This window comes from Aquarana catesbeiana, linkage group LG06 (genome assembly GCF_042186555.1).
Source record: "Aquarana catesbeiana isolate 2022-GZ linkage group LG06, ASM4218655v1, whole genome shotgun sequence".
NCBI lineage: Eukaryota > Metazoa > Chordata > Amphibia > Anura > Ranidae > Aquarana > Aquarana catesbeiana.
Genome location: NC_133329.1, coordinates 124,890,648 through 124,962,736, shown reverse-complemented (window position 1 = coordinate 124,962,736; position 72,089 = coordinate 124,890,648). Strand labels below are relative to the sequence as shown.

The following is a 72,089-nucleotide window of genomic DNA, read 5'->3' as shown; positions in this document are numbered from 1 at the left end:
CTTTCTCACACAATAGTTCCATGAAAGCCTGCATTTACGGTTGTGTAGCTCATGAACATGCACAAAAAAAATGCATGCCACTCTTGCTATGTATGTCATTGTTAATGGCAAGCAAGACACATGGTTCTAAACAGGAAATCTACAAAATTACTTCATACTATTATAACTATAGCCAGTTTAAGATTGTTGTGGTGAAGTGTCCATGGTTGTTTAGAACCTCTTATTGTGCTCCCTCAAAGCCCCTGCAGACAGTAGTCTGTGTTTTCCTTACCTAGTGGCTTGGGTCAGTTGGACAAAAAAAATCTTTAGAATGGCCTCTAGTAGAAATACTGTATATGTTGGTTCTTTTCTTTTATGCTTGTTTTTTTTTTATTCCATGTTGTCCATTGATATGATTTCTTTTTCATAGATTTGTAAAGAGGTTGTAACAGTAGTGATCTCTAATGCCCCGTACACACGGTCGGATTTTCCGATGGAAAATGTGCGATCGGAGCGTGTTGTCGGAAATTCCGACCGTGTGTGGGCTCCATCGGACTTTTTCCATCGGATTTTCCGACACACAAAGTTTGAGAGCTTGCTATAAAATTTTCTGACAACAAAATCCGTTGTCGGAATTTCCGATCTTGTGTACACAAATCCGACACACAAAGTGCCACGCATGCTCAGAATAAATAAAGATATGAAAGCTATTTGCTACTGCCCCGTTTATAGTCTCGACGTACGTGTTTTACGTCACCGCGTTCAGAATGATCGGATTTTCCGACAACTTTGTGTGACAGTGTGTATGCAAGACAAGTTTGAACCAACATGCGTCGGAAAAAATCCTAGGATTTTGTTGTTGGAATGTCCGATCAATATCCGACCGTGTGTACGAGGCATATCAGTTTGATATAACACATCTCCAGTCTATGACTCCTGAAGCACGCCCCCATTCCTTAAACACTCCTAGAACATATTGATGGTCTCTGACCATATCCTGCAGCATGTTTACAGTCATTGACAAACTCTTGTTGTGTGTCTGAAGTCTCTGAAAGTTTTCTGTAGTTTAAAGTGGTCCTAAAGTCTTAAGGTTTTCCACCTTCATGCATTCCTAGCATTAAGGTGAAAAACTTTTGAGAATCCCCCCCAGACCCCCTTATTCTTACCTGAGCCCAATCTGATTGAGCGATGTGCACGAGAGCAGTGGCTCTCGCTGCTGTCTCCCTCCTCCCTGGGCAGATTGATAGCAACAGGAACCATTGGCTCCTGCTGCTGTCAATCAAATGCTGTGCTGATCCATAGATTAAAAACATATGAAATATAAAAGATATCCTGCCCATCCCTCAGAAAGGTGCTAGTTCCTACTGGACACTAATTATATTGTACATACAATATAATTACAAGATCATCATCCAAAAAGCAGAGCGGTCTATGCAGGAACACTGTTGTAGGTCCCAGCGTGTTTCGCAAATGTTTGTTGCTTCTTCAGGAAGATCGTAAGAATCCCAATCTGGAAGTGATGTAGATGGCATCACGTCGTCTAGCATCCACCGCACAAGACAGGGAACACGGCTGGACTGCAAACCAACAAGCCCTGCTCCGCCAAGGGCCAAACCTCTCACCCAATCCTAGCAGAAAAAAATCCTCCAAACCCCCACCATTAACCAACACACAAAGGGGGCACCAAAAAAAATTGGAGGACAGTCACCAAGTCAGGCAGAGGTGAGGACCCACATACCCAAGAGCTAACCCCCCCCCAAAAAAAAGGCACAACACCAGTATTAACCAGAATGAATTAGATTAAATATTAGCCCTATATGCATATTCAAATGTTCATCCTCCTCTCTAAAAGCAGAGCACAGTGGGAGTTTTTACTTAGATGCAATGCCACATGCACTTACATAGTACCAATATATAATACAAGGGTATACAAAAATGAAATATATTTAAAGCATACCATACAGAAATTTGTGTAAGAATTTCAACTGATATGAAAAAAAGGAGGGGGAGAGAGAAATGCACTGTACACACGACCGGTTTTGCCATCGGAATAAACTCCAAAGGTTTCTCCGACGGAACTCCGACGGAATTCCGCTCAAGCGGTCTTGCCCAAACACGGTCAAACTAAAGTTTGACTGTCCAGAACGCGGTGACATACAACACGTACGACGGGACTAGAAAAAGGAAGTTCAATAGCCAGTAGCCAATAGCTTCCATCTTGTACTTGCTTCAGAGCATGCGTCGTTTTTGGTCCGTCGGAACAGCATACAGGCGAGCGATTTTCCCGATAGGGATTGGTTCCGTCGGAAATATTTAGAACATGTTCCATGTCTAGGTCTGTCAGAATTTTCTAAAAAAAAAAGTCCGATGAGGCATACACACGATCGGAATAGACGATGAAAAGCTTCCGTCTGACTTTTGCTGTCGGACATTCCGCTCGTGTGTACGCGGCAAAAGAGAGAAAAGGGCAAGGAGAAGAGGAAAAAAAACAATCAATTAGAGAAACTCTTTGTAACTAATGTGTTCATTTAGACTGGGAGCTTTAGTACAGTGGCTTGAAAAAGTATTCACACCCCTTTAAAATTTCCACATTTTGTCATGTTACAACCAAAAATGTAAATGTATTTTATTGGAATTTTACGTGATAGACCAACACAAAGTGGCACATAATTGTAAAGTGAAAGGAAAATAAAATGATTTTCAATTTTATTTTACAAATAAATATCTGAAAATGTGGCGTGCATTTGTATTCAGTCCCCTTTACTCTGATACTCCTAACTAAAATCTAATTTTAGTGCCTTCAGAAGGCACCTAATTAGTAAATAGAGTCCACCTGTGTGTAATTTAATCTCAGTATAAAAACAGCTGTTCTGTGAAGCCCTCAGAGGTTTGTTAGAGAACCTTAGTAAACAAACAGCACCATGAAGGCCAAATAACACACCAGACAGATCAGGGATAAAGTTGTGGAGAAGTTTAAAGCAGGGTTAGGTTATACAAAATATTTCAAGCTTTGAACATCTCACTGAGCACTGCTCAATCCATCATCTGAAAATGGAAAGAGTATGGCACAACCGCAAACCTACCAAGACATGGCCGTCTACCTAAACTGACAGGCCGGGCAAGGAGAGCATTAATCAGAGAAGCAGCCAAGAGGCCCATGGTAACTCTGGAGGAGCTGCAGAGATCCACAGCTCAGGTGGGAGAATCTGTCCACAGGACAACTATTAGACGTGCACTCTACAAATCTGGCCTTTATGGAAGAGTGGCAAGAAGAAAGCCATTGTTGAAAGAAAGCCATAAGAAGTTCCATTTGTAGTTTGGGAGAAGCCATGTGGGGGATACAGCAAGCATGTGGAAGAAGGTGCTCTGGTCAGATGAGACCAAAATGTAACTTTTTGACCTAAAAGCAAAACACTATGTGTGGCAATAAACTAACACTGCACATCACCCTGAACACACCACCCCCACTGTGAAACACGGTGGTGGCAGCATCATGTTGTTGGGATTCTTTTCTTCAGCAGGGACAGGGAAGTTGGTCAGAGTTGATGGAAAGATGGATGGAGCCAAATACAGGGCAATCTTAGAGGAAAACCTGTTAGAGTCTGCAAAAGACTTAAGGCTGGGGTGGAGGTTAACCTTCCAGCAGGACAACGACCCTAAACATACAGCCAGAGCTACAATGGAATGGTTTAGATCAAAGCATATTCATGTGTTAGAATGGCCCAGTCAAAGTCCAGACCTAAATCCAAATGAAAATTTGTGGCAAGACTTGAAAATTGCTGTTCACAGACGCTCTCCATCCAATCTGAGAGAATTTGAGCTATTTTCCAAAGAAGAATGGGCAAAAATGTCACTCTCTAGATGTGAAAAGCTGGTAGAGACATACCCAAAAAGACTTGTAGCTGTAATGGCAGCAAAAGGGGTTCTACAAAATATTGTAGAAATTCAGGGGGCTGAATACAAATGCACGCCACACTTTTCATATATTTATTTGTAAAAATGTGGAAAACCATTTATCATTTTTTTTTTCACTTCACAATTATGTGCCACTTTGTGTTGGTCTATCACATAAAATCCCAATAAAATGCATTTACTTTTTTGGTTGTAAGATGAAAAAATGGGGAAAATTTCAAGGGGTATGAATACTTTTTCAAGGCACTGTAGCTTCCAGTGTAATGATCCATTTGGTTTCTAATCTCAATAGATGAGGGTCTATGTTTTGCCCACGTTCTGATCTGATCACATGTTACAGAACAGCAAATCTAATAACAAATTTATGATACAACCCTACATGTCTACTTATTGTTGTAAATATTTGGCCATACTTAATGATTCAATTAATTGAATATTATATGCATGGGTGATGGCAGGGGTTACATTTTTGGCCTCCTATATTGAGAAAGTTGACTGCCACTGGTTGTTCATAAAAAAATTTGAGTTGTCACTTGAGCTATCATGTTATTATATACTGGCATTTGAAAAGGGATTACATTTCTGATTTAACCACTTACCAACCGGCCCATAGCCGAATGACGGCTGCAGAGCGGTTGGATAACTCTGGGAGGGCGTACTATGACGTCCTCCCAGAATTCCCCTCTCGTGCGCCCCCTGGGGCGCGCACCTGAACACATCCGTGACCGCCGGGTCCAGAGGACCCGGCACATCACGGATCCCGGTAAATGGCCGCTGATCGCGGCCGTTTACCATGTGATCGCGCCGTCAAATGACGGCGCGATCACATGTAAACAGGCCGGCGTCATCTGATGACGCCGGTTCCTCTCCTCCCCTTATTCTGCATTACTCTGCAAAGCCCCACATTAATCTGCAATACCCCCACAATACTCCCCGCATTACCCTGCCATACCCCGCATTACCCCGCCATACTCCGCCATACTCCGCAATACCCCGCAATACCCAGCCAAACCCGGCCATGCTGAGCCATGCTCGGCTGTACTCGGCCTCTGTATGTGGCCAGGCTGTGGAAGTCTCACACATGTGGTATTGCCGTACTCAGGAGGAGCAGGAGAATCTATTTTGGGGTGTCATTTTTGGTATGTACATGTTATGTGGTAGAAATATTGTATAAATGGACAACTTTGTGTTAAAAAAAAAATGCGTTTTAACCACTTCCCGCCCACCGGCCGTCATACAACGTCCTTGACTTTGTGCAGGGATATCTGAATAATGCCTGCAGCTACAGGCATCATTCAGATATCAGCTTTTTCAGCCGGCGATTCCCTACACCATAAGAATGATCATAGTGGCTGTTCCACTGCTTGATCGTTCTTACGGGAGGCGAGAGGGGATGACCCCCTCCCGCGCTTCTACTGACTCACCGCTACGATCGAAGTCAGGATCTTTTTTTTTTTTTTTTTTTTATTTCTGGCTTCCCAGCCCAGAGGTGAGATGTGGGGTCTTATTGACCCCATATCTCACTGTAAAGAGGACCTGTCATGCCATATTCCTATTACAAGGATGTTTACATTCCTTGTAATAGGAATAAAAGTGGTCAAAATTTTTTTTTTTTGGAAAAAAGCATCAAACTAAAATAAATAAAGTAAAATGAACAATAAAAAAAAAAAATTTTTTTAAAGCGCCCCTGTCCCTGTGTGCTCGCATGCAGAAGCGAACGCATACGTAAGTCCCACCCACATATGAAAACGGTGTTCAAACCACACATGTGAGGTATCGCTGCGATCGGTAGAGCGAGAGCAATAATTTTGGCCCTAGACCTCCTCTGTAACTCAAAACATGTAACCAGTAAAAAATTTTAAAGCGTCGCCTATGGGAATTTTTTGAGTAGCAAAGTTTGGCGCCATTCCACAAGCGCGTGCAATTTTGAAAGGTGACATGTTGGGTATCTATTTACTCGGCGTAACTTCATCTTTCACATTATGCAAAAACATTGGGCTAACTTTACTGTTTTGGTTTTTGTAAAGCACAAAACATTTTTTTTCCAAAAAAAAGCGTTAAAAAAATTGCTGCGCAAATACCGTGCAAGATAAAAAGTTGCAACGACCGCCATTGTATTCTCTAGGGTCTTTGCTAAAAAAATATATATAATGTTTTGGGGTTCTATGTAATTTTCTAGCTAATAAATGATGATTTTTACATGTAGGAGAGAAATGTAAGAATTGGCCTGGGTTCTCCAGAACGCCTGAAGGTGCTCCCCTGCATGTTGGGCCTCTGTATGTGGCCACGCTGTGTAAAAGTCTCACACATGTGGTATCACCGTACTCGGGAGTAATAGCAGAATGTGTTTTGGGGTGTAATTTGTGGTATGCATAAGTTGTGTGTGAGAAATAACCTGCTAATATGACAATTTTGTGGAAAAAAAAAAAAAAAAAGTAAAAAAAAACCTTGATTTTGCAAAGAATTGTGGGAAAAAATGACAACTTCAAAAAATCACCATGCATCTTTCTAAATACCTTGGAATGTCTTCTTTCCAAAAAGGGGTCATTTGGGGGGTATTTGTACTTTTCTGGCATGTTAGGGTCTCAAGAAATTAGATAGGCCGTCAGTACTTCAGGTGTGATCAATTTTCAGATATTCGCACCATAGCTTTTGGACTCTATAACTTTCAAAAAGACCAAATAATATCCACCAATTTGGGTTATTTTTACCAAAGATATGTAGCGGTATAAATTTTGGCCAAAATATATGAAGAAAAATTACTAATTTGCAAAATATTATAACAGAAATGAAGAAAAAATGTTTTTTTTCGGTCTTTTTTCTTTTACGGCGCAAAAAAAAGGACAAAAATTTCATATAGATACAGTGTTGCATGACTGAGTAATTGTCATTCAAAATGTGAGAGCACCAAAAGCTGAAAATTGGTCTGGTTAGGAAGGGGGTTTAAGTGCCCAGTTGTCAAGTGGTTAAACATACAACTATTGAAAGCCCTATTGTTAAAGAAAAGTCACTGTTGTTTTTTTTTTTATTATACAGAATACAGTCTTACCATAGTGGAAACAAACAGCATCACCATCCCGGGTACCTGTTTATTTATGTTATGTCTGGTTTTATCGAGCTACTTCTCTTTTTCCAGGTAATAATACAAAAAAGTAAACAAAGGTTTTTTTTTTTTTATTAACTCAGGTATTACTTTCGCACACAGTGTGTTAATTTATAGAGCAGAAGAATAATATTAATGTTTTAATAGTCAGTCAGCATCTCTCCTCTCTGCTCCTCCACACTCATTGGAGTGCTGAGCTGTGGAGGGGCAGGAAGCGGCCGTCTCAGTGGCTCGCTGAGACTGCCATCCGTCAAGGCAGCTGGCGGATCCAGACTTCAGACTGCTCTCCGCTAAAAACGGGTCATAGGAGTACAAAACCATTTACACTCCTGTGACCCATAGGAGAAGCCCAGCCTAAAAAGCTCAGGCTGGACTTCACCTTTAAAGACTATAGCTTGAGATCTTACCGTAGTATTTCATTTATAGTAAATTCTGATGTGACTTTCAAATGTTTATATGAATTTAGGAGCGTTCTTGCAGTATAGCTAAAATAGGCTGTTAGTTTCTTTGTTACAGAAGCCTAAAGAATTTGGTTGTTTGAAAATATAAGTAATGCAAGACAACATTAGAGTGTTTTCGTACTTTATTGGTAACAGTACACATTCAAGCATACGTTCATTTTATATTTAATTTATATTTAGGTGCAAAAAGAAATGGAATAATATTCCAGATCCTGCAAAAAGCAAGATGTACCAGGATAGATTAAGATTGGTGAGTTGATAAAACATAGGAGCACTGCTTGGAAAGGGAAGTTTAGGAGTCGGTTAAACAAGATTAGACCAGGTGGTATCACAGAATACATTGAGTACATTGTCTTTGATTTGCTCTGATAATTAGGTTCATATGGAATGGACTGATGTGCCAAGAGCTAATTTGGACTGAAAACAAAACATACTGAAGATGATAAAAATGGATGTGGCTGGGAGGGTGAACATACTGTAGTACCAGAGCTGCTGGACATGAACCCAAAAGTAATCATTGGGATATTAATGAAGACCACCAAGAAGAGTCAGTAGTGTCGGTGGGAAGAGGAGATAAATCCATATGTTGTGAACAGGAGGGGTGAGGTGCACTGGTATTCAGGGAGTGATGTATTGATAGCATAGTGATGTACAGCCGTGGCCAAAAGCTTTAAGAATGACACAAATATTAATTTTCACAAAGTCTGCTGCCTGAGTTTTTATGATGGCAATTTGCATATACTCCAGAATGTTATGAAGAGTGATTAGGTGAATTGCAATTAAGTACAAAGTTCCTCTTTGCCATGAAAATGAACATAAACCCCCCCAAAAAAAAACATTTCCACTGCATTTCAGCCCTGCCACAAAAGGACCACCAGTGTTGATGAGGACAAGGCTGGAAACACTGATTGAGTTAGAATAACAGACTGGAAGCTTTGAAAAGAGGGTGGTGCTCTTCCTTTGTTCTCCATGGTTATCCATGGTTACCTGCAAGGAAACATGTGCAGTCATCATTGCTTTGCACAAAAAGGGATTCACAGTCAAGAATATTGCTGCTACTAGGATTGCACCTAAATCAACCACTTATTGGATCATCAAAAGTTTCAAGGAGAGAGGTTCAATTGTTGTGAAGAAGGTTTCAGGGCGTCCTAGAAAGTCCAACAAGCACCTGTAGTAAAAGGTGAACCACAATGGTATACAATGGGTGACACAAATGAGAGGTTAAATGGCATTACCAAGGTAATAAGGTGGTATCATGCCCACAGATGCAAATAGGGTCAAATGGCATTCTAGCAACAGAATAGAAATGTGATAGTTGTCAAAGAGGAATTCCAACTGTTACTATACACAGGGGTTCTCTGTAGATTGTATCCATCAGTGGTGCTGTTTTGCTTGGAAAAATGCATAATAGAGTGAAGCTCAAGTAAATCAGAGCAAAAATAAACCTTATCTTAAATTTTTGAGAGTTATGCAAACTTTGGCCAGTATTAAAGATTTTTATACTGAATGGGTAACTCACTTTGGACAATGGACTTATTTTTGAGGGGGAAGGCTATATGGGGAGGTTTTGGATGGAAGACACTCAAAGAGAAGTTACAAAGCCTATACACTGTAAGGTACCCCATTTGTGCCAATCCTTCATTTTAATTTATATTCTTTTTGACTAGAATATTATCTTCTTTTTTTTTTTTTTTTTTTTTAGAAGCAACAATCTAATATAGATGGTAACAATGCAAACATTTGTCAATCTAATGCAGATGGTAACAATGCAAACATTTGTTGGTAAGTTTTTTGCGCTATTACAGTATATTACATTTTGCAGCTCTTAAATCTTAGATTAAATGTCTTTCTCTCTTTAAGTAGTAGCTGCCTAATCAAACTGATCAATGGCAAAAAGAAGACTAAAGCAGAACCTCAGATGAACATTAGCATACAATATCCAAATGGAAATACAAATTTGAACAAAATCGTTTTTGAACCCAGAGATGATGATGTTGAGAGCTGTGTTGAACTGTGCCCCAAAGCAAACAGCAAAAGTATCCCAGTCCAAGAAAAGAAACAAGACATTACTGATGATCACCTTTTTGAAGGAGATCTGTCTATAGCCAGGATGTTTTGTGATATTTTAGGTGATTCGTCAGATATACACTTGGAAGCACTGCATGACCTAAATGTAGAAAATAATTTTGGAATCTTTTGTTGGCCAAATAAGTTGGACAGCTGTACAGAAGACCAAATGAAAGAGAATGAATTGCACCAAGAATTAGGGTATCATTGTCACTGTCACTCTTCTAAGGATTTTCAAACAAAGTCACATGATGTTAAGACTCTTTATTTTGATTCCCTCTTCAGTCCTGAAAAGGACTACCCATTGGGGTGTGAAGAGAAGCCATTCATAAGTATCAACTACAACAGCTTTAATAATACTCTAGAGGAAGCTAACACAAATTCAGAACAATGCTCCATATCCGTGTTTTGCTTGGACAGTTTCTCTTAAAGCACATCTAGTAAAACTACTTTCCAACATTTAGAGGAAAATTCACATAATACTTTCTATTACAATAAAAGGTACTGTCTTTTGCTGCATGCCATGGAAGGTAGTTATCCAACAAATTTAGGGGTACAATCTAAAATCTCACAATCCACAGTACAAGGTCATGAAAACTCTTCTTCCAGTTGCGATCAAATAGTTCAGCAAAGCCCTACACCCGCTTTGTGTCAAGAACCAAGATTTGAAAGTTCTGGTGAAAATCAACAAAGGGCTTCTGGATCCCAAATCGGTAATGAAATAGCTCAACAATGTGCCCCTACCTATGTAGGCAAAGTGGATAGATATCAACTTTTAGACCAAGCAGTTCAACATTATGATTTTACACCTGTCTGCCAAGTTTTTGAATATAAACATTTTGAGCACGAAAATCAACAAAGTGGAATGTCTACAAGCACAGACTGCCTTGGGTTTCATTCAGAGTATCAGCCATTTCAAAGTCTTGTTAGCTTGTCTAAACTTGACAGTGAGTATCGGGTAGGAGATAGTCACTGCCAAAATACTCCAGAGCCTTCAGAAAAAAAGTAAGATTATTAAAGTGACAGACAACAAGGATGACAAAGAAAGCTTTATTGGTGATCCAGAGCATGTTGTCTTTCCAAGATTCAAAGGGGTTATTGTTTAAATGACTTTGATAATACAACCATTGGGAACTTTCATCCATTCAATGATTGCAATGTTTGGATAAACATAAGTCCACTGCATGTAATCAGAGGACTGAGATGAGAATAAATTATGAGGGTGTTGACCATTGATGTATTCAATCATCTCAGAAAACTCAAAAACATACAGTGCCTTGCAAAAGTATTCACCCCCTTGGCATTTTTTGTGTTTTGTTGCCTCACAACCTGGAATTAACATGGATTGTTTGAGGATTTGCATCATTTAATTCATAGAACATGCCCACAACTTTGAAGATATATTTTTTTTTTTATTGTGAAGCAAACAACAAATAGGTCAAAATAACAGAAAAGGTCAATGTGCATATCTCTTCACCCCCCTAAAGTCAATACTTTCTAGAGCCACCTTTTGCGGCTATCACAGCTCCAAGTCGCTTTGGATAAGTCTCTATGAGCTTTCCACATCTTACCACTGAAATTTTTGCTCATTCCTCCTCGCAAATCTGCTCCAGCCCCTTCAAGTTGGATGGTTTGCGCTTGTGAACAGCAATCTTTAAATCTGACCACAGATTTTCTATTGGATTGAGGTCTGGGCTTTGACTAGGCCATTCCAACACATTTACATGTTTCCCCTTAAACCACTCAAGTGTTGCTTTAGCAGTGTGTTTGGGGTCATTGTCCTGCCGGATGGTGAACCTCTGTCCTAGCTTCAAATCACACACAGATTGGTACAGATTTTGCTCAAGAATATCCCTGTATTTAGCACCATCCATCTTTCCCTCAACTCTGACCACTTTCCCGGTCCAAACTGCTGAAAAACATCTCCACAGCATGATGCTGCCACCACCATGTTTCACTGTGGGGATGATGTTCTTTGGGTGATGTGATGTGTTGGGTTTGCGCCAGACATAGCGTTTTCTTTGATGGCCAAAAAATTAAATTTTAGTCTCATCAGACCAGAGCACCTTCCTCCATACATTTTGGGAGTCTCCCACATGCCTTTTCGCAAACTCAAAATGTGCCATTTTGTTTTTTGCTGAAAGTAATGGCTTTCTTCTGGCCACTCTGCCATAAAGCCCAACTCTATGGAGCGTACGGCTTATTGTCGTCCTATGTACAGATACTCCAGTCTCTGCTGTGGAACTCTGCAGCTCCTCCAGGGTTACCTTAGGTCTCTGTGCTGCCTCTCTGATTAATGCCCTCCTTGCCTGGTCTGTGAGTTTTGGTGTGCGGCCGTCTCTTGGCAGGTTTGCTGTTGTGCCATGTTCTTTCCATTTATGATAGATTTGATGGTGCTCCTAGGGATCATCAAAGATTTGGATATTTTTTTATAACCTAACCCTGACTTGTACTTCTCAACAACATTGTCCCTTACTTGTTTGGAGAGTTCCTTGGTCTTCATGGCAGTGTTTGGTTAGTGGTGCCTCTTGCTTAGGTGTTGCAGCCTCTGGGGCCTTTCAAAAAGGTGTGTATATGTAATGACAGATCATGTGACACTTAGATTGCACACAGGTGGACATCATTTCACTAATTATGTGACTTCTGAAGGTAATTGGTTGCACCAGAGATTTTTATGAGCTTCATAGCAAAGGGGGTGAATACAGACGCACATGCCAATTATTAGTTTTTTATTTATGAAAAATAATTTTATGTATATTTTCTAATTTTACTTCACCAACTTAGACTATTGTGTTCCGATCCATCACATATAATTCAGATTAAAAAAAACATTGAACTAAAGGCTGTAATGTAACAAAACACAAAAAATGCCAAGGGGGTGAATACTTTTGCAAGGCACTGTACATGGAAGGAACGCAATTTAACTATTTAAAACTGATATACAGTCCATAAATGAAACATCGTTTTTCAAAAGAACAAGCTCACATGCAAGATGTAGCAGTTACATAGATGAGACAAACTATTTACCACTGGCAGGGGTGCATACAATGATCAACATTTTTAATGTATTATGTAAACCCTCCCCAAAGTAAAAAAAAAATGACTTGCTGTAACTGCTTATAAAGTGTTAGTTGCCATTTGGCTTTGATTTGTTAGTGTATTTAAATCTGGTAGTACATCTAACATTGCCCTTTCTCCCCAGACTGGCAATGCTGCTGTTTAAATGTGCCCCCTGTGCTCCGCTTTCCTCCAGATTGGGGGTGCTCTAATACAGGGAGTGTGTTAATGGGCAGATTACCAAATAAAAACAGAGGAAAAAAAGCCTAAAAAAGAAAATGAATGCAGCCACCACATGGAATTATTGGTAAGATGCAATATGTTACATCATTGGTTTTAGGCTTAATACCACTTTAAGATCATATCATTTCCCAAACAAAAGCAACCGTCACTGTTAGAAATTTCTTCAAGAAATATTTTCTATCCTGCTCCTTCAAATTTTGTCACTGCTGAGGTCGAAAACAAATGTCGATTCGAGCCCACTAAAGATTAGAAAAATTGCAAATGAAAGTCTACTAGCATATGCAGATCACGGGCTTGTTCTGTGATCTGATCATAACGGGAGATGCAAGAAACTTGCAAAGTGAAATTTTTTTTTTTCTTAAGTATTGTAGTTTGTCGCCATTCCACAAGCATGTGCAATTTTGAAGCGTGACATGTTCGGTATCTATTGTAGGGATCTAGCGTAACATCATCTTTAATTACTTCAATACTGGGCACTTTCACCCCCCTCCTGCCCAGGCCATTTTTCAGCTTTCAGCGCTGTCGCACTTTGAATGACAATTGCGCAGTCATGCATCATTGTACACAGATTACATTTTTAACTTTTTCTTTTGGTGGTATTTAACCACTTCAGCCCTGGTAGGATTTGCCCCTTTTCTGACCAAGCCATTTTTTGCAACAATTGCGCAGTCGTGCGACGTTGTACCCAAGCAAAATTATTGTCCTTTTTTCCCCACAAATAGAGCTTTCTTTTGGTGGTATTTGATCACCTTCTGTGGTTGTTATTTTTTGCGCTATAAACAAAAAAAGAGCAATAATTTTGAAAAAAAAAAAACAATATTTTGTACTTTTTGCTATAATAGATATCCAAAAATAATGAAAAAATAAAAAAAAAACAATTTCCTTCTCAGTTTAGGCCAATATATATTCTTCTACATATTTTTGGTAAACAAAAATCGCAATAAGCATATATTAATTGGTTTGCGCAAAAGTTATAGCGTCTACAAAATAGGGGATAGATTCCATTTTTATTATTTTTTTTTACTAGTAATGGTGGTGATCTGCAATTTTTATCAGGACTGCGACATTGTGTTGGACAGGTCGGACACTTTTGACACTATTTTGGGATCATTGACATTTATACAGCGATCAGAGCTAAAAATAGTCATTGATTACTGTATAAATGTCACTGGCAGGGAATGGGTTAACACTAGGGGTTAACTGTGTTCCCTAGGTGTGCTCTAACTGTAGGGGGGATGGGACTGACTGGGGGAGGAGACCGATCGGTGTTCCTACTTAGTAGGAACACACACGATCAGTCTCCTCTCCCCTGAGAGAACCGGGATTTGTGTGTTTACACGCACACATCCCCGTTCTCATTCTGTCACAAGCGATCGCGGCTTCCCAGCGGACATCGCACCCTTCGGGCATCGGCTCCGGGGACTATGACTTCTTAAAGGAGCGACGTATAGCTATGGCGATTTGCGCAGCCATGCCAACCTGCCACAGTATATCGCGGCTGGTCGGCTAGCAGTTAATCACTGCTGGGATTTTTATTTTTTACTATCAGTACATTTTGTAAGTGTAGCACTGTCCCCATAGGGCTTGCTGAGTGTTGACTTCATAGGCCTCTCTCTGGTTACCTGCAGCTGGTTGCTAATAGTTCCCACTTAGTTGCTGAGAATTCTCTGCTTGGTTGCTAGGATTTCCCATTTGGTTTCCAGGGGTTCCCGCTTGGTTGCTAGGGATTCCTGCTTGGTTGCTAGGTATTCCCCACAGTTTTGCTAGGGATTCCTGGTTGGTTGCTAGGAGTTCCCACCCCTAGTCCCGCTTGCTCGTTACTCAATGACCAGTCCAAGGTATTTGTGTTTTTGTATTTTATTTGGAACTTGGATGGGAGAAGGGATGAGTGGGATACTTCAACTAGAACTATTCACAAGAGATAAGGACAACTCTCACTTGGCCTTACTTGAAGAAGCAGTCACACTGCTTTAACTATACAGCTACATGTATGGAAGGGTTATGTCTTTTTGCTCTCATTAGCAGCTGACTTGATAACCTACATTATCTTTAGGCCACTCTCTAGCATCCCCTTTACTGACTCCTGTCCACTGACTCTTCTAGCTGAAGGGAGCAGCCCTCACTGGACAGGCCCCAAAGACACAGATGTGTACTCACAGTAGGCAGAATCAGATCCTTCCTGGTGTCTCCCTTTCAGTCAGCTCTGCAGGACCTCTGGGTTCAGCTTCTCTCTCTCTCTAGGCCCCTGGGTCAACCACCCAGGGCCGCACGGCCTCCTCCACGGAGGAGAGGGCAGTTGCCCCGCTCCCTCTTGGACTCTGATCCCCGGCTCAAGTAACTTTGAGCACATGAACTCTGGCTTTATATACAGTATCCCACAATGCAATGCAATGCTTTCCCTCTGCCAATTGCTAGGGCTGTAACAAAGCCTGTGCACTCACTTGTCAGGTCCCCTCCCACTGTCCAATATGCCTCCCTATTGGACCAGTGGGGGATAGTCAGAACCAGCTGAGCTGCACCTGAGTACAATGAGCAGACCTAACCAATAGATCTTGATCCCTGGCAGGCAGAGAGCACTCCAAGCTTTACCTGACTATCTTCCTGCTAAGCAGAAAGATCAAAAACTATACTCTCTTCCACCACCCACCTAGGAGGTTGCTACATAAGTATTTTTTCTCCATCACTGATGTGCGCTGATGAGGCGGCACGGATGGACACTGATAAGCTGCACTGATAGGCACTGATGAGGTGGCACTTATGGGCGCTGATTAGGTGGCAATGATGAGGAGGCACTAATATGCCGCACTGATAGATGGCACTGGTGGACACTGATATGTGGCACTGGTGGGCACTGATAGTGGGCAATGGTGGGCACTGATGGACACTGATAGGCAGCACTGACTGCTATCACTTATGGGCACTAATTGGTGGCACTGCAGGGGCTTTCCTGTAATCAGGGCACTGATGATCAGTGCCCTGATTACCAGCCCAGGTCTCCCCTGTGAGGAGATGCCGCTGATCGGCACTCCTCGTCACAACCCTGTCAGTGTGAGGCGAGGAGAGCCGATTCACGACACTTCCGTATTTACATGTCACCGGCTGTGGTTGGACACAGCCAATCACATGGTTAAAGAGCCGTGGCCTTGGGTCTTTACAGAGATCGGGGTCACACCGTGTCCTAACAACGCGGCGCGGCCACGATAGCCATACCGCGTGCCCCCGCAGGCGCGCAACAGCGGCTGTTTTGGGGGACCGTCATATGACATCCACCCAAAACGAGAGCCGCACCGTCCCTCTGACATCTTACAGTGGGTGGGCTGCAAGTGGTTAATATTTTACCAAAAAATTGGGTTATATATTGTGTTTTTTTGCATTATAATTCATTAAAGTGTATTTTTTCCCAAAATATAGGCTTTGAAAAACTGCTGCGCAAATACCATGTGACATAAAAAATTGCAACTATCGCCATTTTATTCTTTAGGGTCTCTGCTAAAATATATATATATATATATATATATAATGCTTGGTATGCTTCTAAGTAATTTTCTAGCAAAAAAATATTGATTTTTACTTTCTAAATAAGTGCTAGAAAAAGCTTGATTTTCAAGTGGTATTGTACATGTAATCTATAACAATAAACATCTCTTATTTGTTCCCTTTTAAGTTATTATTAAGTTATTTTTGTTTCTGATTGTGTCATCAGGAAGTGTGTTAGGTAGGGGGAGTAGTTTTGTAGTTCCAACTTCAAGTCCCAAGGTTACAATGCTGTTCCTCAATAGATACTGTATGGAGAGTAAATGTTGTCACCCTAGGACAGGAAATGTGTTACAGCCAGGATTACCAGGTAAAAGTAAAGGAATAAGAAAACAAATGCAGCCACCACACGCAAGGACTATGAAGCTGCAATATAATACATTGGGTTTCGGTTTTGTTTTCTCAATTTTTTTTAATATGATCTTTGTGATTTTTTTAAAGTGGTTGTAACCCTAAAAAAAAAAAAAAAAACATGCTCCTGTCCTGGAAGGCACACGATACAGGACAGTGCTTTTTCCATGGCAATTGTCCCTTTCTATGTTGTACAATACCTGGCTGATCCTGCTTGTTTCTGTCTTCCCCTCTGTAAACTGACCACGTTTATCATGGCTGCTGATCTCTGATAGCGTGGTCAGTTTATGTGCCTCTGTCATCCAGCTATCTCCTCAGAGTCTCTGCATCTCCCCCACTCCCCTCCCTCTCCCCCTGTCTCTTCTGTAGTCTGTGTGAGAGCCAATCACTGTCAATCACCCGGATCAGTGCCCGGTGAATTGGCTGATTAAATATGATCTGTGTTCCATCAGCTGCAGTGGACTACATAAGAGACATCCAGGGTCTAACAGACCCCAGATGTCTCATAAATAGACAAAAAAATTTTTTAGAGCCCCCCACCCCACATATACGCACAAACATACGAAAACACATGCGTTGGGACGCCTACACATGAAAATGGCAAGTGCCCTACACATGTTTCATATCACGAAGGCCAGAGTGAGATCTATAATTATAGCACCAGAGCTTTTGCCTAGCTCTAAACTGATGATCTGCATGGGCTTTTAATGCTTCACTTTTGCAAAATATATAGTATTGAAGTTTTTTCACTGATTCACGGACAGACACAATTTTAAGGCTTAACATGTTGGGTACCTATTTACTCGGTGTACCTCATCTTCTATATTTTACAACAAAAATTGCATTATTTATTGCGTTTATATGCCCTAAAATTAACGTTTGTATATTTTTTACTGAAATTTTGTGTTTCATAAACTGTTGCTCAAATATCGGGCTACACAAAAATTGGATCTACCAATAATTTATTCTCTAGGGTGTCTGCTTTCAAAAAATATATAATGTTTGGAGGTTTTAAGTAATCTTCAGGCCTAAAATTATTTTTTAAATATTTAACCTCCCTGGCGGTATTCCCGAGTGTGGCTCGGGGTTAAAATTCAGTACCATTAGCGGTAACCCCGAGCCACACTCGGGATCGCATTGCAGGATCCTGGGGCGGCTTTACTTACCTTGTCCCCGGGATCCTGCGATGTCCCCCGCAGTGTCCGAGGGCTCCGTCCTCCTCCGAAGCCTCTCCGTGCCAGGCTCCGTTCCCTGCGAGCGGCGCGACGCACGGGGGCGGAGCCTGGCGGCAAATTCAAAAAATGTCAAAATCATAACACATACAGTACTGTAATCTTACAGATTACAGTACTGTATGAAATGATTTCACATCCCTTTTGTCCCCAGTGCTCTGGCCCATGCCCTGCATGCAGTTTTACATGATATACACTGTTCTTTCTGCCTGGAAACTGGAGATTGTCCATAGCAACCAAAAAGTGTCCCTTTACGTCAAAAGTGACTTTAGACCAGCTAGAAAACAGCGATAGTAAATTAGAACACTTGCAGAATTGAGCGATAGTGAATTGTGGGGAAATTTATTTTATTACTATTTTTAAAAATTTTTTTTAATTATTTATTTTTATTTATTACATTATAATTTATGTTTTTGTGTTTCAAACTTTATCATACCCGGGATATCTACTAGACTCTGGTTTGGACAGATTTAAGTGTGTTATTGTTAAGATTTACAGACCTACAATATAAAACGCGAAATTTCCATGCAAAATAATTGTACCGCTTTCAGCACCTAAAATCCAAAAGAATCATACCTCCAGGGAGGTTAAACAAAAAATTTAAAAAAATGGCTCTGGGACTAAAGTGGCTAAAGTTTTCTCACTGAAAAGTAAAGATTTCCATAATTTTAAAGCAGGGTCGGCAATTGGGCTGATTTACCAAAGTAGTTGAGAAACTTCATACAACAAATTATGTGACTGTAGCCAGGTGATTGGCTAAGAATGGAAAGTGGGAGAAACACTGGCTGCAGCTGCAGCTGCTCTCTGTAGTTGCTGCCCTGCAGTGCTGAACTGGTTAACAGCTATATCAATGAGAGGCGGGAGCTGCTAAACAGGAACAGTTCAATAGACTGAGTCAGGCAGCACTGTGGGAACTGTAGTCCAGAGGAGAGAGACTCTACTGTAATCAATAGCTTTTGAACTAATAAGGCATGCTGGGGAATGGGGCTAGGCAGTGTAGTTACCATTGACTAAGGAGGCAGCAGAGATGTGGAGCAAGCCTCTGGCTTTTTACAGACCCTACATGGTTGGCAACCTTGGTGATTAGGGTGTGCCCAGGCACACCTGGCACACCCCTTGCGCACGCCTATGACAGTAACTTTCACTTAACTAGGTGTGCCAGAGGGGCTAAGGTTGTCCTTGGAGTCAAGGCACAGAAAAATGTACCTAAATTACCAAGTGGCTCGTTCCAGGGTAGCGCCACACGAACATTCACTTAGATTTGCTACGTTCACCTACCTTGTAGCAGAGCGTGTAGAGGGAGACCTGTCATACAGCCCCGCCTCAAGAGCCACTGGTGTTGCAACAGTGGCTGTGAGAGCATGGTGAGGTAAGAGTGCCTGTAAGATCTTCCCTTGGTTGCAGAAATGAGTGGCAGGTGCGTGACCTGAGCTGGGCTGGATGGCTGAAGCAGCAGATGACAACAGGAACAGCTGATGCAGGCACACAGCAAATGTAGGACCAGCGTCACCAGGTACTATGCAAAAAAGCACAGATGGATAACTGGATACAGAGTCAGACAAGCCAGGTTAGCAACGGAGGATCAGGTATAAGCATAAACAGCAGGCAGAGAATGGTCAAGATGCAGGCAGAGGTTGACAACAGTATATCAGGCAGATGGAAGATATAAGAAAGTCTTTAACGCAAGCTGAGGTCAGGATAGGTAGAGAGTAAGCGTGGTCATGATAAGCCGGGTCAAACACAGGAATCAAGCACAGATCACAGGAACAGGTACACATTGCAGCTGCTGCCCTTATATAGGCCGTTTGGTGCCAGCATCGATGGCTAACAGGTGCGTGTATTTGCTCACATGTGCATATGCGTTCGCCTGCTAATATGCGCATAGGCAAGACGGGCATCTGCAGAAGCACGTCTGCGCATACGTATCTGCCTAGGACAGTGATGACGTACCTTGGCACCCAAGATGTTTTGGAACTACATTTCTCATGATGTTCATGTACCCTGGCAGTGTAGTTGAGCATCATGGGAAATGTAGTTCCAAAACATCTGGGGTGCCAAGGTTCGCCATCACTGGCCTAGGAGCTTTGGCTGTACTATGGCCAGCACGTCCCTGACAGCTACACTGAAGTCCCAAGCAGTGTTATCAACCCTGCTTCAGTTCTACCCAGAACCCAGATCTCCCTACTGTATGTTATAAAGATGTAAGGGGTACCCAGATTATTTCCACGTTTCATCATGCGCAGTAGGGTTCTGCCTATAGATACTGTATAGGATTGCATGGAGTTATGTAGGTGTTCAGCTTAAACTATATCCTGTCTCATTCTTAGGTGTCGGCTCTAGACCTCCTCTTCCCATCCTCCTGGTCACTTCACCTTTAAAGTGGTTCTAAGGGCTGAAGGAGTTTTTACCTTAGTGGCTTACCTCTCTGCATTAAGGTAAAAAAACCTTCAATATGCAGCTCACCCCCAGCCCCTCCTTATACATGCCTGAGCCTGATCTCAATCCAGTGATGTGCACAAGAGTAGAGGCTTCCTATGCTCTCTCCCTCCTCATTGGCTCAGACCCAGCAGTGGAAGGCATTGGCTTCCACTGCTGTTTACAGCCAGTGAGGAGGCAGTGTGGGTGGAGCCGAGCCATGCGTTAATGTTTACAATCACTTTAATCTCTTCCCACCTGGAGTACTTACACACACATAGGCCTATGTTTGAAAGGTGGTCCAGATAGAAGCTCCCAAAGTCCAGCTGACCACCGGGGGCCCAAGAAACACAGGCCCAGGTCACCCGACGCATAGTACATAAGGGTGGTTTCTCTCACCGTTGGGTGGGAAACTCCTTTTCCTCCCCACCACCCACTACAAAACCAACCAGGCTTATACTAGTAAAGTACTAAACTCTCTTCACCCCAGGCATTGGCTGTACTTTACACTTTACTCCATAAGGTCATTACAATGGGGCTCGCTGTTGTTCTAATAAAGCAGCACAAAGTAGAACAGAACAGTCCAAATTGTGGAGACAGATTTCCCAAATAATGACCTACAACTGGTTCTTCAAAATCTGTATTAGCATAGTTCAGTGAGCATAATAGAAGAATTGTGGTACTCAAATCCCCAAATTTCCCTCTCTTCATGCCCTTTCCAGGTATTGTTCTGCAGCCTGCTCACCGCCCCTCCTCCAGAGGGGAGAGCACACAAAACACCTTCTACCTTCTTCTAGCAGCATACCGCTCCAAAGGCGGCTGAAGACTCTCCCCTCCCACCTTATAAATGGGCACCCTGCTTCCCCACACTAGGAGAAGCAACCGTTGAGGGAACTATCATCTGCCTACTGAGATGAAAAAAAGGGGATGTGTTCTGTAGCTGGAACTTACTGGATTTCTGTCAGATCAACAAGTATTTTTGTGTACATGTGCTGAATATGTTTTTCTTTTCTTTATTTTGTCTTGACTAGGGATGAGCCGAAAACCCCCCGGTTCGGTTTGCACCAGAACTTGCGAACAGACAAAAAATTTGTGCGAACGTGCGAACACCGTTAAAGTCTATGGGACACAAACGTGAAAAATTAAAAGTGCTCATTATAAAGGCTTATATGCATGTTATTGCCATAAAAAGTGTTTGGGGACCCGGGTCCTGCCCCAGGGGACATGAATCAATGCAAAAAAAAGTTTTTAAAACAGCCGTTTTTTCAGGAGCAGTGATTTTAAGAATGCTTAAAGTGAAATATCGTGCCTGGGGGTCCCCTTAGTCTGCCTGTAAAGTAGTGCATTTTTTCCATGTTTATAAAAGTACTGCAGCAAAATGACATTTCTAAAGGAAAAAATGTCATTTCAAATTGCTCACAGCTATAACGGATAAATACGATCACGATCGAATAAGCAGGGATATGTAAAAAAATCTATCCAGTATAATATATCCTCCACAATATTCATCTGTCTCTTTCTCCCATCACAAGACTCTGTGGAATTGGCTCTGCCACAAAGAGCCACAGAAGGCAGATATAGTGTAATAAAGTTTTATTTAAAAGAAAGCTGCACTTACATACGTCCAATATGATACAAACGGCACAAAGGCAGCTCGAGGGTCTGTAGAATCGGTCCCGCACCGCTGTATGACTAGCAGCGTGCGGCGTGCGTTCCAACTACCCAGCGGAAGCGGAGGGCTCCTGTCAGTTTCCGTGTCAAGCCTCTCCTCTATGCATTTCACTCTGTGCATCATCAGGCCTTTGTGCAGTTTGTATCATATTGGACATATGTAAGTACAGCCTTTTTTTAAAAATAAAACTTTATTACACTATATCGGCCTTCTGTGGCTCTTTGTGGCGGAGCCAATTCCACAGAGTCTTGTGATGGGAAAAGGAGACCAATTTATGGCTCTTGCTGAGGAGCGTGCTGTGATTGGCCAAAGCATGCAGGTCAGGTGTATGCCTTGGCCAATCATCATACAGCAATGCACTGCGGTCTTGCAGTGCATTATGGGGCGATCGAATTTCCCGCGAACGCCCCATAAAATTCGCTGTTTGGCAGACGGGCCAACCCCCTGATGTACTCGAAGCTCATCCCTAGTCTTGACCTAAGCTTTAAAGTGATTGTAAAGGCAGAAGGTTTTTTATTATAATGCTTTCTTTACATTAAGATAAAAAGCCTTCTGTGTGCATCAGCCCCCCTCATACTTACTTGAGCTCCATCTGGATCCAGCAATGTTGTAGGAGTGTCTCGGCTGCCCGAGACTCCCCTCCTTATTGGCTGAGACAGCAGCGTGGCGCCATTGGCCCCCCTGCTGTCAATCAAAGTCAGTCAGCCAATGAGGAGAAAAAGGGTGTGGGGCCGGACTCGGGTGCCCCCATAGCAAGCTGCTTGCTTTAGGGGCACTCAACAGGAGGGAGGGGCCAGGAACGCCGAATAGGGGCTGCTCTATGCAAAACCACTGGACATAGCAGGTAAGTATAACATGTTTGTTATTTTTACCCCCCCCCCCAAAAAAAAAAAAAACTAGACATTTTACACATTTACAGTACATGCCAGAGGCATGTACTGTAAAGAGATCATCAGTTTAGACTTTCACAGAAGTTTGCTGCTGCTGTACAGAAAGACTAAAACAGTTAATTTAGCCACCTTGATAGACAAAGGACATAATCACAAAAGGGCTTGAGCTAAGGCAAAGTAAAACATGCAGTACAACTCTGCAACGCATGCACGATTCCTTGTACTGTACCTCTAAAGCCGTTGATCTGCTAGAAATGCGCTCCTAATTTAAGGTGACCAGATTTTTAAAATGAAATCTGGGGACATATTTTTTTTTTTATTGGCAAATGGTAAACTATTTTATAAGCATATTTTAATCAAATTATATATGCAGTGTATGTGATATGTGTTTATGGAATGATTGTATGATATATACGTTGTTTCTCACATTTCATCCATAAATAAATATTTTAAAAAAAATACTTCTTAGAATTTTTTGAGATATGCCTACCAAATGGTAAAGAGAAAAAACAGTGTGCAGAGTTCTGGAGTACGCTACATAAAGACTGCAGGGCTAAGAAGTGTGCTACATTATGAAAGCAGGGCTAAAGAGCGTGATACATAAAGAATGCAGGGCTAAGAAGCACTCAGGAGCATGCTACATAAAGGATGCAGGGCTCAGGAGTGTGATACATAAAGAATGCACGGCTAAGGATCGCTCAGGAGAGCGCTACATACAGAATGCAGGGCTCAGGAGTGCGCTACATAAAGAATGCAGGGCTCAGGAGTGTGCTACTGTCATGAACACACTGCTCATAGTTCTGCAACAGTTCTCAGGCGCACAGGTTCACAGAGGTGCAGTCTGGTTAACAGGCACCCAGCAGTGAACAGACGTGCGCCAATGCGCATGCGCAGATCAGGGAGATCACGTACGTGCGTACAGTGATGTTGCCTTGGCGCCCAGTGGCCTTTAAAAGGGCTCCAGCTGCATTAGTCCTTTGCTGTTTGATCTGCAGCTTTACCCTGTGACCTGATCCTTAACCTGCACCTGATCCAATACTGACCCACTTTCCTGACCTCACTGCTGTCTCCATTCCTGACCCTTGGCTTCCTTGACCTTGCTCTGTTTACCTGTCTGCCTGATCCTCCGTTACTAACCCAGCCTGAACTCTGACCATTCCTTGCCTGTCGTTTCTGCCTGACTGATCCGCTGTGTATTACCTGGCTAGTCTGACCTTGCTCCTGCCTGCTGTCTTGCATCTGTGTGCATCTGCATCCGCTGCCCCTCAGCGCACCTGCATCTGCTGACCTGCATCCACAGCACCCAAGCCGGTTCCTGTCTCTGCCAGCTGTCATCTCCTGCCAAGAGAACTCTGCAGGCACTCATACCTCACTGTGCTCCTACAGTCACTGTCCCAACTCCAATGACCCCGGAGCCAGGGCTGTATGAGAGGTCAACCTCTGCACATCAGGCTCACCTCCAAGGTACGTGTCAGCTACATAAATAATGCAGGGCTCAGGAGTGCGCTACATAAAGAATGCAGGGCTCAGGTGTGTGCTATACAAACAATGCAGGGCTCAGGTGTGTGCTATATAAAGAATGCAGGGCTCAGGTGTGTGCTATATAAACAATGCAGGGCTCAGGTGTGTGCTATATAAACAATGCAGGGCTCAGGAGTGTGCTACATAAAGAATGCAGGGCTCAGCTGTGCCCATCTATACATCCTCATCAGTGCCTATCTATGCAGCCTCACAAGTGCCCAGAAATGCAGCCTCACAAGAGCCCATCTATGCAGCCTCATCAGTGCTCAGCAATGCAGCCTCACCTGTGGCCAGCAATGCAGCCTCACCTGTGCTTAGCAATGCAGCCTCACCTGTGCCCAGGAAGGCAGCCTCACCTGTGCCCAGAAAGGCAGCCTCACCTGTGCCCAGAAAGGCAGCCTCACCAGTGCCCAGGAATGCAGCCTCACCTGTGCCCAGGAATGCAGCCTCACCTGTGCCCAGGAATGCAGCCTCACCTGTACCCAGCAATGCAGCCTCACCAGTACCCAGCAATGCAGCCTCACTAGTGCAGGGGATCACACAGGAGAGGAAGAGGAGAGCCAGCCGGATCATCACGCATTGGACAAGTGTGCTGTCTGTCAAAGGAGCCATACCAGGAGGAGGGAATTGTGTAACGGTGGGCGCCTGGCAATTCAAATAAAGCTGACACAGCAGGCGATTCCAGCCTGACCCCTCTGCCTCAGCACCCACCCTGCAATTTGGGGACAAATCCGGGGACAGACTCGCTCTGGGGATAGTGTCCTCAATCCAGGGACTGTCCCCTGAAACCGGGGACGTCTGGTCACCCTATCCTAATTGTCTTATTGTGGGCTGACATCACACAGCTTTTTTTGTGGATTGAGTGGTGTCAGCCCTGCCCATTGTCTTTTTGCAGACTAGTCAACCACTCCCACTGTACAATATAAAGGCTAATCAATCTGTAATCCAAGATAACCACTAACAACTAACTAGCTCATTGAGACAACACAGGAAGTGTGTAGAGGACACAGGCCAGATCTAAATTTCTGACAAGATTAACAGTTCTTTTTGCATTATCAAACTGATCAAATAAAATGCTTACAACAGTATATTAAACATCCACAGAGGGAGCAAATAAGAGAAGCTCATTGTTAGGATTTACATGCACTTTAATAAATGGATTTAACAGTATATGGTTGCGTGATCAGACTCAAGCTGGCCATAGATGGAAACAAATGGATTCCCCATCCACATAGTTGAGGTGGATGAAGGATTCCTCCCCCCCCTGCGCTATTGTGTTCTGACAGCGGGGACTACTCCACTGTCGGAACACATTGATTAGCGCTGCAAATGTCCAATATTTCCATTTGGGAGAAGCCAATCATTAGATCATCTTCTCTCCATGTCAGGGCTGGGCTTAGCCCTTTCTTCTCAGCGCTGGCCGCTCACCTGTCAGCTAATTGTCAGCTCCTATCCGTCCACAGTTACTCAGCTGTTGATGATATCCTGCTCGTCAGTCCTGACTACTTAAGCCATCCAGCCCAAAGGATCTCTGCCTTCGTCAACATCACAGAGCCTATCTCCTGTGTTCCTGTTTAAAGACTTGCTTTGCTGATATCCCTTCTGGCTCCAGATCCTGCTTGCTGTTCCACTACATTGATCCATTACTTCTGGCTTGGCTGACTATCCGTTCCGGTTACTGAACTTTGGCTATGTTTGTTCTTTTTACTTTTATTATTAAACAAGTGTGATTTAACTGTACTTCTGTCTCAGTCTGATTTCATGGTTTCTGATACTCGAGTGGGAACAGCCATAGAGGGTTCAAAATATGTCAAGCCCCTACTGAACTGGACACATTTTTATCCATCTATGGCCAGCTTAAGGTGCTTTCTGTGAGGACGAGAAGTTAATTTGACTACCTAGTCCGCTCAGCCTGATGTAAGGTGATTTGCGTGCAATGCATGTACTGTAGATGGTTGTCACAAATTCTTTGTTGCTTTGACTGTTGCATGTCAAGAAAAGATATAATTTCTATGCTGAGTCATAAACATAATTATTTATCTTCAGGACAAACCAGATCCTGAGCTCATCAAAATAATTTACATATCAGTAGTTGTTTTCAAACATGCAAATAAGAATAGTTGAGTTTTATGCAGTAGTATTTCTAGAAGAGAATGCTTCAGGGCACAAGTTATGCAAATACTTAAAAAAATTGTAATGCTGTCAAAACTTAGAAGTGTTGAGACAGACACGCAATGGAGATCCAGGCACAATTTAGAAGACAACTTACCTTGTCAGGAGATAATTTATTTTGCCTTTCAGTAAGGATAGTTTCAGAGCCTTCTGTAGGGCTTCATCTTCACTCTCGAATAGAGAAAAAAAAATTATAATAGATTTCTTTAAATCACCTTTGTAAGACAGAATCTTACTTTTTTAGCACTCCTACTTTGTTCCTAGTACTTAATAAATATAACTAACACCAAAAACCAACCACAACTTTTTTTTTTTTGATAAGAACTAAATGAAGAATAAACACAGCAAAATTTTTACTGCTGTCCATGACCCTGTTAGGATTTCAGCTCACTTCCTGTCCTTCCGACAGCCCGAGCAACTGAATGTGAAAAGAAGAGTGAGGTGTCACCAGGACAAGAAGACACAGCCAGCATTACTTACCTGACAGAGGGTGTGACCCCTCTCCATTTTACTAAAAGAAATGTCTGGGTCTGCACCTGTAAATTTCCCACAACTTTCTGGCCCTATAGGAATTAAAAGGTAATTTTCCAACTTAAAATACAGATCACAGTAAAACGTAGGGTTTGTATGACTCTGGTAGGGGTTTTTATACTTAATCCTCCTGGGCAAAGTTTAACCAATGGGGTAGGGTCTCCCAATAGACCTTTTTTTCTGTTTGGTATGTATACAATAAAGTGTTTAATCTGCACATATCCCCATCTATCCAAATCAGAACTGGGCCTACTCACTTGAAAATTTGCAAAGCATCCCACCTCTATCTCTGAGTGGTACCAGCTACTTTTTGAAAGTAGCGCAATTAAACACTTCTCTTTCTCTTTAATAACATATCATGAATAAATCAATCAATAAATATCATGTATTCTGCTGGCTATAACCATGAGTTGCTTGTTGTTGTCAGTAAATGTAACTATTTATACACAATCAAAATGCAAGGTTCTTTAAATGAGGCAGGTCACTTCAAGGATAATACATAGAGTACACATAGTTTCAAATGTATTAAAAAAATAATCATAATGAAACATTCCATGATCATAAAAGAACATAATGACAATTTCCACTAGGTGGCCGGGCACTTGGAGGTATTAGATTGAGATGGACAACTCAAGGTCAGGTTATGGGTATATGGGGTATCTCAGCCAATGGGCAGGGATTTTGTTGAATCCCTTGGCCTGCTGGGAGAGCCTATATATTCGGGGGAGGTCAGGTGATCCAGGTTCTTGTGTGCCACCTGGACCGCTGTCTGGGTAGACGTGTGTCATTTGCCCCTTGCTGCTAGGCCGGAGATTGGGCCTATCCCTCGGGCATCAGGCTGCCAGATGTGTGAGGGCCTATCCTGAAGTAAGAGGGCAGCGCAGGGTTGGGATTGCGGCTTGCAGTCCAACCAGAAGTGACGGTTCTGACGGCCGGAGAACCTGTCAGTGGTCTGAGGTAGAAGGGAAGTTGTCACCACAAAGGGACCAATCGCCTTTACCAGGGACCACAGTGAGTAACTGAAGCAAGTACCGGAGCAGTATTCTCACCGAACGGGCATGGTGGAGAATCGGGAAACTTCAGGCAGTGATCAAGTCAGGGACCCAACCAGCGGAGGTGATGCTTGCAGAGCAGCCTTGTGTGCCAAGCTAGGGACCGAGCCAGTCAGCAGGGGTGAAGCTTGAGGTTATCCGAAAGTGCCAAGCCAGGGACCCAGCAGAGAAGCGTGGGTGATGCTTGAGGGGGATACCACCGTAAAAGCCTTGAGGAGCTCACAGGATTCAGAGTAGTAAATCAGAGGGTCCAGTGAGAGACCAGGAGTTCAAGGGGGCTGAAGAACTACAAGGAGAAGTTGTAGTACAGGTGAGGAGGACTGTTACTTTGAGTTAGGAACTGTTTACGTATTGTTACCATAGGAGACAGCATTTCTGCACGTGCAGAAGTGGCACCTTGTTTGGGCCTTTCCCTGTACGGCTGTCCTCCTGTTGAAGTCTCTGAGTCTGCCAATTGAAATTGCAACTACTTAAAGGTGTCCTGGCCCTAACCCCCTTTGCCTTGCTAAATATAAAAAGGACTGTCAAGGAAATAAAACCTCTTTTACATCCAAGAAGTGTCTGGCGCCCAATGACTTTTATCACCTTAGCACCCGCTATGCCTCACAACCCACCACATATTGAAGGATGTCAGTTATCTTTGGCCTTGAAGGTTCTCATTAGACTGGAAGAGGTAAAAGATTCTGCTACACCACAAAACCTGACTTTATGTTATCTTCATATTACTCGAACAATTTACACAAAGATTTTCATTTTTCATTTCACTTTATTACTTGGTCAAAGAAGGAGCTCAGGAAGAAATTCATTGTAAAAAAACAGCATTGTTGAAGAGTACTGTTTATTCAAAAAAGGTAGAACACTTATTAATAACCTATTATCCCAATAATAAATAATAGTAAATTTGTCAAAACTTCATAAAGGTACTGTGTGACCCCTATAGATGTGTATTTACTAAGCTGACCACTGCAACCCTACACAGTTTCTGCACGTTCTGCTTGTGTGAGTAGGCCAGGCAATGATGGTAATAACATAGACAAATTACCATGAATACTTTATGACAGGGTGACCATAAACTGACGTAGTCACAATCCCATTGGTGCCTTTAGCCTGTAGCAGAGTAATGCCCCGTACACACGATCGGACTTTCCAACAACAAAATCGTGGATTGTTGTTCGAAGGATGTTGGCTCCAAGTTGTCTTGCATACATGTGGTCACCCAATGTCAACAATTACGAAGTAGTGACGTACAAGACTTCCGTGATATCTCCATTACGAACGCTAGTTTTACAAGACTGAGCGCTTCTGGCTCGTACTTGATTCCGAGCATACGTGGACTTTTGTCCGACGGACTTGTGTACACACGATTGGAAAATCCGACAACAAACATTTGTTGGCGGAAAATTTGAGAACCTGATAGCCAACATTCATTGGCAGAAAGTCTGACAACAAATGTTCGATGAAGCATACACATGGTCGGACTTTCCGCCAAGAAGCTCACAACCAATCTTTATTGTCGGAAAATCTGATCGTGTGTACGCGGCATTAGAGTTGTTCTTAAATTAAAAATACAAAAATGACTAGACAGATGTCTCTATAACATTTCCAGATGCTAATTTGTAAGCTAGTATTACATAAACTTAAACTTAAGGCTGCGCTCACCCTATAGCATTTCATGAGCACGAAATTTTGTATACATTTGTGATGCGCACAAAAACGTGTGTCGCACTTGCTGTGTAATTATTTTTATAATGTCACCCTAAACGCATCAAACAAGCGCAAGCACTTATTTTTGCATGGAAAAAGCACACACGGTTAAAAAAATGTTCAAAGCTCAAAATGCTGCATGAGCTACTTTTGTCAAGCAAAGGGCAGCCCACTGAAATGAATTAGCTACCCTATGGGTGTAGTACGACAACCAGCATAAACGCTCGTGTGCACGACGCCTGCTGTCATGCATTATAATGTGAATAGGACCTTAATATAAACTAATGAGCAGAGTAGAGTGTGAAGAAAATAAGTGAAACAAAGCTTTTTTTGTTTTTGCTTTGAGCAGCATTTTCTGTCTATGTGTTTGCTTACTGCAATGTCTGCCAGTTCTCCTTTTTTTTTTTTTGCTGGTACAGGGGCGCCACACAGTGGCCAGACAGGTACTTGCACAAGTAGTATTATCACGGCTACATAACATACTGTACGTGTACTAGTTATGTTTAGTTATAAATACCATTACTGAACAATGAATATGATACTCACCAAACATTAACTGCAGGCTGAGCCTTCCTGATATATGTTTTTTTAACATTCAGAGAATGTTTGGTGAATGTTACATTAACTGCTTTTTTTTTTCTTTTTTTTTTTTTTTTTGTTTTCTTAATGATTAAAAAACAAAAACTGTATTCAACATTCCATATTCATTAAAATCCCTTCCTATACCCCCACCATAGTCTTTACCCCCTCCCCCATTATCTGCTTTTTTAACATGTTAATAAAACAGGTCCCTTTTCTAAACTGAATATAAAAAAAGGTTTTAAAAAATCACTATATATAAATTTATAGACTTAACCCTTGTTGTGCTGGGGGCCCAATATGAAGGGAATTTTTCACAATTCCCAGAATTCAGCTTTAAGACTCCTTTCACACTAGCACAATTCCAAAGTCGCACGATTTCCAGTGCGACTTTGGAGAGCGACTTTTGAGAGTGACTGTGATCCGACCTTACATTCAATGGACCCAAGTCACATCAAAAGTCGCACCAAAGTAGTGCAGGCACCTTTTCAAAAATCTCTGTGACTTTAAGTCGCACCATTCTGAACGGAGAGCCATTGAGAGGAATGGGCTGTGAATTGTCATGTCCAAAGTCGCATGACAAGTTACACAAGTGTGAATGGAGACTAACAGTCTTGAAATAACTGGAAAAGCATGCCAAACCTTACCATATAATGCTAGTATACAGTGCTCTCAGCAAGATTCAATTAAATGTATAACCCCCTAACTACAGGTAAATAAATAAGATACACTTCAAATGTAAAAAACATAACACATACATTCCACCCCGGCTATTTCAAATGGCTACAAAATGCAGGAAGCGTTTGCTATGCCATTTCTCCTAATGGCACCCCAATCGCGCTGCAATTTTTCATGGGGTTGCCGTTTGGTAAATTGCAACGTGCAATGCTTATCCTTCAAAAAGGAATATGAGCTTCTTTTGGGCGACAGTGTCACATGTCAATAGCAGCATGATTGGGGTGCAATTAGAAGCAATGGCATCGCAAACGTATCCCGCGTTTTTCAGCCATTTGAAATCGCGGGGTGGAATCGCGGCAATTCCACCTGCAATCATGCGTGAATGCAGCCTCAGTGATAAAACCACAAGTTGATTCAGTGACCAATAAACAAATAGTGCAACACCATATGTGTATAACCTCTCTGAGTGATATGAAGCGCCGGTGCTTGACAAAGTTCCTATAAATCAAAAAAGTCCATTTGAAGCAGAAATGTGCAAAAAAATCCCCGCTTATAAATTATTATGCCCTGTACACACGGTCGGACTTTCCGATGGAATATGTGCGATTGGAGCTTGTTGTCGGAAATTCCGACCGTGTGTGGGCTTCATCTGACTTTTTCCATCGTAATTTCTGACACATAAAGTTTGAGAGCAGGCTATAAAATTTTCCGACAACCAAATCCGATCCTTTAAATTCCGATCGTGTGTAAATAAATCCGACAGACAAAGTGCCACGCATGCTCAGAATAAATTAAGAGACGAAAGCTGTTGGCTATTGCCCCGTTTATAGTCCCGACGTACGTGTTTTACGTCACCGCGTTTCTGAACGATCGGATTTTTCAACAACTTTGTGCGAGCGTGTGTATGCAAAACAAGCTTGAGCCAACATCCGTCGGAAAAAATCCATGGATTTTGTTGTCGGAATGTCCGATCAATGTCCGATCGTGTGTACAGGCATTAGACTTGACAGCTTTAAAAAGTGCATTCCTAGAGGCTCAGGATCATGCATCAAATTTGTCTGACCTCCCGTTACAAGATGGTCAGACAGGGCTGGCTTCTTGGTTCCTTGGATGGATGGCTTCCTAGTTGCTTTATTATTCCATCATGGCTTCCTTAAAGTGGTTGTAAACCCTTTACAACCACTTTGTGCTACAGGTAAGCCTATTAGGCTTACCTGTAACTACCCCGGATATCTCCTAAATCTGCGCGGTCTAGGAGATATCCCCAATGTCATCGGCACATGGGCACTGAAGAAACGTAACTGTATGTGCCATTGCTTCAGTTAGTGTGCCGTTACTGGTGGGCTCCCGTGTGCATGTGCAGGAGTGACGTCATCGCGGCTCCAGCCAATCACAGTGCCAGAGCCCGCGATACCCGGAAGTAACTCCGGGAACAATGTCGCCGGCAGGAGCGATGTACAAGGACTGCTGCGGGGGCTTCGATCAAAGGTAATTCATAATGAGTTAGAATGCTATGCATACTACTATTTCATGTTATTGGATGTGTTTTATAACAGGAAGTAGAAAATAGTTTTATTTTCAATTTTGTTTTAGGTATTTTATATATACAATTAAAAATATAAAAAACAGTGGTGATCAAATACCACTAAATAAAAGCTATTTTTTGTGTGAAAAAAATTATATATTCATTTATATTAATAATAATATTTAATGTGCGTAGTGTTGCATGACTGCGCAATTATCAGTTAAATTAGCGCAGTGCAGAATCACAAAAAAATGTGGTTATGAAGGCTGTAAAATCTTCCGGAGGTCAAGTGGTTAAGCAAAGCACAGAAAAAAGCTCATAACAATGCAACTTTATTAAAACAGTAAGTTAAAAACAAATCATTCTCACAAAGTACTTAACCCAACATTCAACATAAACAGCCTGCAGTAAATGTCTTCTAAACGTTGCACAACTGAAAAATCTCCCATATCACAAAACCAGTGTTTGCAGACCCTATTCATATGTGCATTACAGTACCTAGCCCCACTCAACACATTTCATTACATCGGACATCAATCACCAGGAGTGGACAAGGCACTTTATTTCCATAGCAGTATACTGTATACACATACTAAACTCCCTCCAACCCTCAAGTCCATATTGAGAGTTCATCATGTATTAACCCATTTTTTAATGCCCTGGCTGAGGGACGGATGTTCTCACCCAAGATTTGATAGTACATGGCCCTGTCCATCCTCTCTTTGATGCGTGAAGTTGTCCTGTCCCCTCAGCAGAAAAACGCTCCTAAAGCATGTTTATACCTCCATGTTTAATGGTCGGTATGGTGTTCTTGGGGTCATAGGCAGCATTCCTCCTCCCCCAAACACAGCAAGTTGAGTTGATGCCAAACTGCTTGATTTTTGGTCTTATCTGACCACAACACTTTCACCCAGTTCTCCTCTGAATCATTCAAATGTTCATTAGAGAACTTCAGATGGGCTTGTACATGTGCTTTCTTGAGCAGGGCAACCTTGTGGGCACTGCAGGAATTCAGTGCTTCACGACGTAGTGTGTTACCATCATTTTCATGGGGACTACGGTCCAAGCTGCCTTGAGATCATTGACAAGATTCTCCTGTGTAGTTCTGGGCTGATTCCTCACCATTATCCTGATCACTGAAAATCCAGGAGGAGAGACTTTGCATGGAGCCCCAGACCGAGGGAGATTGACAGTTATTTTGTGTTTATTCCATTTGTTAATAATCACACCAACTGTTGTCACCCTTCCAGCAAGCTGCTTGGCGATGGTCTTGTAACACATTCCAGCCTTGTATAGGTCTACAATCTTGTCCCCGACATCCTTGGACAGCTCTTTGGTCTTGGCCATGGTGGAGATTTTGGAATCGGATTCTGTGGACAGGTGTCTTTTATACAGTTAACAAGCTGAGATTAGGAGCTCTTCCTTTAAGAGAGTGCTCCTAATCTCAGCTCATTACCTGTATAGAAGACACCTGGGAACTAGAAATCTTGCTTTTTGATAGGGGATCAAATACTTTTTAACATATTAAAATGCAAATTTATAACATTTTTTAAATGTGTTTTTGTGGATATTTTTTTTGCTATACTGTCTCTCACTGTTAAAATAAACATACCATTAAAATTAGACTGATCATTTCTTTGTCAGTGGGCAAAGGTACAAAATCATCAGGGAATCAAATACTTTTTTTACCCCTCACTGTAGGGTGCCCTCCTGTCCAGGTACCACAATGTTGAGAACTTCCCTTTCTTTGTTTCTCATTGTTGCAACTCGGTTATTTAAGGCCTCTTGGTGGGCAACCCCCCAAAAACCCTCTCTGGTTTAATCCCACCCTGGGAGAGTTGTGCTCCTTCCCTCATCCACAAAGGTGGTCTTCCCAAGGGGGTTAAATATCTGTGCAATCTTTACAGCACAAGGCTTTAAATCATTTTTACAACTTTGAGAAAAATTTGGGCTGCCTTACAAATATTTATTCTATTACCACCAGCTACGCCATGCTGCACATGCGCAATTTGAGTCTCTAGATAGCCCCTTGCAGGTGACCCCCTTGGAAAATTGTTAAGTAGATCTGAACCTACTGAATTTAAAAATGAGTTTTAAAGGCAGAAGGTTCTTTATCTTAATGCAGTCTATCCATTAAGAAAAAAAGCCTTCTGTGTGTAGCAGACTCACTAGCACTAATACTTACACTTGCGCCCCCCTCTGTCCAGCGATGTCCATGAATGCCTTGGCCGTCTGGAACACTCCCTCTTGATTGGCTGGGATACAGCAGCAGCACCACTGGCTCCCGCAGCTGTCAAAGTCAGTTAGCCAATAAGGGGAGAGAGGTGGTGGGGCTGCTCTGGTAAATGGTAAATAGAACACGTTTGTTATTTTTTTTTTAAACGAGAATTTTCATTCACTTTAACTGTGAATACTACTCTACATTCATGGTTGACTCCAACCCTAGGTTCACCTCTGCTCAACTGAAATGGGCCTCCCTAAATATCTCACTTATAGACTCGGATTGATCTGAATTCAGTGACACTTTGAATTATACTCAAACTCAAGGTTTTCCATCATACTCAACTTACTCGAATAAATAAAAAGGACTTGCATCCTGCAACAGACTGAGGTTGCAGAAATACCGCCATTGTTTTTTGGTCATGCTAGGTCTACATCCTAAAAACAGTCTCCTGGTAATAGTTGGGGATTTGACACTTTATAAGCATGCTAAAAAGGTTGTTGCGAATCCTTTACTTCTTTGCACAAAAAAAAAAAAAAGTAATTTACTGTCCTGGAAAGGGTCGGTCTTGCCTACACCGGCTTAAACTCATTAATGACTCCCTACTGATATAGACTTACCTTTGAACTTAGGAAAAAAAAAACAAAAAATGATTTGATAAGATCTGCGGCAAGCCAATTTCTAATTCCCCCTCACTCTGTCCTCTCTAGATCTAGGATCCTGAAATTACAATTTTATTCTTTTGCAGACTTTGTTTTGGAGTGCCTAGTCTATTTCTTTTGCAGATTTTGTTTTGGAGTGCCTAGTCTATTTCTTTTGTGGACTTTGTTATGGAGTGCCTAGTCTATTTGCATTATTCTGATGTGACTTGCTGTAATTGCTCTTTTCTTTTTTTCATGAGACACTGCAAGGTTGATTAGGTTGTGTAATGTATGTTTAGGTTTTGTTTGGATGTACCTTCTTTGTGTACCAACCTGATATAACTCAATACAACAGATCAAAAAAAAAGTAAGAAATCCACAGTCCACCGACTTTACAATGACGCACACGCAAATAAAATATGGAAATATAAAATACTTTATTACAATTTTTAAAATATACATCTCATCCAATAAAAATACTTTAGAAAGAAAAAAAAAACACACTGCTTTTAAAACAAAAAAATAGCCCTTAAAAGCAATAAAGGAAAATAAAACATTACAAGTTAAAAAGGTTGCAGTCGGGATCCAAGCTGGAAGGTTGACTGGTAATTTGTAGACTTTTACTGGGCCTTAAAAGGAATTTGTATGGAAGTTGCAACTGCCGACCTAGCCTTCTGAAAATACCATTTCTCTACTAGGCAGAAGTTTGCAGATGAGCAGTCCTGGCTTCAATCTGACTTTGCAAACTGTGTGCTTGTTTCTTGGTCAGTATCACAGAAACTATGGAAGCAGACAGCCAGGCAACAAGCATTTTTCAGGATGACAGCAGTGGCAGATTACGAATTTCTCTCAGTACATATTTCTATAAAACTAGATATTAACTTTCAGCTCAAGTAAAGAAAGCCAATAATAGAATTTAATTCCCAGCGATGGGGGATTTTATTGGTCAACCTCCCATTTGGTATATTGGTCTGCCAGCTGGCTTTAAATTACATAAACAGTTCAGTCATAACTTTCAGGATAGGTCTATCTTTAACTAAACTATTGATAATCCAACCCTAGCCCCTCTAAGCTAAAAAACTGTACTAACCCCCCAACCTGTATACTTCAAGCTCCTGCAGAGCTACAATCCTGTCTGCCGAGTCCTCACTGACTTCAATGGGGCTGTATATGGAGACTAGAAATACTTATATTCAGTATTCAGCTCCATTCAGTTGGCACTCGGGGAGGCAGTGGTAGCACAGTTTAGTTTAGAACTGGGCTGGGGTGGGGTTAGTGATGGTTTAAGTGTCCTTTAAGGCTATGTTTCCACTATTGCGTCCCCAAAGTCGTGCGATTTTGCCGCGATTTTTTACCGCGATTTGAAGCAATGCCTGTGTCTATGGACCTCAAGTCGCATCAAAGTGAGACCAAAGTAGTGCAGGGACTACTTTGAAGTCGCTGCGACTTGAAGTCGCACAGATATGAACGGTACTCATTGGAAATCATGGGGTACTATTTGTCATGCGACTTTTCAGTCCCAAGTCACATGAAAAGTCGCACTAGTGGAAACATAGCCTAAATAGATCCCAAATGAAAAACAATAGTTTTCTTATCCTTTTTGTGGTGCCCAGTCAACATTATAGATCAATCCCTTGCTGGGAGCGGTGTGACTTACTACGCCAGCTCAAACCTGGCTGTAGTACTGACAGGGCCTCCAATAGGGACACATTTATAGTTTATTTTAGTGTATATAGAATGGCTCTTAGCAACCAACCAGATTTAAGCTGTCACTTATCTATATACAAGTTCCTCCATTTCATGAGCAAATGTGCTTAGAGAACAAATGCAATCACTCTTCACAAGTAGAAAAGGCTTTTCCTTGCATCCCAACAATCAAGAGAGTGTCTCAGACTTCACTGTCCTGTTTTTATCGTATTAATGGGTGGATGTCTGTGGAGGGAGAAAAAAAAAAAAAAGGAAGAGGTCAGAAAATATATGACTCAATAAAAACAAACAATGAACATCTCTTATTTGCCCTGTTTAGGGGGTCTGCTAAATATACCATTGAAAGGGTTTTCTGGTCCTTGAGAAGTGCAAACAAAACTGTTGATCCTGCCCAAAATCCTGTGTTGTCCTATATACTCTGCAGTATTAATGTAAAAAATGTAATTAGAAAGTATATTAGAACTGCAGGACACATCCCCACTAGGTTTTAATGACTTAGGGGGTGGTGTCTTATGTAGTTCGAATATATATCTTGTCCTAGAGGGATAACACTGCTTTTCCATAGATGCAGTGCAGTCAGCATTGTCACTCTAGAACAGAAAGTGTGTTACTGGAAGGATCGCCAGATGTAAAAAAAAAAAAAAAAAAAAAAAAGCCTAAGCCTAAGTTCACACTAATGCAGTGCAGGAAACCCTCTCGCAATCCCTGCAGGTTTCCCACACCACATTTAAATTGCAGTGCCCTTGCAATCTGCAGCGGGTGTCAGTGCAATCTTAACAGCACCCCAAAACGCAGTGGGTTTGCCAGCACCATGCAATCCGGTTGCCATGCGGTACCAATGTTTGGTTCACATGTGAATTGAACAGAAATGCAGTGCAGTTCATAGTGTGAATCAAGGATAAAAGGAAAAAAACAATTGCAGCCACCACATCTAGGAACATTTTCCTGGTTCTATATGCAATATAATGAAGTTGAGTCTGCTATTGAATACCCCTTCATCTTAAAAAGTTAGCTGTCTGCCTGCCATGTTGAGGTTTTGGCTTCAATATTTTCTTAGTTGCTGACCCAAAGTATAAGAATATGAAATTCAGATTTTTGTCCAACTTTTTGGTACAGGTTTGTAGCTCAGATACTAAAGCCAGACACAGCCAGGCAGATAGTGTTTTCAGAAGGAAGTCAGGATAGGCAGACACTATTTTTCTCATGCAAGTAATGAAAAACATTTTGAACTGCTATCCCCCCCCCCCCATAAATAAACTTGAAAAGTGTAAATATGGGCAAAAAGTGATGCATGCAAATTGTTGTCTCTTTTAAAAAACATTGCAATTACATAAAATACTTGTTGATCCGCCAGAAATGCAGGGAGCTTGTAAATTTGCATAGTAAGGTGACACACTGCTTTTGCTGCACTGCAGTCCCAACTATAGAATTAGTGATATCAACCATGTCGGAGTTTCTCATGTTGGACTGGACTACAGAACACCTCTCCCTACTGTATATTATAGAGATGAACAAAGAGGGATGTGTTCTGTAGCTGGAGCTCCCTCTATTTCTGCCAAACCAACAAGTATTATTTCTGTACTTTCCGCATTTTAAAAAAGACACAACACGTGGAAATGTGTACGTATTGCAGAGATTTACTGCATACATGTTTTCTTTAATGTGTCCAGATATAAACTTTAAGCTCCTTTTTCCATGAACTAAACATTTTTACACACAAGGGAGGCTTGTACTGTATGCAGACCATCGGGTTAGACACTCACAGAAGCATGCTGCTGCACAGAGAGACTCAATCAGTTAATTTAGCCTCCCCGTTATAGACAGAAGACATCACAGAAGGGCTTAAAGTAGTATTAAACCCAAAAGTAAACATTTATTATATTGTAGCTTATCAATTCTTAGATGCTATGGCTGCATTCGTTTTCTTTTTTAGTGACATGCTTTTTTCATACATATATTTTCATCTGGTTATTCAGCCAGTAGGTCTGTTTTTCAAAAGAACAAGCTCTGTTGCAGATGCATCAGTTACAGGGATGGAACAAACCCTTCAGGACCTACGGGGTGCTTACAATGATCAGCTTTTATTTATGTAAAACGTTATCCCAAAAAGGAACAAAAAACAGTTTACCTCAACTGCTTATAGAGTGTGAGCTAGAGTTTGGCTTCAATTTGTGTGCTTAAATCTGCTAGTGCATATAACACACCCCCCCCCCTCCCCCCCCACCACCACCACCACCACCGCCGCCGCCCACAGGCCGACAATGCTGCTGTCTAAATATGCCTCCTGTGCTCATTCATCCAAAGTGGGTCCACTCTAATACAGGAGGCATATTACTGGTCAGATCACCAGGTGAAAACAGGGGGGGGGGGGGAGACTAAAGAAAAAAGCGAATGCAGCCACCACATCTAATGATTGGTAAGCTGCAATAGGTTACATTTTTGATTTTGGGGGTCAATAATCACTTTAAAGTGCAAGTCAATGCAAAAAAAAAAAAAACACACACACCACCACACAACAACCTGCAGTACAGTTCTGCAATATATGCACATTTACCTGTGCTGTACCCCTTTAAAGGCTCTACTTAAAATACCTGCTGATCTTCCAGAAATGCACTCAGTGCCTAATTTCCTGTTATGGGCTGAAACACACAGCTTTTTTGTAGACTGATAAGTGTTAGCCCCATCCATTGTCTCTTGGCAAACTAATCAACCACTTCCACTGTCAGATCTCAACATGAAAGTGAATCAGTCTGTAATCCAAGATAACCACTAACTAGCTCTTTGAGACAACACATGAAAGCTCTGAATTTCTGACAATGTTTTTTGCACTACAGTATCAAACTGAATAAACAAAATGATTACTACAAGCTTTTTTTGGCCATACTTCTCCTATGCAGAACAAACTGCAGTCCTGTGACCAGTTTTCAGCTGATGGTGGGCTAAAGTCCACTGTTGGCTGAGGTCCCTCAGCTGGTCCAGACCGGGGAAAGATCTCGACTTTACAGTCAGGATCCACCCAGATGCCTGGACCGGCAGCTGGCTCAGCCTCTCAGCTGCGCCACTGGGAGACGGAGCCAGCTGGTCCCTCCCCTCCCCAGCCCAGTGCTCCAGTAAGTGCTGGAGGGGCAGAGCAGAGAGCCAGTGACTGACAGGCACAGCTCTCTGCTCAGAGCGGAGGGAGAGAACAGAGCATTCAGCGGTGTTAGTTTGTTCAGTTCTCGATCTTAGGAGTTGGTGGGCGATCAATGCTGCATCTACCTAGGAAAGTCTAAGGTTGTTTTTTTTTTTTTTTTTTTATACCCCATAACCCCATACTTCTCTTTTAAACATCCTAAAAGGGAGAACATAAGAAGTAAATGAAGTTCATGGTTAGGGTTTACATACAGACTAAAGCTACCCACAAATGGATCAAAATGTGGCCGTTTCAGCATGGACAACCTGTTCAAAAGAAGTCAATCATTAAATCAACTTCTGTTGAATAAGAATGTTGGAAAACTTTTGTTGTTCAGCAGCTGCAGCAGGTGATCAGGAAGAGGAAGGAGTGGAGGCTATTTTGGACTTTCATGGTACCATACAAAAAGGATAAAAGAAGATATATAAATTTTTATTACAAAGTATTACAACATACAAACTTTTTAAAATTGGGGCACAATAACCTGTGTCCTTGGTATTTGGGACACAGGTTATTGCGCTCCACTTTTAAGATGTCTGTATGTTGTAAATCAAGTAATATTAAATAAATATTATATATATTATATATATATATATATATATATATATATATATATATATATATATATATATATATATTACATATATATATCTTCATTTATCTTGTGTATGTTGAGCCTTTGTACGGTACTATCAAATTCCAAAGTAGCCTCCAATCATTCCTCTAATCTGACAGGACAGAAGTACCATTTCTAACTGTAATTAAACTGGCACCCCCCTTTATTATGCAGCTGGTGATCAATGTTTTCTACAGCGGAGAGTCCTGCTATCAGAATACAAGGTCCCAGCAAAAAAAAAAAAAAAAATTATATATATATATATATATATATATATATATATATATATATATATATATATATATATATATATATATATATATATATATATATATATATATATATATATATTTTTTTTTTTTTTTTATTATTTTTAGCAGCGACCCTAGGGAATAAAATGGTGGTCGTTGCAATATTTTATGTCACACTGTATTTGCGCAGCAGTCTTTCAAATGCAATTTTTTGGGAAAAAAAAATACACTTAAAAAATAAATAAAAAACCTAAAAAAAAAAAAAGTTAGCCCAATTTTTTGTATAATGTGAAAGATGTTATGCCACAAGAAAATTGTGATTCTCATTTTGGCCAGAATCGTGCAGCTCTACTACCTAGCCCACTGATCCTGAAGTTGGGTGATTTGTGTGCAAAGCATGTAGAGGGTTATCAAAAAAAGATCACTTGTTGCTTTGACTGTAGCATGTCAAGACAGACCTCAGTTCTATGTTGAGCTATAAATATAATAGTCATTTACATGACAGGTATGGTTCTCAAACAGAAGCATGCAAATTATAGTTCCGTTTTATGGTGTTCCTATAAGAGAAAGCTTCAAGGCACAAGGTATGCAAATAACTTTAAACCCCAATTCTCTCAGAACCTGGAAATGCTGAGACAGACAGATTTAGAAGACAACTTACCTCATTGTCAGGAGATTATTTATTCCAGCTTCCAGTAAGGATAGTTCCAGAGCCTTCTGCAGAGCTTCATCTTCACTCTGAAATAAGGGAGGGAAAAAAAAAAAAGTTGTGAATTTCTATAAAATCAGTAAATCAGGATTTCTTACTTCGCACCACTACCTAGGTGCAAATACATAGCAAATATACCAAACCACAAAACCAAACCGACCAAAACATTTTTTCAAAAAAAGCTGAGGAAGAATAAACAGTTATCAAGCATTATTCATGTCTGTAACCATGTTGTCAAGATCTCATCTCACTCCCCATCCCTGCCACAGTCTGAACAGCTGTATAAGAAATTGAGAGGCTGGTGACACAGCCAACAATACTAACCTGACAGAGGGTGTGACCCCTCCCCATTTTACTGAAGGAAATGTCTGGGTCACCACTGGTAAGACTTTGCGTTACTTTCCATTGTCTATAGGGATTGAAAGTCATCTCCCTACTTGGGACACAGATCACAGGAGTTTTTATGTCAATGACATAGGTTTTATACCTTCCCCTCTGTATAAAACTACAATAAAAAAGTGTTCATACATAGCTACTACACAAGCTTTGTCTGCCGTTTTGAGTTAAATGGCCTTTCTAGACCATTTTACAGCCAGCTACAATTTCTGATACTACAGAACAAAAGTCCCCCCTGGGCAAAGTTCACAAATGGGGTCGGGTCTCTTAACAGACCCTGCCTGTATTTACAGAATTAGGTGTTTAATTGGCACATTTTACCATCTAATCCAAATCAAAAAAATCAAATCCTACTCTCTTAAACAATTTGCAGCTGGGACCCACCGTCCCCTCTGAGGGGTCAGCAAACACAAAAAAAACCCCACCACATACCTTTTATGGCCACAGGTTCTCTTTAATAAATGCACATTATGTACCCTGCTAGATATAACCATGGGTACTTTGTTACCCTGTACCTACTGTTGCCCTCTTTTGGTCAGTATGTGCAACTACTTTGTTCTGGAGCTTCAAAAACCACTTACATAGAGTAAAATCAACTTTATTGTTCAATACAAACACTCCTAGGATTCTCCCTCTAAAGCTGGCCCTACAACATTATACAACTTTCTTATTTAATTTCATTTAGATTTACCTTCAACTTTGCAGTGCAAGGGCTTGCCTGATCGCATACAAATTGAAAGTGTTTAGGTCTGACTTCATTATATGGGTTTGGTAAATCTAAAGGAAAATTGTATAATGTATGGCAAGCATTAGTGGTCTCTATTATTAAGCCGATCTAGCAGGCGAAACATGTTAGTGGGAGGATCCTGGATGGGGTGTCTGTGCTTATGCTCAATAAACTTGATTTTACCTTATTGGATGGGAAGGATTCTGGATGGGGTGTCTGATCAATAAAGTTGATTTTACATTTTGGGAGTGGTGTGCAGCTCCAGAAACTTTGCTGAATTGTGTGCGGGAGAAGCAGCCCCCAGAAGAGTGGGCACCTGTGAGCTGATCAAAGAAAAATTCCTAGCTAAACTTACCAGCCAGCAACAAACCAAAATTGTCCTGTCTTAACAGTTCACGTTAAAAACAGGGGTTTAGTTTGCACACATTTTCAAATACATGCATAAGCTGCAGAGGCCATGTCACGGCACCCCAGTATTATTTATCTGCACTCCTAACTATAATTTTGAGAGCCTCTACAGTAGGAGCAAATATATAATAATGGATAGATTGAGGGCAGGTATGCCTGTAGGGTGCCTACCCCTCCCTAAATACACAGAGGCACACTGGACAACCAGCAATAAGCATAATGGCAGCAAAAAGGTGTCCAGTGCACCCCCTTACAAAATAACTAACAGTACTAACAAGCAGGAACAGGAACCAGAGGATTGCAGAGGTCTTGGGAGTAGCTTCATCTTATAGGAGTAAAATATTTATACACAATACTTTGTCACTGCTAACTGATCGACATAACGTCTGGCACACCAATTAACCTCTGCTGCTACACATACTGTATTTATCCCAATGATGTCTACCAGAAGCCCAAGTGTATTATTACCAGCATTTAGCAAGGATGCTTGTCAAGTATTACACCTGTGATTCTGTTAGATTGCAATTAGTTATGAGTTACTGAATTTGTTTCTTGCTTTTTTTCTGTGACACTACAAAAAGGGATCGTGTTCTATTATGTGGTCAGTTTAAATACAAACAGTGCATAGGTATAACCATACTTCACAACATTTCATATATTTTTTTATTAAATTGCTGAAAGTATAGACCGAGCCTCATCTTACTGTTTGCCCCTTCAAAACACAGGCGATATGATGAGAAAACAACTTACCAGACCATTGTGAAGATCAACTACCCCAGAAGTCTCAAGAGGGTCACTAAATAGAAAAAAATAAATAAATACAATTTTAGCAGCACTACAATACAAAACAAAGATAAAATATCAGACAGATACAAAGGTAAATTGGAGACATTTTCCTTTAATAAAGGAGATATGGAAGTTTCAGATCTGGTAGTTTATTGAGTAAAGTGATAGGTAGTCACAATGATATTTATCACTATGCAAGAATCATCTACAAAAGCAGCAACTGTAAGCTGTTCATTACCTTTTTGCTTCAGATCTACAGGATACAGGCTGCTCAACTTTCTGAAAAATTAATGGCCTTTTAACTGCTGCTGTATTTTGTTCAGAAGCCTTCTGAGATCGCATCAAAGCTGCATATCTGCAAAAAAACAAAATAAGCATTAAACCCATAATATTTGTAAAACATTTTTGAAGACCCCAAAGCCACAACGTTTGTACAAGCATTTTTGCTTGAGCATTTGTCATTTTAATTATTTTTAGCCAATGAAAAGCTAGTTACTCAGAGGGAAAAAAAAAAAAAAAAAAAAGTGTGTTATGCGTGCTTGTTTTTTAATGTGTTTTTTTTGTTTTTTTGGGGGACATTCCATTGAAGTCAACTGGGCACAAAAACATTTAAAGCTTGTAGCTCAAAATAACCTTATGTGCTTTTTCTAGCTACAAGCTTCAACCCACAAGTGTGACTATGCTCAGGTGTGAACAGGCACAATTACAAAACCATTTTTTGTTTTTTCGGGTTTGGCGTTCTGGAGCTTTGAGCTACAAAATGCTCAGGTGATAAAGTGGCCTAAAAGTAGATGTTAACCGTTACTAAATTACATTTTGTTTTCTAAAGCATTCTGCATCAAACAGTTGCAATGATTTTTAAAATTAAACACTTGCATTGCATTTCTTATGGAGGGTTTACTGATGGCGATAACAGTGGATCATTGCTGCATTAAATATATTTAAATCCACAAACTACCTGACAAAACACCCAAAAAAAAAAAAAATATCAGTAAAGTTGATTACTTATATATTGTTGGCAGCGAGAATTACGATTGCTAGGCATTGGAGACAGTCGGTAACCCCTCTTGACCAGGTTAAAAGTAAACTCAACTGGATCATGATTAATGATAAACTCATCTATATACTATGTAATAACACAAAGATATTTAACATGGTGTGGGACCCATGGATCGATTATATCTTGACTCCGTAGGGAACTCCAGATTGGCCCTCCCCTTCCTTATCTCTTTTCTCTCCCCCTTTTTTTCCCTCTCTTCCCTTTTCTCTCTTACTTCATTCTTCTTCCGGTACTTATATGTACAATACAGATGATCGCCTATGGGGCCTCACACAGTACTGAGCCCCGGGATAATCTCAGGGTTCACTACCAGAACTTCCTATGATTCCAGGTCTCTGCTATTCACCGTATGTGGTGAAGTTCCGGATCATGAGGGGGAAATATTATTCAGTCCCATTGGTACTTGGATACATATCGCACATTTTGCGTTCTACTGTAATGGTAGGGGACAGATATGTATAAATGACCATACCCTCTGTACTTCTGCATTGCTATGCTGACAATCTGAGAAATCAACTTTGTTCTATTGATATGTCTGTTCACTTTGAAACTTGTTTCTTTTTCAATAAAAAAAAAAAAATATTGAAATATAAATCTATTTAAAGAGCCATTTGAAGCCTCTTTCAGAAGCCTTTGTGACACAGAAGGATCGACACATTTGTTTTGAGAAAGGTTGTAGATTTAAAGATGTGAAAACTGACTTTTGAAAATAAATTAACTTAAAAACTCATATGAGATTTTCGTGATTGGGTTTAAGTGCAACTTAACAACCAAACATTTTTGAGCAAACAATAAATAGTACACAGTCAGATCAACTGAAAGTCAATATATCCAATATGAAGTTTGCATTGTAGGTTTGTTTTTTTGTTTAGAGAACCTTATGTCATATTACATAAAATGGTATAAAATTGTTCTACCCTTCGGGCCTTCCTTTTTCCTGTTCTTCCTGTTTTTCCATTTTTTATAGGCTGAACCTATCTTGGGAATAGAGTGGATATTGCATACAAACACTGCAGCCAATAATTTTGTAGAATTGAGTAGACGTACCCAGCTTTTGAAAGTGCTGGTCCTGTGGTCTTGCAGTCATGATCTAGTGGGTGTCTATGAGACAGGCAGAAATTATTGTGACACTGATCACATTCGATCTTCATCAGCTCCTTCTTTTTGCATCCTGGTTTACAGCAACGATTTGTGAAAATCTGGACATTTAAAGTAAATACAATTACAAAAAAATAAAAAACATATTCTGTATAATATCTTGCTATTTAAATAGGAGTGTGTGTGTGTATATATATGAATAAAGAACTCTTCTGCATAGAAGAAGCTAGCAATATGCAGATATCAAGCTTTCTCATGAGGGCCAATGGCATGAAGGCAGAAATTTACACATTTTAAGAACTTCTTATAAAAATACAAGCTGCACTCCAGAACCACACTCTTCAAGAGCTAAGGAGTTCAATGAAGAACTAAGTTCTGGACTGCGGCTTATAATTCTCATACTTTTGACAGAGTGGAGACAGGCCGTTGTAGTGAGCGCTTGGGTTATCCACATGGGATAAAAGGAGCAAATCTGGAGTGAAACCATGGGTTTGGTATGTTCTTATTACTGGAAAGTGGCAGGTATTTAACCACTTGCCGCCCTCCACATAGCAGAATGACGGCGGCAAAGTGGTTTCAATATCCTGACTGGGAGTCATATGACGTCCTCATGATATTGAGACACTGCGCGCCCCAGGGGGCGCGCATCGCGGCGATCATTGTTGCGGGGTGTCAGTCTGACACCCCGCAACACCGATATAAGTAAAGAGTCTCTGACGGAGACTCTTTACCACGTGATCAGCCATGTCCAATCACGGCTGATCACAATGTAAATAGGAAGAGCCGGTGATCGGCTTTTCCTCACTCGCATCTGACTGGCTGCTCTCCTGACAGGGGGGGTCTGTGCTGATTGTTTATCAGCACAGCCCCCCCTCGGATCCTACCCAGGACCACCAGGGAAGCCGCCCAGGACCACCAGGGAAGCCGCCCAGGACCACCAGGGAAACCAGCCGCCCAGGACCACCAGGTATGCCCCCTAGACCCCCAGGGAATTACTAATCAGTGCAAAGGCAGCTGCCAATCAATGCCCAGGCAGCTACCAATCAGTACCCACTCCAATGCCTACCACTGCCAGTGCCACCAGGGATGCCTGTCAGTGCCGCGTATCAGTGCCGTCTATCAGTGCCACCCATAAGAACCCATCTTTGCAGCCTTTCAGTGCCTATCAGTGTCACCTATCAGTGCCCATGAGTGCCCACCAGTGCCACCCATGAGTGCCCATCAGTGCAGCATATCAGTGCCACCCATCAGTGCCCATCGTCAGTGCCCACTCATCGCTGCCGCCTTATCAGTGCCTGTCAGTACCACCTTATCAGTGCCCATCAGTGAAAGAGAAAACTTACTTATTTACAACATTTTTAAACAGAAACAAAAGCAAAACTTATTTTTTTTCAAAATTTTCGGTCTTTTTTTATTTGTTTCGCAAAAAATAAAAAGCGCAGAGGTGATCAAATACCACCAAAAGAAAGCTCTATTTGTGGAAACAAAATTATAAAAATTTAGTTTGGGTACAGTGTAGCATGACCGCCCAATTGTCATTCAAACTGCGACAGCGCTGAAAGCTGAAAATTGGTCTGGGCAGGAAAGTGTATAAGTGCCCTGTATTGAAGTGGTTAACCTCCCTGGCGGTATGATTATTTCGGATTTTAGGTGCTGAAAGCGGTACAATTATTTTGCATGGAAATTTGGCGTTTTATATTGTAGGTCTGTAAATCTTAACAATAACACACTTAAATCTGTCCAAACCAGAGTCTACTAGATATCCTGGGTATGATAAAGTTTGAAACACAAAAACATAAATTATAATATAATAAATAAAAATAAATAATTAAAAAAAAAAAAAAAATAGTAATAAAATAAATTTCCCCACAATTCACTATCGCTCAATTCTGCAAGTGTTCTAATTTACTATCGCTGTTTTCTAGCTGGTCTAAAGCCACTTTTGACGTAAAAGGGACACTTTTTGGTTGCTATGGACAATCTCCAGTTTCCAGGCAGAAAGAACAGTATATATCATATAAAACTGCATGCAGGGCATGGGCCAAAGCACTGGGGACAAAAGGGATGTGAAATCATTTCATACATTACTGTAATCTGTAAGATTACAGTACTGTGTTATGATTTTTACTTTTTTTTTTAATTTGCCGCCAGGCTCCGCCCCCGTGCGTCGCGCCGCTCGCAGGGAACGGAGCCTGGCACGGAGAGGCTTCGGAGGAGGACGGAGTCCTCGGACACTGCGGGTGACATCGCAGGATCCCGGGGACAAGGTAAGTAAAGCCGCCCCAGGATCCTGCAATGCGATCCCGAGTGTGGCTCGGGGTTACCGCTAATGGTCCTGAATTTTAACCCCGAGCCACACTCGGGAATACCGCCAGGGAGGCTACGAAAAAAAAAAAACCTGGCTTCCTGTACAGGTTAATAAATCTTCACAGTAACTTCCAGTGCCTAAATAGTGGTGCACATGTGCTGTGTCCCAGTGTTGTAACCACTACTACCAGGCCTAGCCATTGTCCAAGACTTAGACCAGGAGCTGGATAGGTCAGCTCCTGAATTTGCATTTGTATTACTAAGCCCTCCAAATAGGCACTTTGTTGCAGGTTCTAAAGTCTAAATATTTTTTACCTTATTGAATTATCTGCCTGAAGGTAAAAAACTCCTCACTGATTATTCTAACTACCCCCATCCATAGACACTTACCTGACTCCTGTCATAACTCCAGCACCATCTAAGCTGTGGCACACTCCTCTCACTTCCTGCTTTCACGTGAGACATTAAGAGAAGCTGCTGCTGTCAGTCAAACTCCGTCAAGGAGCGATCAGGGGCATAGCTTTCCAGTGCTGTGTGTTTCTATGGACACACAGAGCCCTACTTTAGAAGTATGCGTGCACACACGGGTGCCTCCTTACCACCCGGCTTCCTAAGGTGGCAATCTAGAGGAGGAGACAGCAACAGCAAAAGAGGAGGTAAGGGACCTTTCTGTGCAATATAATTGCACAGAGCAGGTAAGTATAACCTCCATTTTTTCCCCCATCCACCTCCCTTTATAAAAAGCAGCTTATGGTATCACTTTATGTTAAAGGTGTTATTGTCATTATGTAATCTGATGTAACACTTTTTCTGTCATCCCAGGGAAAAATAAATACATCAAATTTAAAGAAGATTGACTAAAAAAACTCCAGGTCCCAACAAATTTGATGGCTGTTGTGGATGATTTGTGGTAACTACGTTAGCGTCAAACACATTTGATAGTGAAAGAGTACAAAGCTGCCTGGATCGTAAACCTATGAAAATCTTCTACATTAAAATTCCACTTTTATACTTCGCCAAGGAAAGACCTGGGGATGAAATTTCAAAACAAAAAGGATGGTGCTTATAGATTGTGGTATTGTTAAAGTTTGTTTTTAAAAGTCAGCAATGGTGTTCTTGGCTTGAATCCCAGCCAGAACACTACCAGCAAGGAGTTTGCATGTTCTCTGTGTGCTAGTGTGGGTTTCCTCCCACACTCCAAAGACATGCTGGTCTGACCGTTCTGAAATTGACCCCATTATGTATAAAATATATATATGTGTGTATGTATGTATATATATATATATATATATATATATATATATATATATATATATATATATATATATATATATATACACATACATACATACATACACACACACACATACATACATACATATACACACACACACACACACACACACACGAGATAGGGACTGTTAATTGTAAGCTCCTTGAGGGAAGGGACTGATGTGAATGTAAAACATTTAAAGCTCTGTGTAAACTGTCTGTTTCAAAATAAATACCCAGAGAAAATAAATACACAATAAAAATCCTAAAATAACTGGGCAGATGTTTCTAGTAAGGCGTAATATTTCCAGAAGTAAAGTTGTAAGCCAGAGTAAAAAGAAAACCAACCTTTTGTTTTGGCTTCAAGGTGCACCTTCTGTCTATGTGTTGGCTTACTGCAAGGTCTGCCAGCTCTCCTTTTTTTACTGGAACAGGGGTGCCACACAGTGGACATACAGGTACTTGCACATCCTTGGGGCAAAAAAAAAAAAAAAAGTGTTATTAACACAGATACATAATATGCATATTGTAGCTGTGTATTTCTATGTGGTAGAAATAACTTTACTCAAGCTGTAAATTTAATATTGATAACTCTAACCCCCTTTCTTATATCAGAACAAATTTTTACATCAGTTTTTTTACAAAAAAAAAAAAAAAAGTGACTGAACTCAATTTCAAACACTGTATATAGCTGGTTGCTAAGGAGGGGTTGGGAAGCCAGCCGCCGCATCCTTAACAACTGATAAGTCATCAGCCGTCTGCGGAGTGCCCCGCTGACAGCTAAATGTATATATAAAAAAAAAAAAAAAAAAAAAATGTGTGAGGTCCATACCAGGCCCATCGGGGCTAGTATGGATTTGAAGGGGACACCCTCCCCCACAAAAAAAATGTTAGAAGAAATGACGTGGGGTCCCCCAAAATCCATAAAAGACCCTCATCCAAGCATGCAGCCTGACAGGTCAGGATAGTGAGGGGACAAGCAAGAACCCTCAACATGGGGGGGGGGGGGGGGGGAGTGCTCCCCTAAACAACGTGCCCCCCACCCCAAAGCACGTTGCCCCCCCATGTTGATGGGGACAAGGGCCTCTTCCCAACAACCCTGGCCGGTGGTTGTCAGGGTCTGTGAGTGGGGGGGCTTATTGAAATCTGGAAGCCCCCTTTAACAACTTTTTTTCAGCATTTAGAACCACTAACCCTTTCCTCAGTCTGAACCAGGTAGGAGGTAGCCACCTATATGATGGGCAACAATATAAAAAGTAGCTACTGAAATTCAACTTTAAAAAGGGGTTGTCTCGGGTCCTCATTGGATAGATTGGAAACAGCACCAGCCATTGGCTCCCGCTGCTGTCAATCAAATCCAGTGACAGGAGCCGGGCCGAGTTCTGGTGCCTGTGTCAATGGACGCAGCAGGGCTCGAGAGCGTGCCCGCATGGGTGCCCCCTTAGAATGCGGGTCTGGAGGGGGCACTTGATGTGGGGAAGCAGCGCTGCTGGGGGACCCCAGAAGAGGAGGAGGATTGGGGCTACTCTGTGCAAAACCCTTGCACAGAGGAGCTAAGTATACCATGTTTTTTTTTTTTATAATAACAAAAAGAACCTTTACAACCCCTTTAATCACCTCTCCTCCAGACTGATCGCCCAATCAAATAATAGCGGCATATTTATGAAGTCATCCTTTTTATCCTCCTACCTGTGAATATGTTATGTGCTGGACTGACCACACTGTGCAAAGCAATAGATACCCGATTGGCTGATAATGATGCTGGTTTTATTTAAAAAATGCAATTTACTGCCAGGGATCAAGTGTTTAGTCAATGTGTACACAGCTTGATTTACTAAAAAAAGGGGTAAGGGAAAGACAAAAGTAGGAATTAATCTTTGCCTTTACTCTGAAGCAGCATAGGAAAAACACACAGAGTACATTATATATACCTGGAATAAATATGGTATTAAATCATATTAAGTTTAAAAAGCAATATTGCTTATTGTCTTTTTTTTTTTTTTTTTTTTTTTTTTAATATCTGAACGATTTAAGTACTTTTCAATGTACTTAAAACCAGCAAAACTGATGTATATTATCTAATATTCCACTTCAGCACTGGGAAAACACAGCAAACATACCTTCTTGTACGCAGAAGTACACTTATGCTGGTCATAGGTTATGTGGTCCTTGCAAAATAGGTCTTCACAAGCATCACATTTCAGTGGAAGAAAATCTGAAAAAAAAGAAAGCCATCAAGGCCTTTTAGGTTACATTTCATGTGAATACGGATGTACATGCATTTATGTGCGATTGTTGCACATGATTTTATAGATCTGAATGCAGTGCAAGTTTACACATCTTTACGCATTGTGTGCATGGGCTCAAAAGTAAACAATAGAACTGCATTCAGATCAGGAGAAAAAAAAATGCAGTACTAAAATACCCGCAGCCGTATGCATAAGTCATTACTGAAAAATCCTTGCACTATGAATTTTAGGTGACAAACAGTAGGCCCGGTTTATACTGCTGCCATGCAATTTTGATGTGAATTTCAGTGCGATTATGTAGTGCAACTTTGATGTGACTTTGCATATTCTAAGGGACCTAATCGCACTGTAAATTGCACCAAAGTAGCACAGGAACCTTTTCTAAGGTCACACCGTGCTGAGTTGTATTGATGAGAATGAGCACCATTGAAGATAATGTGTTTTCCCAAGTCATCTGACTCAAGTCTTATTAGTGTGAATCAGCACTTAAGCCCATGACTAGCCATTGTAATTCCAAGATGCAATGTCAGTAACAGGAATGAAATGCTTATCATTCCAATAAGAAGTAGTAAGAAAACATATTTGATGCTCTTAGCTCCAAGATTCTCGCCATGGCAGGCCCCCCTTCATCTGTACAATCAGTCCCCTGAAGCCTCTTCGCTATGGCTTTCCGGCCAGTGGTCACAAGCTGATGTCATCAAATACATGCAGGACCAATAGTCCTGCACTGAAAGTGAGGATGGTGAAGGCCCAGCAACAATCCAGAGTGTCGGACAGAAAAGGAGCACATTGGAGCCTACCAAAGAGAATAAGGAAAGTACCACAGCTTATTCCTCTACCCCTAGACTTAGGCTAGGTTCACACATATCTGGTGTGAATTTCCTGTCCCTTTTCACTGCGAATTTTCAAAGCAGCTGTTCAGCTGTGAATTTTCAGCGTCAGCAGCCACCAGAGTCTTTAACAATAGCGGATTGTTAAGGAGTGGACCGGGAAGCCAGCCACTGCGTCCTTGACAACCAATGGCTCATCAGCTGTCAGTGAGTGAATGTAAAGCAAATTGCAGGCAATAAAAAACTATTTTTTTTCCCTCAAAGAGTGGGCCCCACCCCAATTTATACCAGGACCCACACCAAAGTAGAAAAAAAAAAAAAAAAAAAAAGGGGGGTACGGGGTCCCCCCCCAATCCATACCAGAGCATGCAGCCTAGCAGGCCAGGAAGGAGGGGTGAGCTCCCCCCTCCTCATAAACCATACCAGACCACATGCCCTCAACATTAGGGGGGGGGGGTGCCATCTTCCCCACAACCCTGGCTGGTGGTTATTGGGATCTGTGAGCAGGGGGCCCCCCAGATCCCACCCCCCTTGTGTGAATGAGTAGGGGTACGTATCCCTACTCATTCAGCAAAAAAAAAAAAAAAAAAAAAAAAAAAGAATGTATTCATACTGAAAATCGCACTGCCACTGCACCGCAGATATGTGAACCAGCTCCATAGAAAGCCAGTTTGGTTCACATGTCATGCAAATCGGATGCAGGTCAAAATGCATAGATGTGAATGAAGCCTTAAAGTGGGAGTCCGGCGACCAATCTTTTTTTTTTTTTTTTTTTTTTAGGTCATTGAGACACTTTGCTAATCCCAAAGTAATACTCACAGTTTGGGTGTAATATTTCCGCCTCTGTCTGTTTTCATACTGAAGAATAACTTTAAAAATGTGATGCTGGCTGTTTCCATCTTGCTTGTGGGCATGTGAAGCCCACAAGCATTGATTTCCTGGATGCGGTGAATGCTGTTCATTCACAGCTTGTTCACAAGCATGATCATTGTTCCCGCACTGAATCTTGGGAAGCCTGACACTAAGCTCCCAGGAGACAGTGCGGCGCTGGGGAAAGGCAATAAACACACCTACTCCCATGGGAGGAGAGACAGGAAGTGGAACCCCGCTTTAAAGTGGATGTAAACCCAATTAATGAAATTTGAGCTGGGCGCACATCTGTAGAGCTTTCCCCTGCTCTGTCATCAGCCGGATAACTTCTGAAAAGTTCTCCGAGATGGCAGCCAGAAGTATGTGTTGTGGGAGGTTGCTATAAATAGATTGGCAGACAGCTTGCCGTCTCACAGAAAAGCTCTGCAATTTCCTTCCTCTGCCAAAGTGGAGTGTGGGTGTACGTCGTTCCTCCAATCAGCAGTCTTGGCTGTATGCCAATAATCCACTCCCGGTGCTAACCAGGAAGAGAAAATCTGTAACATGAAGAGCACTTTCTAAAAGATATATACAGCAGATATACATGTAAAACTTATGTAGGGAGATTGGTTTCATCTCTGTGTATCATCTGAGGCTGTTCACTTCATTGGGGATATATGAGGGTTTACATCCACTTTAAGGAGCCTTGTAGTGAGAGGGGATGAGGGGAGATGGGGGGAGGTCCCACTACAAGGGTATTTTTGTGTAATTCTCAGAGTTCAGCTTTAACACCATGGTAAAAATTAAACAGTAGGACATACCTTGAACCAGGTCTGCCCCTGGCTAAAATGGAGGGGAATCTCTGCACTATGCAACTCAAAGAGATTGTGGAAAACTCTCACCACCCATTATGATGAATCTATCTATGACCAACCTAAACCACACCTTCTCGTCATAGAAGACTGATAGGAAATGATCACTTACCTAGCTGTTTGCAGGTGTCTTCTGAGCAATGTTTACCCAAGTCTGGAAGTTCCATTGTACAATGCTGCTACTTGCTTTGGCAATTGAAAAATCTGTGAAAAAAAATAAATAAAGACATGAAAAAGAAGAAGAGGAGGGTTGATATATGCATGTAATATAACCATTCCACATAGTAAAAGCATGTAACTAAAAAATAGTAACCAAAAACAAAACATATTGTGGCATTCCGGTGCTTAGATGGGGTGGCTGCAATCATTTTTCTTTCAGGTTTTTCTCCTTTTACTGGTGATCCTGCCAGTAACACTTCTTGCCCTAGGATGACGGTGCTCACTCCCGGGATAAAAACCAATCCGCACGCGTATCGTCCGCTGAGGAAGTCCTGCTGGACGATACGCGTGCGGATTGGTTTTTATCCCGGTTTAGACGTCGCTGCAGCCACCTTATCATTGTCATCTGTAATTTACATGCGCCTTAATGCCTAGCACTGGCCATAGTGCTATATTTGTGAGTACCTGTCTTTTTAATAAAAGGAATCACTTTTTAAGTTATACAGAGAGCACTATGTATTTTCTTTGTATATTCCATGCATATTTGGAGCCGTATTAAGGAAGATAGTTCCAGCTTTCCAGTCAAGACACCTCCCAGACCACTAAGAAGTGGTGAAAGCTTATGAGACCTTCCTGTTAGTTCAGGGGTCCCTTTAACAAGGTGAGCGGTTTGACTGGCAAGAGGGGGAGCACGTTTTCTACGAGCACTTTGGATTTGCATGAAGCACCCTGCATCACCGCTGATATTTGTTGTTTTTTCCATTTATGAACATTTCTAATTATTAATTTTTCTTCTTTACTGATGTGCGCTGATGAGGCTGCACTGATTGGCTGCACTGGTGGGCGAACTGATGAGGTCCCCGGTTATAGAGGGATCTACCAGTGTCATCATGTATTACTCGGCTCGCTGAAACACACACACATACATATCCACTTTAGCATTGTCATAATGCGGATGTTCCCATCACACCACAATGATTGTTCATGTGCACTGTCCACATTTTTTTTTTCCCCATTTATTGGATCATTCGTTATTTCCATAAATTCGTAACTTCGGATGCATTTGTTACATTCACTAACAGTTAGCCAAAGAAAAAAAAAATTCCATTACCTATAATTTAATAGAATAATAATAATAATAATAAATATCTCATGAATGGGATTTTAAAGGCAATTATAAACAATAAAGATTGTATTTTCATTAAAAAGGTTGAAAATGTATTAATGCAATTTTTTAGACATGATAAAAACATTTTTTCCCCCAAAAGGAACCCAAACAAAACAAAAAAAAAAAACAACCAATAACACACATGTACATGTATCATATTACAGAATATGTCACAAATGGCATCAACCTACTACTGAGTCGATGCCATTTGTGACATATACTGTAATATGATACATGTACATGTGTGTTATTGGTTGTTTTTTTTTTTTTTGTTTTGTTTGGGTTCCTTTTGGGGGAAAAAATGTTTTTATCATGTCTACAAAATTGCATTAATACATTTTCAACTTTTTTAATGAAAATACAATCTTTATTGCCTTTAAAATCCCATTCATGGAGGTATTTCCTATATAATAGGGATGATGGCAATTCACATGTCTAATTTTTCATAAATATTATTAATATGATTAGCAATGGTTAATAATTATAATAGAAAATACAAAAAACGAAATTAACCAAATGTTTTTTGTTCTTTCGAATTTTTGTTTTCGAAAAACTTTGTCAGATAGTCTTTTGTTCAGTCTGATACTTTCCGAATCAACGAATTTTGACAAAAAACAAATTCAGAACTAAACGAATTGCACAGATCTAATGATTGTCCGCATTATGACAACATTCAAAATGTGATGGTTCTAGTTTTCATCAAAATGGTAGATTTCATATTTTTTACACTTTGTTATGGTGTGTGATCCTTAGTATTTGTTACATTGTGGATCAGTCATAGGATCCCCCCACAGACAGGGAATGAGCTCACAGCACGATTCATATATATATATATATATTATACACACACATCTCACACATCAGGAACCCCTCATACACAGCTCGCTCTCTCGCTCTCTCGCTCTCTCTCTCTCTCTCTCTCTTACCCGGTTGCCGTCCAGCTCTCCCCGGTCTCTCCGGGCCCGGCCGCCCACAGTCACCATTATATAGCCGCCGCCCCACATGCTGAGTAACCGGCCTAAAGCGCTGAATCATCATCCGCCTCCCCCACCCACCGGAGCCAGAACCTTCCACACAGCTCTGTACGGGATCTGCTGTGTCATGCGCTGTGTCATGGTCTGTCTCGCGCTGATGACATCACGTATTTGTGTTTGTGTTTCCTTAGTGACAGGCACGTGCTCAACCATGACTGGCAGAATCGGTGTAATCACTCCCCCAAGCAGAGTGGGCGGGGTCTATACAGTGTGACAGCCGAGGTGTCTGCGCTACATGTCTGCTCTGTGTGTCTGAGAAGACTGGAGCAACCAATCAGCTTCTAGTTTTCCTTTTTTTTTTTTATGAGGCTGAAGCTGGAAGCTGATTGGTTGCTTTGCAAAGCTGCTTCAGTTTTAGTAAATTGGAATTCCCTCCGGAGAGACTCTGAATTTGACACCAACTACACTACTACAGCACCAGCAGTTTTTAGATGTACAGTATATGATATGGACTGTTTAGGTTGACATGATCTGCCTGGTTATAATTTTATCCAGCTTCTCTGTCCTTTAGGGAGGTGTGGGGAACCTATCAGAGCTCTGGTTACAATTTGGATACCAGGGGTTGTTTGGGGTGATCAAAATAACTGCAACTAAAAGAAGTCATAATTACACTTCATACACAGAAGACATGGATTTGTTTACACATCAGAATACTTTATTTATCCTAAAGGCAGCGGCAGTTGGTGTTTCTTTTTTTTTGGGGGGGGGGGGGCTGTAACCAACACAAAGCCCCCCGGTTGGTCAGCCGGTCGGCGGGCAGCAGCCAGGTTGCTTCTATGGGCGAGTTGCAGGCTCCTACGGGCGGTGGGTTGCAGGCTCCTATGTGCGGGTTGCGGGCTCCTACCGACAGGTTGCGGGCTTCTACGGGTGGGTTGTGGGCTCCTACAGGTGGTGGGTTGTGGGCTCCTACAGGCGGGTTGTGTGCTCCTACAGACGGGTTGCAGGCTCCTACGGGTGGTGGGTTGTGGGCTCCTACGGGCGGGTTGTGGGCTCCTACAGACGGTTTTCAGGCTCCTACGGGTGGGTTGTGGGCTCCTACGGGTGGTGGGTTGTGCGCTCCTACGGGCGGATTGCAGGCTCCTACGGGTGGGTTGTGGGCTCCTACAGGTGGTGGGTTGTGGGCTCCTACGGGCGGGTTGTGTGCTCCTACAGACGGGTTGCAGGCTCCTACGGGTGGTGGGTTGTGGGCTCCTACGGGCGGGTTGTGGGCTCCTACAGACGGTTTTCAGGCTCCTACGGGTGGGTTGTGGGCCAACAAGTAGAAATACCAGAGGCAGGAGCAGGGTCTCGAGGGTAGCCAGGTTCGGTAACAGGCGGTCAGCGGGGTACAAGGCAGCAGGCAGAAGCGAAGTCACATGGATAGCCGGGTCTGGTAACAGGCGAGCAGTGCAGTGCAAGGTAGCAGGCATAAACAGAGTCCAATGGGAAGCCAGGATCAGAAACCGGTAGTCAGAGCAGAAACAGGATCCAGAAGCAGAGTCAAGGCAAGCCAGGTTCATCAATAGGTAGCAAGCAGGTAGTAGCAGGGTTAAGGTATCAGGGTACAGCTGCAGACCAGTCAGCACCGGTCTGAGGGCAGAGCACTTCTTTAAATAGGCCGGCTGGCGCCAACTGGCGTTATGGGCGCGCTCCTGCGCGTGCACGCCGTCCTTCGCGCACGCGCATGCACATTGGCATCTGCAGCCGTCCGTGTGCGCTCTGGCTTATTCTGCCCCCTTGTCCACAGCTACTCCGGTCATAGTGCCAGCATCAGGCATGGAGGAGTCGGCTGAGTTATTTGAACACAGCATCAGCCACTTGCTCTTTGAAGATGCACAGCCATTAGTTGATTCAGATCTTGGTTCTGAGGTTGAGGAAGGTAGGAACATGAGCCTACAGAGAGGGGAGAACACTGGCAAACAACAAATTGGCTGTCAGGTTCCAGCAGGGGCAGTGTATTGCCAAGTTGACTCCAGTGATAATGAGGATGGATGGGATGATGATGAGGAGGTCACTGATGCGACTTGGAAGTCGCATAGATCAGAGGAGGAAAGTGAGGGTGAGGTACAACCCCAAACAGGCAGCGTAGAGAGCAGCCACCTTATTCCACCAGATTATAGAGCTGTTATCTCCCAGCCCACTTCCCACAGCTCAGCTGTTTGGGCCTTTTTTAGCACACGTGCAGCCGATCACACTGTTGCAATTTGCAAACTTTGCCTCAAGCACATCAAGTGTGGCAAGAACACCAGCCATTTGGGTACCACATGCTTGACAAGGCATTTAACCTCCCACCACTCAGCCCATTGGCAAGAGCACCTGAAAGCCACACTGAAGGGATGCAATTCTGCTCCTCACTCCTCACCTTTCCGGTCTACCCCCACTATACCTCATGACCTCTCAGCAGCCACCACTGACAGGGATAATGGTATAACGCAGGGTGTCCCAGGTCCTTGCAGCACATCTGCCAGTAGCACACCATTGGAGTAGACTATAGCAGGCAAATTTCTCTGCCCCATCTGCTGCAGCAAAAAAAAAAAATACAGTCACTGCCACCCACATGCCCAGCGTCTAAATTCAAGCTTGTCAAAGCTGCTGGTTTTACAACTCCTGTCTTTCCATCTGGTGGATTCTGCGAATATTCAGAATGTGCTATACCACAATGGCAGGTTCCCATTTGCTATTCCTTTTCACATAAGGCCATTGCAGCTCTCTACCACCACGTGGAAGGCAATGTTGTGGCATTGTTGGGCAAGGCAGTCAGCCGCAAGGTCCACATTACTGCTGACACATGGTCCAGCAAGCATGGTCAGGGACGATATATTTCATTCACAGCACACTGGGTATATCTGCTTGCAACTAGGAAGGATGCAGGTCAGGTATCAGTGCTGCAGGTTGTTGTGCCACCATGTCTCCATACAGCTAGTAGTGATGATGCGAGATTTGTCAGCTCTATCCCCTGCTCCTACTCCTCCTTCATGCCCTCTTCTGCTGAATTGTTTTATGACTTACAAGTACCCACTAAGCGTTCAAGGGGCCATTCAATGAGCCAGGCTAAAAGGTGCCATGCGGTGCTTCAGCTGCTCTGTCCGGGGAAAAGGAGCCACACTGGAGCAGAGATTCTTGCAGCTCTGCACAGGCAGGCCCAGAGGTGGTTCATGCCATGCCATCTGGAGCCAGGAATGGTGGAGTGTGATAATGGCACAATCCTCCTGTCCGCCCTTAGACAGGGAAAGTTGACACATATGCCATGCCTGGAACATGTCCTCAGTTTAGTAGTGCAGAGTTTCCTAAATAGGTACCCAGGGTTGGAAGATCTGCTAAAGCGGGCGAGAAGAGTCTGTAGTCATTTCAGGCAGTCATACACAGCCAATGCTCGGTTGGCTAAAATTCAGCGAAAATTCCACCTGCTCGTAAACTGCCTGATTTGTGACATGCCCACCAGGTGGAACTCGACTTTAGCAATGCTACAGAGGCTGCACATGTAGAGGGTCATCAACGAGTACCTGTGTAAGTTTGGCACAACGACAGGCTCAGGCTGGCTTGGATTTTTTTCCCCACACCAACGGCTGGTCGTAAAGGCTGTACTGTCACCATTTGAGGAGGCCACAAGGATGGAGAGCCGTGACAATGCATGCATCAGTGACACAATCCCCCTTGTGTTCCTGCTGGAGCAGAATCTGCATGGCATTATAGACAGGGAACTTGAGGCAGAGCAGCGGGAGGAAGAGGAGGACTTTCTTTCTTCTCAAGGCCCACTTTATGCAGACACCATTGTTGCCATGCCACAGAACACACAAGAGGAGAGGGAGGAGGAGGAGGATTCTGGCAGTTTTGGAGGCATTGAAGCAGAGCAAGACATACGTCAACCCTTAACAGATAGTTTTCCATCCCCAGAACCCTTGGGAGTAGTATGTGGCTGGGAGGAGGCAGTTCCAGATTCTATAATCCTCAGTGACCCCAAGAAGTTTTCTTCTTATGCCTCCGCAAAGTTGCGGTGCATGGGCTCCCTCATTCTTCAAAGCCTGCGAAAGGATCCGAGAATACGTGGCATCAAGGAGAAGGATCGCTATTGGTTGGCAACCCTCCTTGTCCACCGTTACAAGGGGAAAGTTATAGAACTCATCCCATCCCCACAGAGGGAGCAGAAGGTTACAGTCTGGTGGAAAACTTAATTTTTAGGCTTCTGTTAGTCAAAAGAGGAGTGGTGGAGAAGAGGGCTGCCTCAGTGATGCCTTTTAAAAAATTTTAGTCTTCAGCGCCCAGAGCTGTGAACTTCCACATCCCATTGCCAGTGTCTGCATCATATGGTGGGAAATTATCTAGGGGCGAAAACAGACTTAGAGAGCTTTCCAGTTGACGATCCACTGGGTTACTGGGTCATGAGAATAGACCATTGGCCAGAACTTGCCCATTATGCAATTGAGCTGCTGGGCTGCCCTGCATCCAGCATGCTTTCTGAATGGGCATTCAGTGCTGCCGGAGGTTTTGTGACAGATAAGAGAGCGCGTCTATCCACAGACTCTGTGGACTGGCTGGCATTTATCAAAATGAATCAGTCCTGGATTAGCAGCAGCTATCAAGCCCCTGATGCCAATGTCGCTGATTAAGTGCTTTCTGGATCTGGAATCTCTGAAAGACTGTCTAGGCTGCCTAGCTTTGTGGGTGTTGATTTCATCTGGAATTATTTTTTTTGTGTAGGTTTCATGAACACAAATAACGCCCTAGGACCAATTTTTCCACACCTGTTTGACAGGTGTATATAACTTCAATCTTTGACAGCAAGGCCAATTCTTGCTTTTATCAAGAGTACCTATATAGGGTTACAGTGTGAAGGCACCACCGACACCCAAAGACCATTATTTCCGCAGCTGTTACTTCTATCCAAAGTCTGCGAAAGAGACACCAGAATTTATCCAAAAAATCTCTAATCTTGTTCCGAGTGCACAAAATTGTGGCCTCATCATACAGACAGGCTCCCCAAGTCGTTGTTTATAAAATAAAGAAAGCTTAAAAGAAAAAAGGACATTTTTTTGGCTTTATAAATGCCATTATTGCTGCAGCAGGCTCTATACAGATGTGCCACATTACAGGCAGACTAAGGGGACCCCCAGGCACTATATTTAAAGGAACTTTTCATTTTTATTGTTATTTCTAATTTTTATGGTTTCACTTTAAGCATCAGTAAATCACTGCTCATTTAAAAATTATGTTTTTTACACACTTTTTTTTCATTGATATGTGTCCCCCAGGGCAGAACCCGATCCCCCATCACCTTTGTATGCCCAATTACTGGCATATAAGTCTTCAAAATGGGCACTTTTGATTTTTCCAGTTCAGGTCCCTTAGACTTCAGTGGGGTTTGTTATTCGGTCCCGAATGTTTGGTGTTCGAAAGTTCTGCTGCGAACCAGACAGGGGGTCGTTCGGCCCATCTCCTGAGACCTGTATTCAGGTAAGAGCAGGCTAAAGTCCACTATCGGCTGACGTCACTCAGACTCTGGAGAAATCCCAAGATTAATGTCAGTATCCACCTAGATTATTATATTATTTTTTGTTATAATTATTTATAGTTATTTATTATATAATAATTTATGATTTCGTGTTTAAAAATTTATCATAACTGGGATGTCTACTAGACTTGTTTGGACAGATTTAAGTGTGTTGTTCCTAAGAATTACAGGCCTACACTATAAAACTCCAAATTTTCATGCAAAATATTGTATCGCTTTGAGCATCAAAAATCAGAAATAATCATACCGCCAGTGAGGTTAAGTAAGTGTATTGTGGATGTATTTATTGGATTCAAAATAAAGTACTTTTATATTTTTGATTGCCATTCAAATACCTAATGACTTTTCTCTCTTTTTTTTTTTAATGGGATTTCTTATGCATCCTAGCCTCTTCCAGTGCAGAATGTTTGTGATAAATGACAGGCGCACTTTAAATGTTGGTTGTGAATGATCGGCTGCCCTAACATGAAGAGGGCTATTTTTCCCCAAATACATAAGTAAAAAATAAAAATAAAAAAAAAATAAAAAAATCAGCAAAAAAAAATGGATCACATGCTCCAAAATAATTAGTTTCCTTCAAATCCTACCATCCTCTTCTTCCACATATGGCCTGTTGATTATGTGCTGCAGAAATGAAGTCTAAATATGCTTGACACATTATTTTGATATGAATGAACAGATTTCCGATCTCCAAGGTAAATGCTATGCACAAACATTGCACACAAGTGTCACACTGCAGACAGATTATATATAACTTGATCTGCATTTGTAATTTTATTTCCTACATTTTGACAAAACACTTTGCCACATTATTCATTTATTTTCTTCAATCCACATAACAGATTTTCTTTCCTAAAAGAAGATTTAGCAAAACTGACACAGAAAAAAAACATTTGTTTATAGTTGAAATCCTAAACAGAAACAAGCAAAAAGAAAACACTAAAACAATTATTTTTCAGAGTGAAAAAAGGGAGTGGATTTTTGGCAAACAGCAATCCTGGATCTGAAATGTCTTCTTATTGGCAGGATAATTATTTGGGGCCCATTCAGACCTATGCATGATCATAGAGACACATATTTTGTAGCTTTGAGTAGGTGAGTTGTCATGTGTCATCCTTGTGTGTTGACATGCGTTTTCATGAGCATTGATGTGTACTTTTAATGCATTTTTTTCATCTAGAATTCGGGGTGGATATGGCTAAAATAGTATTAATCTCTCTGCAATTTTTAGCTTAACACATGGAGCACAAGAAAATAAAAATTCTGCAGTAAACTCTTTGTTCAAATTCTTATACCAAGATTTGAAGTTTACAGCTTTGAGCCTAGGTTCACACTGGTGCATGGAAAACACTGCATGTGATTCGCACAGGAATCGCACTGCATTTCTGTGTATATCACATGCGATGTCTTTGTGGTGCGATTTGAAACATACATTTTGTATGACTCAAATCGAATCCGCACCAAAATGGTGCAGGACCCATTTTTTTCCCCCACACTTGAATCACATGGGTGGCAATCGCATTGCGTTTTGTGATATGTTTGGGGGGGCGTTAATCTAACATTGACACCCGCAGCAGATCCTATGGACAGCATGCGATTGCCAAGCAGTGTGATGCGATGTTGGGAAACGGAGCAAATCTTGTGCGTTTCCCACATTGCGTCAGTGTGAACCAGGGCTCAATGCTGCTGGCTCTGGCTCTCTAAGGCCCGATTCACACCTATGCATTTTTAGTGCTTTTTGCATTTTGCAGATTTGCACCACAGTCCATTTAAAGCGGAGTTCTGCCTGGGTAAAAAAAGGTTAAACGTCTAGAAATACTGTAGCTGCTGACTTTTAATATAAGGAAGCTTACCTGTCCTGGGAGCCGGCGATGTGGGCACACGAAGCCCACCCGTCCCTCGGCTCTGGGTACAGGCACCGGCATCATTACTAAGGGAAACTGGAAGTGAAGTTTTACGGCTTAACAGCCTGCTTCCTACTGCACTTGCATGAGTCGCGCTGCGCTTTCTGAATGGTCCCTGCTGCCTTCTGGGACCTGTGTGTATCCCAGAAGGCAGTGGGGGGGCAGACATTACGTAGTTCACCTCAAAGTGCGGTGATCTTTCCTGGGAAGTGGGAGCAGATACCTGGATTTGACAGGTATCTGCTCCCCCCTCCCACCTGAAAGATGCCAAATATGGCACCGGAGGGGGGAGGAATCGTAAAAGTAAAAAGTAAAATGAAAAGAAAAAAGGCGTCTCTAATGCCGTGTACACACGGGCGGACTTTCTGACCGGACTGGTCCGACGGACCGAATCCGGCGGACAATCCGACCATGTGTGGTCTGCATTGGACTTCCGACGAACCGTTTCGGTCAGAAATCCGACAGACTTTAGATTTGAAACTTGCTTCAAATCTTTACGTCGTAACTCTGCCGGACTCAGTTCCTAACGAAAAGCCGCAAGGGCAGGGTACTACATCTCGCGCACACTGCAATAGGAAAAAAAATTTTCCTATTGCGGCGAGCACGAGGGGGAGGCGACAATGTCCCTTACGTCTGGTATGGATTTTGAGGGGAACCCCTATGCCGAAAAAACGATGTGGGGTCCCCCCAAAATCCATACCAGACCCCTATCTGAGCACGCAGCCCGGCCGGTCAGGAAAGGGTGTGGGGACGAGCGAGCACCCCCCCGAACCGTACCAGGCCACATGCCCTCAACATGGGGGGGTGGGTGCTTTGGGGGAGGGGGCGGCCCTGTGGCCCCCCCTCCCCCAAAGCACCTTGTCCCCATGTTGATGAGGACAAGGTCCTCTTCCCAACAACCCTTGCCGTTGGTTGTCGGGGTCTGCGGGCGGGGGGCTTATCGGAATCCGAGAGCCCCCTTTAATAAGGGGGCCCCCAGATCCCGGCCCCCCACCCTATGTGAATGAGTATGGGGTACATCATACCCCTACCCATTCACCTAAGGAAAAAGTGTCAATAAAAAAGCACACTACACAGGTTTTTAAAGTAATTTATTAGACAGCTCCGGGGGTCTTCTCCCGCTCTCCAGCCTCTTCTTCCAGTGTTTGGCCTCTTCTCCCGGTGTCCGGTTCTTCTGCCGGCTCCTCCGCTATCTTCTCCCGCTCTTTTGCTAGCAATGGCCTGGACTTCTGCGTCGTCTTCTTCCCTCTTCTCTTCTTCCAATGTTAACACAATGCTCTCTCCCGCTGTAATGCTGTGTGAGCGCTCCATAATGACTTATGTAGGCGGTGACCCCGCCCCCTTTTTATGCCACAGTCCCGGGGCATGTTGGGACTGTGACGTCATAAGGGGGCGTGGTCATTGGGTGATGTTGACCATGCCCCCTTATGACGTCACAGTCTCAGCATGCCCCGGGACTGTGACGTCATAAGGGGGCGGGGTCACCGCCTATATAAGTCATTGCGGAGCGAGCGCTCACACAGCATTACAGCGGGAGAGAGCGTCGTGTCAACATCGGAAGAAGAGAAGAGGGAAGAAGACGACGCAGAAGACCGGGCCACCGCTAGCAAAAGAGCGGCAAAAGAGCAGAAGATAGCGGAGGACCCCGGCAGAAGAACCGGAGAGCGGGAGAAGAGGTCGAACATCGGGAGAATAGGCCGAACACCGGGAGAAGAGGCCGGAGAGCGAGAGAAGAACCGGACACCGTTAGAAGAGGCAGAAGAGAGCGGAGAAGTCGGAAGAAGACCCCCCAAAATCGGAAGAAGACCCCCGGAGCTGCCTAATAAATTACTTTTAAAAACCTGTCTATTAAAGGGGGCTCCCAGATTCCGATAAGCCCCCCTCCCGCAGACCCCGACAACCAACGGCCAGGGTTGTCGGGAAGAGGCCCTTGTCCTCATCAACATGGGGACAAGGTGCTTTGGGGTTGGGGGGCCGCAGGGCGCCCCCCTCCCCTAAAGCACCCACCTCCCCATGTTGTGGGCATGCGGCCTGGTACGGTTCAGGGGGGGGGCGCTTGCTCATCCTCACCTCCTTTCCTGACTGCTGCGTGCTCGGATAAGGGTCTGGTATGGATTTTGGGGGGACCCCCACGCCGTTTTTTTTGGCGTAGGGGGTTCCCCTTAAAATCCATACCAGACCTAAGGGCCTGGTATGCCCCCCTCGCAAGGAGTCAATCTCGCCGCAAAAGCAGCGAGATTGACTTCCTTTTCTAGTCCCGTCGTACCCGAGTCACGTTCAAAATGAACTGTCTTGTTCGTGTGTGGGCAAGTCCGTTCATTCGGAAAGTCCGGCGGACATAGTCTGCCGGAAAGTCCGGTCGTGTGTAGGCAAGTCCGTTCCTAAAAAAAGTCAGTCGCAAGTCTGTCAAAAGTCCATTGGAAAGTTCGTTGGACCAGTCCATTGGAAAGTCCGCCCGTGTGTACGCCCCATAAGTGCTGAAATAAAACTTTATATTTCCCAAAAGGGTTAAAAACACTTACAAAAGGGTGGATGGGTAGAAGCACATCATATTAGTAATATGGCAGGTGGTCCAGCGTTCTGGTAGTCCTAAGGACTCTTATAGGGCGTACACACGGTCGGACTTTGTTCGGACATTCCGACAACAGAATCCTATGGTTTTTTTTCCGACGGATGTTGGCTCAAACTTGTTTTGCCTACGCACGGTCGCACAAAGTTGTCGGAATTTCCGATCGCCAACCACGCGGTCACGTACACCACGTACGACGAGACTAGAAAAGGCCGGTTCAGAACCAAGCGCTGCACCCTTTGGGCTCCTTTTGCTAATCTCGTGTTAGTAAAAGTTTGGTGAGAGACGATTCGCGCTTTTCCAGACTCGTGGCTTTCAGATCGTTTTCTGCTGTTCAGTTTGTGCTTGTGGGTTTGTATCTGCTCTTCAGTGCGTGCAGTCAGTTCGTATCAGAGTTTTCTGTGTGATCTTGCCTGCTCGTTGCTGTTTTTCAGGTCGCTCTTCACAGGCCTTGCTGTTCTTCAGTGCGTTCTGTTATTTCGTTCTGAGCAGCCGACCATTTTCTAGCCATGTTTCGTATGCCTACTCCTCGTAGAGTTCGTGCTGTGCGAGGGCTTGGTGTTGGGGTCCTGACCTTGACACAAGTCCAGTCCATGAACAGGGTGGGGAGGAGTTCATGGACCAAGAATTGGTTGCTTCAGCGTGACCAGTTCTGTCATATGCCTTTGCTCCGTGAGATCCGTGAGAATAATCCTGATGATTTCAGGAACTTTCTCAGGATGACGGACACCGTGTTTCACCGTTTGTTGGCTTCGCTGACCCCCTATATCAGCAGGCAGGATACCTGCATGAGGCAAGCCATCACTCCGGAGCAGAGGTTGGTCGCTACCTTGCGGTATTTGGCCACAGGGAGAAGTCTGCAGGACTTGAAGTTCTCGACAGGCATCTCCCCCCAGGCTCTGGGTATCATTATCCCAGAGACCTGTTCTGCCATCATACAGGTCCTGCAGAAGGAGTATATGAAGGTAAGATTTTTATCCTTTGATATCACATTTTATTGTATTGAATGTTTGCTAATATATTGTATTTCTTTCCTCATTCCCTAATTACCATGCTTGTAATATGCTGTGAATGTCCCCTTTGTCCTCATGCATGCTGGATTTTTATGTAATTATCATTTAAGGTCCTTCATACATATTTGCCCTTCAATAACCTCCCCAGCATGGTGTCTCCTGCCCTATATTCACCTCATGTAGTCACTTAACAATGTATTTTATCAGCTCTATAGTAGTGCTTTACCCCAAACACCCCCTAAAATGTTTGGTAATGTTATTTTTTATTTAAATTCAGGCAGAGTGCCAGAGGCTTTTTTTTGTGGTGTCCCAAAATAATTTTTAGTAACCCTCCCTCCCCCAACTGCTAAGTCAGCTGATCCCAATTCTCTATCCTCAATCATCTATCTGCTGACTTTGCCAAACCCATACACACTATACCCATCTCTTTTGTGGTCAGATTTATGGCTGAATTACCCAAAGCATATAGTGCAAGGGCCTGCCTGTATACTTTCCAATGGTACTGTTTAAAGTTTTTGTATCCTATTATTATCTTGATAGGTAATAGCAGAATGTCCAAATGTCCTCAAATGTGTACAGTGTGTATTTATATCTTTGTATTATGACACTTCTTACCTGTCCAGTGGGCTGCCAATAGTGTAACTAAGGAGGGTCTGTTCCAAGTAAAACCCATTATTTAGGCATTCATCTCTCAATGAAGTGAAGAGGGTTACCTGTCCAAGATTTCCACACACCCCATAATGTTAGAAATGGCCCATGAGAGGGGGGGGAGGGGGAATATGATAGGTGTACCTTATACTTTGGCCTTGTTAAATTCCCCTTAATAAATGCTATCTGGAGGTTGCCCCATAATGTTTGTGTCTAATCTGCTTGCCACGTTTCAGAGTAAAAATAGTAATGTTTATTGTTTTTTTCCTCAACAGTTTCCTTCCACGCCACAGGAATGGCAGACTGTGGCCTCCCACTTTGCCCAGCGGTGGGACTTTCCTAACTGCGGAGGGGCAATTGATGGGAAACACGTCCACATCGTCCCACCACCCAACTCGGGGTCGTACTATTATAATTACAAGGGGTTTAATAGTATAGTGATGTTGGCAGTGGTGTCGGCTAATTACGACTTCTTGTATGTGGACTTGGGGAAGAATGGCCGGATGTCCGATGGTGGAGTCATCGCCCAGACGGAGTTCTACAGGCGTCTCCATAATGGCAGCTTGGACTTGCCAGCTCCAGAGGACAATGTGGAAGGACTCCCATTTGTGTTCGTTGCTGATGAAGCATTTGCGCTGGGGGACCACCTGATGCGGCCATTCCCGATGAGGACCCTCACCCCGGAACAGAGGGTTTTTAATTACCAATACAAAAAATAGTGCAGCGCTATAAATCTCAATCAATATTTAAAATGTCTGTAAATAGAAAAACAATATGTATCAACGGTGGTGCAGAGTGCTTCATGCAAATCCACAGTGCTCTTAAATCCGTGCTCCCCCTCTTGTCAGTCAAACCGCTCACCTTATTAAAGGGACCCCTGAACTAACAGGAAGGTCTCATAAGCGTTCACCACTCAATTAGTGGTCAGGGTGATATCTTGGCTGGAAATCAGGAAACCACTTCTTTAATAGGGATCAACACTTTTCTTCCCAATATGCATGGAATAAACAAAGAAAATACATAGTGCTCTCTGTATGACTTTAAAAAACGGTTCCTTTATTAAAAGACAGGTACTCACATAAATAGCACTATGGCCAATGCTAGGCTTAAGGGCGCATATTAATTACAGATGACAATATAAGATAAGGCGGCTGCAGCGGCGTCTAAACCGGGATAAAACCAATCCGCACGCGTATCGTCCGATAGGACTTCCTCAGCGGTCTATGGATCCCTTAGGTCTAGTCTGTATTATATATAAAAGCCCCCTTAATCAATCATCTGTTGCTAATTACTCCCGAGTGGCGCCCGTCCAATCAGAACACCCCACTCGGGAATAGGAAGTGTAAGAAGTTCAAGTGTTGATACTAGTTGCCATAGTGATCGGCATCATGATGACACGACGCCAGACCACATGACTAACTGCTCTGTACTGCTCCTCCCTCCTGGATACACAGGAAGGGGATCCTGCTGCTCCTATTGGCTGATTATCGAGGAGGGGGCGTGTTTTAGTGAAATTCATGACACAATCGCGTCATCACAATGGCGCGGCGTCCGGTCATATGACTGGCCACGTCGATAGACACCTCCTTCCAGGGACAGGGACGTACCACAATGCAAATACGTGATGCGATCGCGTCATCACAATGACGCGGCTTCCGGTCAAGTGATCACCTGCGTCAGTGGGTACCTCCTTCCTTAGGTGGGATAGAAACCAAGTGAGCTAGGATAGGGTGAAACTATGTCACATGATACTGCTGATCACACATCAGCTGAAAAAAGTGTAAGCAAAGAAGGTATGGTGCTGCTAGACGGCGTCAACTAAAAAGGAATATAAACACAGAATCTATACTCTTTGTGTACCCATGGGACGCTAGTCTAGTCAGCACCAATGTGCTGAACTATTCTTTATCAGCGGACATAGTCAGATTAAATCACTGCTAAACTTGATTGATCTAAAGGACAGGGTCTAATTTCAAAGCTGTTAAAGACTACCCCACCATATAATAAAAATAAAAATAAATTTAAATATAAAGCTAGTAAGAGATAAATACGTAAAAAGACACTTCCCTGCAGCCACCTTTTACAACATAGTCATCATACGTTATTCAAATCAGTAAGTCATAGATTCATCAGAGTAAAAATAATTTAAAAAGATCCCTATTATTAAAAAATAAATTATCTATCAGAAATAAAACACTTCAGATTGAACTCAACATTGAGCCCCGTGGGTACTCCCACATGGGTCTCATACACCCAGAAAGAGTCACGGTGGCTCAATTGTCTTATAAAGTTACCCCCTCTCCAGTGGGGTGTAACCTTTTCAACTCCCCAAAATTTTAATTTGGCAGGATTGCGTTTATGACACATTTTAAAATGCTTAGAGACATTATGTGAGTCTAATCCTTTTTTAATATTAGTAATATGTTCACCGATGCGGACATGCAAGGGGCGAGACGTTCTTCCCACGTATTGTAAGCCGCATTCGCATTCCATAATATATACCACCCCTGCCGTGGAGCATGTAATAAAATCTTTGATCTGATAGATCTTCTTGGTTGCTGTAGCGGTAAACTCTTTGCGTTTTTTAATGTTCCCCCTAGCTTGTTTGCAGGCTGGGCAACGTCCGCATGCATAAAAACCTGTCAGGATGTTGGATATCCTATTTTCAGAAGCAAGAGGTGGGTCAATAACCCCCGGAGCTAGTTTATCTCTGAGGGAGGGAGCCCTTTTGTAAACAAACTGGGGACGTTCGGGAAGAACAGGACCAAGTGTTTTATCCTGCTTTAAAATGGGCCAGTATTTACGGATGATCTTTTCAAATTTTTTGTATTGGACATTATAGTCCAAAACAATTCTTATATTCCCTATTTTATCTTGTTTAACCCTAGGACCATTGGAAACAAGTGTCGTTCTATCCATCGTACGGACGGTCTCAATATGTTTCGTAATGTCTGATTTGTTGTATCCCTTTTGTACAAAACGGGCTGATAGAACTTCAGACTGTGCAAGATACTCCTGCTCATATGTACAATTCCGCCTAATGCGTACAAATTGCCCCTTAGGAATGTTGCACAACCATTGTAAATGGTGGCAACTTCCGAGGGGAATGTACGCATTACGGTCCGTGGGTTTGAAATGATTTCTTAACTCTAACCCGTTATCTTTTATATAGATATCAAGATCCAGGTACGTGACATGATCGATACCCACATTCCAGGAGAGGACGATGTTTCTATTGTTCTCATCCAATTTTTTCA

At 42.5% G+C, this 72,089-nt stretch overlaps 1 protein-coding gene across 1 annotated transcript; it reads right to left on the bottom strand.

Moving 5' to 3' along the window:
• Positions 1 to 35,958: 35,958 nt before the first annotated feature.
• On the bottom strand, positions 35,959 to 57,315 carry ZFAND2A (zinc finger AN1-type containing 2A). Its single transcript, XM_073636752.1, has 9 exons — positions 57,103 to 57,315; positions 54,962 to 55,053; positions 52,170 to 52,264; positions 50,398 to 50,520; positions 46,420 to 46,571; positions 44,551 to 44,667; positions 44,277 to 44,322; positions 41,948 to 42,024; positions 35,959 to 37,472 (listed from the first exon to the last, which is right to left on the bottom strand). The coding sequence occupies exons 2-9, from the start codon at positions 55,014 to 55,016 to the stop codon at positions 37,436 to 37,438; spliced, it is 702 nt and encodes a 233-aa protein (XP_073492853.1). The 5' UTR covers positions 55,017 to 55,053; positions 57,103 to 57,315; the 3' UTR covers positions 35,959 to 37,435.
• Between the last annotated feature and the right edge of the window lie 14,774 nt (positions 57,316 to 72,089).

Excerpts from the sequence above, each read along its gene's own strand:
- ZFAND2A (XM_073636752.1), bottom strand. The coding sequence starts at position 55,016 with ATGGAACTTCCAGACTTGGGTAAACATTGCTCAGAAGACACCTGCAAA. Across the intron at positions 50,521-52,169 it reads GTACTTCTGCGTACAAGAAG|GATGTGCAAGTACCTGTATG; the intron begins GTATGTTTGCTG and ends TTTTGCCCCAAG. Across the intron at positions 44,323-44,550 it reads TGTAGATCTGAAGCAAAAAG|TGACCCTCTTGAGACTTCTG; the intron begins GTAATGAACAGC and ends TTTTCTATTTAG.